The sequence below is a fragment of the Lathyrus oleraceus genome, chromosome 3 (assembly GCF_024323335.1).
Source record: "Lathyrus oleraceus cultivar Zhongwan6 chromosome 3, CAAS_Psat_ZW6_1.0, whole genome shotgun sequence".
Lineage (NCBI taxonomy): Eukaryota > Viridiplantae > Streptophyta > Magnoliopsida > Fabales > Fabaceae > Lathyrus > Lathyrus oleraceus.
This window is the reverse complement of record NC_066581.1, coordinates 135961596-136033684: the sequence shown is the minus strand read 5'-3', so window position 1 is coordinate 136033684 and position 72089 is coordinate 135961596. Positions and strand designations below refer to the sequence as shown.

Sequence of the window (72089 nt, the reverse complement as noted above, 5' to 3'; positions counted from 1 at the left end):
ATGACCAGAGCTAGGGCTCCGGTGGTGCGCTGGATCAATCCAGGCCATCTGATCTATTTAAATTGTTTTAATCTCATGTGTTGCTTCTGATTACCATGCGTGTACACGCATTGACTTGAGAACATGTGGAGCGCGCGTTTCCAATCATCTGATCTGCCACCTCAATTAATGAGGGAGATCAGATGGCTCTCCTTTTTTTGAATTTCTGATTATTTCTTTTAATCCATTATTTTTAATTAATTCATATCAATTTCATTTTTAATCCAAAAAATATGGGACTTTCACCCAAAAAATTAAAATATTTTCCTCTTTCATTTTCTGAATTAAAATTATTTTTTGGATTAGTTTTGATATTTTTTATGAATTAATTGTTTTTGTGCATATTTTTAATTGTTTAAAAATATTTCTGATTTTTCAAAAATAATGAAATTTTTTGTCTAAGGTCCTTTGACCTTGTTTGACCTAGGATAAATCTCTTGGCCATTTATTTGGTGTTTTGAAGAGGTTTTAGGTTTTTGATCAAACATAATTTAATTCAAATGCATTTTAATTTGGTTTTTAATTGATTAATTGTGTAGAAATTATGTTGAGCCATTTGTATTAACTTGTGTAGTTTGACTATGTGTTTAGGCATTGGTCAAGGTTGATTTGACTTTTGTTGGATTAAAATTATTGGATTTAGGTGATTGATGAAATGTACAATTCATCTCCCAAAATGAATGAATGATTTTAATTTGATAAAATTCCTCCCATTACCAATTTGTGTTTGTCTCATCTCCCCTCCCTCTTTATCTTCAATCCCATTCTATCCCATCCCTTTCATTGACCAATGAAATATCAATATCCTAAGGCTAATTGGTTCATTCATAACTTTGTGTTAGATGAACCATTACAAGTATGGATGAGATTAGGTTCATCCTTTGATCATTTTCTTTTTGTGTGTGGTATGTTTTAGGAGTATAGTTCATTATACCATATCTCTAACATTCATTAACACCAAGATTTCTATTGTCCGACCTTAGATAGTTATGACTTCTATATAAGTCCAATTACGATTACTTAACATAGCGTTAAATTATGACCCCAAACGCATAGCATTCTAGTAAGTGAGATTGTAAGTCTCCCCCCTTTCATGGTATTGTGTGGAAACTTGGCCTTTTTCCTTCCTTATGAAGATGTCTTGGTTCAAGGATCCATGCTTGTGAATAGAGGGTTGAGTGTTCTCCAAGGAATGACTTAATCAATTGAAAAGCAAAACTTCACTAACATCTAATCAACTAACATTTGACTAACTTTTATTATTCTTGCTTTTAATTTCAATTCATTTACTTTATGCAATTTAAGTTCAAGTTATTTACCATTTCATTTGCCATTTACATATCATTTAACTTGTTTATGTTTATGTCATTCTCACTTTGCTCACTTGAGTCATATATTGTGATTGTATATATTTGTTTGTGTATCTTGTTTGTGTTTGTGGTCTTAGGACCTTAAAATACCTAATAAACAACAAAAACCCTAAAAATGTTTGTGTGGACTGTTGGATTTGATTTGAGTTGTGGACTTAGAATTAGGCAACATACCCTATGCAAAAGGACTTGGCCAATGCAAACATTTCTGAAACCAAGTTATTATGATTTGAGCTTTCATCTGATGCAAGTATTGGGATCCACTTGAGTTCATCTGCTACATGGTCTTGATGTAAATGTTATTTTTAACTTGTGTTTAATGCCTTATTCTGAGCCAATCAAGAAGTAGTTCATTTGATACATGGGAGGATTAAGAAGAAGACTATGAAGTTGCTAGCTTGAATGTGGCTATCTTTATTTGATTCCTTGCTCTTCATTTTGCTACTTGCTTATTGATATTGCTTGATTTAAAGTCCAGAGGAAAAGTGGGTTTCTATATGACATTCTTGTCTATTGGATTGCATCCCACTGGTCAGATCTTTTCAACCCTTAACTTTAAAAATTTTGCTTAGGATTAGTCTCTTCATCTCCTCTCATTTCTTAAATTTTAAATCTCTCCCCCTTTTTCAAAATCTTCTTTGCTTGTGATTTCTAAACTTAAACTTTATTCCAAATTAGAAACTTTGGCCTTATGCCATTTCATTTTTACACTCTTTTCTTAAATCAAACTTGTAAATGAACTTAACCATATTGACTTAAAATTTCAAAAGACAAAAAGAACTAACACTCATTCAAACTCTTTTAGGCCCGTTGTGCCTCCCTTTTTTAAAAAAAAAAATTGTTAAAAGCAATCCACTCACTCTAAAGTTGATACCACGAACTACGAGGTTTTGATCCCTCATTTTATGTTGGTACATAGGCAAAAGTCCGAAGGTCTTGTCAAACACAAAAATATAATTAATGAATTCTTTTCTCATCCCCACACTCTATTTATTCCAAACATCTTTTATACCAAAACACATATGCACATAATAAAGGGCTCCCTAGGAGTACCTAGGACACTTTGGGTGCTAACACCTTCCCTCTATGTAACCAACCCCCTTACCTGTAATCTCTGGCATTTTATTAGTTTTGATTTGAAAACTTCTTATCTTTGGGTTTTGTTCTTACTTTTCCCTTTTCTTTTGGAAACAATAAAAGCGCGGTGGCGACTCTGGTTTTATTGATGTTAAGTTTATCCATAACTTAAGGGTCATGAATTTACCGCTACAGTGACCCATAAGTCAACCATTCAGAGTAGTATATCATCGAAGGGACGCGTATAACGGTGATCGTCATACGGTTGGAAACATCTATCATTTTTTATTGTGCGGTCAAGATACACTATGAAGGGCTTGGTCGTATGGTTCCCTCTGAGCGGGATGAATGCACAAGCACATGGCATATCCTCAATGTAGGCATCAACATATGATCAGTCGAAGATGCGTGGGAAGTGATAGAGAACCCATCCTTGAAAATGGTATAGATGAATTATTAGTAATGGAATAGCACAAGTGTTATGAAAATAGTACATAAACAGTAAAGGATGAAAATATGTCATTGTCAACGGTGTGCAGCTAGTTGTCATTTGTTTAGTCTTCCAAAGACAGCCTTTAGCTAACTTGGAGTAGAGGTAGATTATTAGAGATATATTTAGCTTAATAATATAGAATAAAAAATACTGTACAAATGAGAAGTAACTATGTTAGTTTTTTGTAGAAGTAAAAATTTGTTAGATGGTAGTTAGAGTTTAAATAGAACAGGTTACTGTTAACTATTTTAAAAGTGTGAGAGCTCAGGTTCAAGTAGCTAGATTCCAAAGGTTGTATGTAAACTGTATGAAAAGTTGTGCATGAGTTTAATGTTTTTAGATCAATAATATTTTTCTTCTTCTATCTCTGTAACTGAGAATGATGAACTCTCAAGTTTATTTTTCAACATGGTACAATTCTTTGGTTTCTATCTTCCGCTCTTCCTTTATTATGTAATATCTTTACTTATTTGCAAGCTTGTTGTTTTAAGGTTCATCAATGGAGTAATCATGAAATCAAGATTATGTGGTCAATGATCTATTTCAATCTCAAGAGGTTTCTACAATTTTTGCTTCATCCAACTCTAACAACTCCTTTGGACCAAAAATCTTGACCAAGTTGCAAGAGAACAATTATTTGCTCTAGAATAAATAGGTTGAAGGAGTAATTTCGACTCAAAATATGCACAAATTTATTGTTAATCTTCAAATCCCTCAAAACTTTAAAACAGCTCAAGATCGACCCACATGTACGATTTCAAATGAATATGACTCTTGGATTGTCAAAGATCAATATGTGCTTATATGGTTATCCACCATTTCTAAGTTTGATTTACCTAGAGTTATGTCCTATAAACACGCATTTGAAGTTTGTGATAAAATTCATCAGTAATTTAACATCCAAATGAAATTTAGGGTTCTTCAATTGCTTGTTGAACTCAAATCAACGAAGAAAGGAAATAAATCAATCATTGAATTTATATTGAAAATCAAAGCCATTGCAAACTCTTTGTTAGCTGATGGAGACTCAATTACTATGCAAGATCAGATTAATTCGATTCTAGATGGTCTTCCTGAAGAATACAATCTCTTTGTTATGCAAATATATGGTAGTCCTGCATCCCTTTCTCTCTCTGATGTTGAAGAACTTCTTTATGTCCAAGAACCACGCTTGGATAAATTTTGTCACGAGCTATTTGCATTTGATGTTACTGCAAATCTTGCTCACACAAGCCAATAAGTTAATAGCTCTACAGGAGCATTATAAGATAATTTTGAAAGAGGAAACGGGTCCATTTGTGGTTGTTGCATGGAAGAGGTAGGTAAACAACTGGTAATCATCCTACTTGTCAACTGTGTGGAAAATATGGATACTCAGTTATAGCTTGTTGGAATCATTCCAATGAGTCTTTTATGACACATGGTGCCACCAATGGTCAACCTAGTATTGCAAGCAGCTTCACTTACAAGCAATAAAATTTCAACTTGTTCCACAAATCTCTCAAGCCATGGCTATAACGGCCACCACAAACCAACCTTGTGCTTACACTCAGAAATAATTGTTTCCTTCATATTTAGAGTCTTAAGCATGGCTCACTGATTCAAGTGTTTCTCACAACTTAATTCCTAATGACTTTTATTTATAAACCAAAGAGTCATATATGGGATCGAATAAAGTCTATATTGGCAATGGTAAAAGTCTTGCAATAAATACCAAAATAGAAGAGGATTAAATAGAAAAGTATCCAAAAATATGCTCGTTGCGAATGGTCATAAGGTGATATAGGTAAGTGTATATGGAATATGAAATGGCAGTTTAGACCTTCATAGGTTCATCTGCTGGGGTTTTGATTGAAATATTATATGGAGAAATATACCGATAAGAAAGGAGAATCATGATATGCATGTTATGTTTATGTTTTATTATTTTTATAATACATGAAGCCATGTGTGATAAGTTGCAATATTGGGGATAGGCTTTATGTTTGGTATGAGAACATGGAACCCATAAGTTTAAACATGAAAGTTCGAAAACACCATTGAAGACAAAGGGGTTTCACAAATGAATCATCAGTTCAAAAATTAGAAACAAAGTCAACCACGAAGGTTTGAAAAAGAAATGTCATCAACCATGAAGGTTGGCAAAAATTCATCAATCTTGAAGATTGAGAAAGGGTTCATCAACCATAACTGAAATTCTGGTATAGTCAGAGTTCAGATGTTCTACACGAAGTCATGACATCTGATCCAACATTGTTACTAATACAGTAAGACAGTTATAAAAATTAAAACCCAGTACTCATATGCACACAGTCACAGATGTCATGACATCTGCTACTATACCACCATGGACAGAAGAACATCCAGTTTGGTCCATCTAGTACAAAGACACAGTAGAGATCAAACATAACACTTATGTTTATTGATCCTGCCCAGTTATTAGCATGATGTCTCAACATTGATTTGAACATCACATGTTCCAACATTACAGATGGTTGAACTGTAACAGACCAATCAGTCTATACATCAGTATTAGCAGTCAATTATGAATGTCATAACATTCTGTTTTGCATTCAGACTACAGGCTATGTGTCAGGTCTGTTATTCCCTTCATAAACAGACTAACACCATACTGAGTTATAACAGACAGAATATAGTGTGTAGAAGGTAAAAACACCAGTAATTGTTAACCCAGTTCGGTACAACATTACCTACTCTGGGGGTATACCAAGCCAGGAAGAAGATCCACTATTAGCAGTATTAATTCAGAGTTAAACTTCCCCATTTACAACTCTTCACTTAATCCCTACCCAATGCAATTTATACCTAGGCACTCCTAGATAGAAACCTCCAGTTTCCATTCCTATCACTACAATTACAATGTAATGTTTAAACAACTTGAACATGCTTCACAGATTCGTTCAAGAACATAACAACTCTTGCTTACAGGCTTTGAGTTACAAATAATCTCATGCTTTCAAGCACTGAGAAACACCTGGTAACCTTCCCACAGGTTGGGAGGTTTACCTCACACGCACCTCTAATTTTTACATTGTTTGAGGCTTACAAAACCTAGGTTACAATCTACTATTTATAACCTAACCACCCAACTGGATTTGGGCCTTCAGAAATCGCAGCAAGCTTTTCCTTTGTTGTTACAGAGCTGGCAGAATTCTTCTGCTACAATCAAGGTCTTCAATCTTTTATTTCCTAAAAGATCTCCATATTTGGAAATTGTATATTCACCAAATATATTCACCAAATCTTCTGATTGAATCTTCAAGATCTCCACATAGGAGTTAGGATATTCACCAGATATCCTAATTAATCATTTAACACAAACCAGAATTAACTGATTCAGTTTTATACACATGTGAGATGTCACAGTCCCGATGTCGTGACATCTTACATGACATGTTGGTCCAGATGTTGAACTTCTTCAACCCAACATATTAAAACAACATAGGTGATTACATTATTTGTTTTACAAAATTAATGCCAATCTTAAGGTACTAACAATCTCCCCCTTTGGCAAATTTTAGCTAAAACAAATAACCCAATATGGGTATGTACTTCCTCTTTGTCAATGACAGCCCCATTACCACCACCACTGTTGGTGTACATGAGGAAGAAGATGTACAAGGCTCAGCTCCATCACAGCCCTTCCCCTCAACAGTAGGGCTTCCTGAAGAATATGTAATGTTGAGTACATAGAAAATGTAACTCAGATCACAAGACACAACTGTCTTTTTAACTCAGATCACAAGACACAACTGATATACCCAGTTAGTGACTTTTGTGTCTGAACCCATCTTCTCCTTGCTACCAGATATTGCTTGCTTCTGGTGCATCCTCAGGACAATGTTTCTCTCCCCCTTTTTAGCTAAACATTTATAAATGACACCTTCACAAAACCAGATCCAGGAGCAGGATGCCCAGATCTTAACAAACCCCGTGGTTTAGAGGGAATGAAATGTTGCTCTTGTGAGAAGAGGAGTGTTGATACATCCTTTAAATAGGCCAGACCATGCTTAGGAATTAACGGTAGGAGTAAATGCTTGGTCAAGATCCATAAATATTTGCTGAGAATCAGTCAGAGAATCACCACCAATATCCCGGACTATCTTTGAATACCTTTTATAGCTCTTGACTATTTCTTTCCAGAAACAACAGTTCCAAGACTATTCCATAAATGTTATTAGACACGTTGCAAGCTATGTCTTAACATTTGACACTGCTTTTGTCTGCATTCTTCATGTATTCTCCCTATCACCATTTCTTAAACCACTTTCTCACCTCCAGTGGTGGCTTGACATCTGGCACCACACATTCACATATCCTTATACAACTTCCAGCAGGAACAAAGGATATCTTATGTTAAGACATCACTTATGACATCTTGTGAATACTCTGTCCTTTTTGTTCACAAGGACAACTACCAATAGTTAAACAACTTGACAGTAGTTTAATCAGCAGCAGAAGCAAAACAATTACTAGTTATGGCTACTAGTAATACACACATGCACAAGGGTACTTCTCCTCCCCCTAAATCTGTGCAACAATCAACAGAATTACTAGTTATGGATGCAACTAGTAAGACACACAAATGCATCAGGGTATTCCTTCTCCCCCTAAATCTGTGCATACATCAAGTAACAGAAACTCCAGCACCTGTTCCTCACAACTGTAATACACAGGCTCATTCTAATATAACATAATGAGACACACCCCATCCATATTTCCTTATGACTGTGAGTTACAGAAGGAAATAACAATATTGTCCAAGGCAATGTCATGACATCCGGTCAGACATTCTTCTGCTTACTCAGCCTTGACACACACCACAACATCCCACTAACTAACAAGGTTCCATACCTTGTTATTTGAGAACACATAGACCACAAGCTTGATGATTACTTGCAGTGCAAAGACAGAACTCCCCCTGTCATGAACACCCAACTCTCCTCTTGAAACATGGAGAACATATCCAACACCCCAAGGTTGGACCTTCACTAACTTCCTGATTCAAAGAGAACCCAGACCACTTGATGAATGGAAAACACAAGATGCATCTTCATGTCTTCAAGAGCACACCCTCTGTTCAACCCTCTTGGATGAACACATCCACACTCTGTGTCAATTTCCCTTCCAACCAGAACAGAAAACCACTTCACAAAATGTTCTAACATGAGTTAGGACATCCTTCACAGCATAACACCATCTGATAATCTTCAGCTATCACTGAGCCATTAGCTTGATCCACAAGAAACCAGACACAAATTGGGACATATACATGCTCATCCCATTACAAGAGATAGTCTTCCATATATAGCTCAAAACTCCTTCCACAAGCTCCAAGAGATGACTGGAAAACACCTCCTTTTGTCTTCAACTTACTACTTTTCTGCTCAAGTAACTTGTCTCAGACTATCTTCAAGAATAATCAGTTGCCATATGTAGATTATCTTGATTCTTCGAACTCACTTCTGAGATAGACCAAGTGCCACTGGTTGATTACCTCCTTCATGAATCCTCATATTAAAAAGTCAAATGACATTCTTTTGACCTCTCCACGTTTATCAGACTTCTCCCAAAGATATTCTGACCTTCCAAGTGAGACTTGAACTTCAAGCTTTTTGAAGTATCCAATCTACAACCCTGTAGACCCTTCTATCTAAAGTTGATGTGCCACTTCACCAACTAAGATTCTGATGTTGAACCAAATGTCATAACATTGTGTTTTGACATTTAGCTGTTGAATTCAGCTCCTTCTTCTGCCACTTGAAAGAGCTTCCTCCCTTCACAGAACAAGAGTTCAATGTTCTCATAGACTTGATTGTGGAACCAAGTTTGAGTAAACATCCTCCATCCTGCAGGTTTGCAGTTAAGTCATCCAAGCTCACACCTTGATGAATCCCTGCTTCTTCTCCAAAGACATCAGACACTCTGATGCATGAGTCTTCAGAAGGACCAGTTAGAAACTATCCCTTCAGCTATACCAAGGATTCCACTTCCTAAAGCAAAGTTGTTTCCATGATGTCAAGACCGCTGCCACTTGTTCTTGACTCCACAATGTGCATTAGCTAATGCACTTCCTTACCTAGATCAGAAGTGAACTGATCCAAGTAACCACCATCAGGACTATGATGTTTCCTTCTTCTTGTACACACCAAGGTTGAACATGTTTCTTGCCAGGAAACCTTTTCAGAGATCATATGCTTTTGCTGCCACCAAAGTGATAGATCATAAACCAATGTACTATCCTTCTTGTGATTCTGCACAAGGTCTTGAAGACAAGATGTTCCAACATCTTTTAAAAAAACATCAGTTATCTTAAGTTCCAAGGATAATCAATTAAATACTTGTACTTGGCACAAGTAGACATTGATCTTAAATCCTTTCCCAATTTTCCTTTCAGATACTTCCACCATAAGAATACTTTGAAAATACTCTTCTTGTGTCAACATCTTCTGCTTGCAAGCACCTCAACAGTTTTGAGAATCTTTCCAGATTAGATTCACCCTAAGGAATGAGAGAGATGGATCCTTCCTTGCAAATGTGTCACACAACAACCTGAACCCATGTGACACAGGTCAACAACCAACCAGACCCTAGGTGACCAAACGTGAGGAGGTTAACCAAAACTCCCCCTTAAATTAACAATCATGGAAACTTCACACCAATATCCATGCATTGTACACAAATATCTCAACATGACATACATCACCCCTATCGGTGGCAATTAACTCTATGAGTTATACATATACATACTCCAATCACACCAATCAGACTCCAACTGACCATAAGTACTGGTGAAAGAAAAACAACACCCATCAATAGTAGCTATGCATTGCCAGAGCATACTACCTCAACCAATCTCTGAATCTACATATTCTCACTCCTTGAAAGAATTGTCACTTCTGAGCATGGTGTTTGAATGACTAGATTCATGGTCCCAATCCTCTCAAATGACTTATCAATCAGGTTACCCCAGTATTTACTTCTATTATCCAGGGGACTTGTCTTCCAACACAACATAGTACTTCAGGGAACAACTATCCAATCCTGATCAATCTATAGGAATAAGACAGACAGCAGGAAATTGCACCATGTCACATTTCAACCAGCTTCACTTCTAGAGATCAGACGTCTAAAGGTGACCTTCTTGAGAACACATACAGTTGACCCTACCCTTGTCAACTTAGCACACACAGATGTCTCCTCTTCCAGGTCAGGAGTAGGTTCCAAACAAACATATCCCTTTGTTTGACACCTAAACACATCTGCTCAACCAGTAGTTGCATACTTGTTGAACAACATGTTCTAACATCACATTGAACATTAGTTCCACCTTCTTGGAACAAAACCCTCCTTGAAAGTCTTCAAGGTCTTCATATACACTACCCAAGAGAGTAAAAGAATCAGTGATCAGGTGATTCTTACAATCCTGAAGTGAGAACGTCATGATGAGTGGACTTGAGGATACTCAAGTATCTTTGACATCTTCAGTAGATTATGATGCAATCTCGAATACAGCAGCCTTTCATCCACATGAGGGGAAACTACATCAGAGTTTGAGTTTTTCCAGGTATTATGCAGCGGAAATCATAATACAACTCAACCTATGAACACACACTTCTCCAGATCAGCCTCCAAGATCGAATATGATTCAATACTAGCAGAGCTGTTCCACACAAAGGCCAATTGTCAACCTCCAGAGACAGGTACACACAGATCCTATCATGAATAGTCCATCCACCTACTTCAAGGGACCATTCAGGGGAATCGCAGAACCTTCCACAGGTTCCAACAACAGTACTGACATAACTTCTTGCAAGATACCAGAAAGTATCACCCATGGATCTCATCCAGAAACAGAACAGGATGCCTGCTCTGATACCAATTGAAATTCTGGTATAGTCAGAGTTCAGATGTTCTACACGAAGTCATGACATCTGATCCAACATTGTTACTAATACAGTAAGACAGTTATAAAAATTAAAACCCAGTACTCATATGCACACAGTCACAGATGTCATGACATCTGCTACTATACCACCATGGACAGAAGAACATCCAGTTTGGTCCATCTAGTACAAAGACACAGTAGAGATCAAACATAACACTTATGTTTATTGATCCTGTCCAGTTATCAGCATGATGTCTCAACATTGATTTGAACATCACCTGTTCCAACATTACAAATGGTTGAACTGTAACAGACCAATCAGTCTATACATCAGTATTAGCAATCAATTATGAATGTCATAACATTCTGTTTTGCATTCAGACTGCAGGCTATGTGTCAGGTCTGTTATACCCTTCATAAACAGACTAACACCAGACTGAGTTATAACAGACAGAATATAGTGTGCAGAAGGTAAAAACACCAGTAACTATTAACCCAGTTCGGTACAACATTACCTACTCTGGGGGCATACCAAGCCAGGAAGAAGATCCACTATTAGCAGTATTAATTCAGAGTTAAACTTCCCCATTTACAACTCTTCACTTAATCCCTACCCAATGCAATATATACCTAGGCACTCCTAGATAGAAACCTCCAGTTTCCATTCCTATCACTACAATTACAATGTAATGTTTAAACAACTTGAACATGCTTCACAGCTTCGTTCAAGAACATAACAACTCTTGCTTACAGGCTTTGAGTTACAAATAATCTCATGCTTTCAAGCACTGAGAAACACCTGGTAACCTTCCCACAGGTTGGGAGGTTTACCTTACACGCACCTCTAATTTTTACATTGTTTGAGGCTTACAAAACCTAGGTTACAATCTACTATTTATAACCTAACCACCCAACTGGATTTGGGCCTTCAGAAATCGCAGCAAGCTTTTCCTTTGCTGTTACAGAGCTGGCAGAATTCTTCTGCTACAATCAAGGTCTTCAATCTTTTATTTCCTAAAAGATCTCCATATTTTGAAATTGTATATTCACCAAATATATTCACCAAATCTTATGATTGAATCTTCAAGATCTCCACATAGGAGTTAGGATATTCACCAGATATCCTAATTAATCATTTAACACAAACCAGAATTAACTGATTCAGTTTTATACACATGTGAGATGTCACAGTCCCGATGTCGTGACATCTTACATGACATGTTGGTCCAGATGTTGAACTTCTTCAACCCAACATATTAAAACAACATAGGTGATTACATTATTTGTTTTACAAAATTAATGCCAATCTTAAGGTACTAACAATAACGGCCGGAAACAAAGAGGTCATTAACTATGAAGTTTTGGAAAAAAAATCAACAACCATGAAGCTTGGAAACAATGGATGATCAACCATGAAGGTTGAAAAAATATCCAACAACCACGAAGTTTGGAAAAAGATTATCAACCCTAGAGGTCGGAAAAATGTTCATCAACCATAAAGGTCGAGAACAAAAGGTTATCAAGTCGTGAAGACTAGGAAAAAGATACCAAGCAAACTGGGCTTTAAAAGATGTTGAGCAAGTTGGATTTTGAGGAAAGTACCAAACAGAATCAGGCTTTAAAAGATGCCTTGCAAGTTTGGTTTTGGGAGTGCCAATAAAATATTGGGCTTTGATTTTCTAAATTTACACACACGACTTCATGCTATGCTAGATGAATGATATGCATGAGTGAGGCGACGTGATTAATACATGATGATGATGTATGCAATGGTTAATCCAGATGCTCATATAGAGGGAGGTGGGAGTTTTGGGCTAGGATAATGGTCACGTAGACGTGATTCTCTGACCCCTACTTCAAGTTGAACAGTTGTTGCCACCTCTCTTCACTTGGTCTTAAACATGGAGAGAGCTTGTACCCGTGTATCCTGCCTCTGCCCCAATATATTAGGTATCTGCACTAATTTCCCCAGTCATAAGTTATGGAGTAGTCTCATAGTCTGAATATTTCAAACTGGCTTGCCCCAACGTCTTGAAATTGTATCCTCTTGATTAACCATTTCTATGAGTGATCGACTTCTCGTGGGTGGCTTGTCCTAATATGAACCTTAAAGTAAGTTTTCCACTGTCTAGGTGATTCGGAGAGATTTATAGAATCTCGGCGTGGTTTCCTCAGATTGATTGTACCCTGAAGAGATTTGAGCTATGGGATATCAGAAGAAATGTTCAATCTTCCCATTTTGTAAACTTTCTTGATGTCAAGTGCCTATTCGTAAGTAAAAATGCTCATTTTGAAAATGATAATTGTAATGTCATGCTCATGCAAGTTTTGAAACTCAAGTATGTTCACTAAGATTATGACATATAATGAATGAATCACTGATTAGAATGCCATATCAGTATCAATACAATTGACAAGCGAATCTTTAGGAGTCAGATTTTACGTGATCTTCCCATAGTATGCTTTCGAAATAAACATTGGTTCAATTAGGACTTTTGAGGGTTGTAACATGGTATGGTTCATGGTTTCAGAAAGAAAGGATATAAGGCTCAAAACCTATTCTAACTCACCCGTTCTCCATGATGTTCTCCATTCCTACGTTAAGTTAGCTTGAAACAAGCGTTCATCTTTCAGAAAAGGATTTTGAAATACTGGCAATGATGGTTAAGGAACCCAATGAGATATTCTCCTTCTGGAATTTGAGCGCAAGATCAAACTAACTGAAGACTACCCTACCCCTAGTTAAAATTGAGGGTTTTATGTATTAAAGAAAGAAACTCCTGCTTCAAGGTCCAAAGGGGTTGACTAGGGATTATCTTCCTTATATCTCCAGTGTTTAGGGATTTGAACAATGCCTTACATCATCAGCACGGTTTTATTCAAAGCATACAGGTAGCGATCGTGCGTACTTTATTTGCATCATTCTCTTTTGATTTTGCTTGAGCAACAGTTTGATACTGATAAAATAAAATATGAGTGAACATGAATGGAATTAAACAAAACATGCACGTTTATTTCATTATTATTATCATCTGAAAAACAGACAAGTTTTACAAATGAACAACAATTAACAAACAAGAAAAGATTACAAATGAGACATGATTGAACACTATGATGTTGTTAGCCTTGATGCTCATCTGAAGAGGTAATTGAATTTGAGAAATCTCCACCACTAGTTGCTTAAGTATCTTTACATTATGATATGGCAACAGGTTAGTTATGACATTGGGCCATGTCTCAGAGAAGGGCAATGCCTTCTAATCAATCAGCTCTTGTACCCTGGTTTTGAGAGGCCAACAATCCTCGGTAGAATTTCATATGTGCCCGGCATGGTAGGCACATGAGGCATTAGGGTTATGATTTACATGATAAGGGAAAATGGCAGGTGGAATATCCTTTGGCACAATTTCCCCTTGCTGGACAAGATATGGGAGTAACTGAGCATATGATACACTGATTTGGTCACGCTAAGGACGATTTTTATCATAACATATTTCTGGACCCTGACTCTGGTTTCTGTTATCTTGCGAAGGTCACTGATTTTGAGATACCAGAGCCTGTGGAGGCTGTTGATACTGAGGTTGGTATGCCGGTTGCTGATATTTGGCAACGGCAACATACGAATATGGGTAGTATGGCACAGAAGCCATATAAGCTTGAACTTGAGGGTAGGCATTTGCTATCATAGCACTTGCCTCACCCTCTTTCTTCTTAGAAACCTCTGAGATTTCTTAACCACTGCTGGATTATCAACACTAGCAATCTTTCCTGTTTTTAGCCCATTCTCAATTTGTTCTTCAATGGTTACTATGTCGAAAAAATTGGACGATAAACTACCAACCATCTTCTTATAGTATATACCTTGAAGAGTGCTCATGAAAATATCGACCAATTCAGCGTCTGTCAGAGCAAGTCTAACTCGGGAAGCCATTTCACGCAACCTTTGAGCGTATTCTTTGAATGTTTCACTGCTCTTGCAGGCTTGATTTTGCAGTTGTAACCTGGTGGGAGCCATATCCAGGTTATACTTATATGGCTTGACAATGGCTTCAGACAAGTCCTTCCAAGATCTGATTTTACTGCGCTCCATGCTCATATACCAGTCTAAGGATGCCCTAGATAAGTTGTCTTAGAAGTAATGGATAAAAATCTCATCATTATTAATGTAGGATGTCATCTTCCTACAATACATAATGACATGACTCCTAGGACAGCTCAAACATTTGTATTTTGGTAGGTCTGGTGCTTTGAACTTATGAGGAAGTACCACATTAGGAACTAGACATAGGTACTTAGCATCCATATCGAAAGTATAGAAACATTCAATGGCTCTTATCCTCTCATCTAATAATTGATAATATGCTTGTATGTTCCGATCTGAACCAAAAGCAATCTGATTAGCAGGCTAAAGATTAGTTTGATGATTGGGGAGTTCAACACCCTGAGAAGTTTCCTGAGTAATGATTGGAGGAGAAGAAAACTTGGGATACCCTTGAGGATACATCAATCCCATATTAACCATCTGACCAATAGTATGGCCATATTGACCCTAATATAGAGCATAGGGTACCCCAGAATACATAAACAGAGGTGCAACATCAGAAGATGTCTCGGGATAAGGAGGAGGTATCTGAACACCTTGATCTAAATTTTGAGCAGTAGGTTGAGTAACCCGATGAGGAAGACGAAAATGAAGGCTAGGGCCTCTGTACTCATATTTGTTATCGTTAGGAGTTTCAACTGTAACTGGTGTAGAAGTTTGAAGAGCATGTTTTGGGTTAATCTCATCTAACCATCTGGGGAGAGTGAATGGTCATTCCCCAAGTATGAGCAACAGAATTTCCATTGGCAGGATGCATAACAAACGGTTGATATGGCACAAAAGCATTCTTATTAGAAACTTGGGGAGTAAAGTTTTGAGGAAACCCCCACGGATAGGCAGCAGCATGCCTACTAGGATTCAACTGACAGATTTACTAGCTTACCATAGGTTGAATCACAGGATCAACAATATCATCGGCTGAAGTGGTGACAACAGCAATGGCATCAGTAACCACAGTAGTAGTAGGATTGGCAGAGGTAGAGGTAGAGGTAGTAGCCTTCTAAGCTTGAAGGTACTCCATTATGGTGTTCATGTTACCTTGGAAGGTGTCCATTTTTTCTTGGAACTGAGCCAAGGTTTCCCTATAGGTAGAATTCTCTTGTTCCATATATGTCATGATTCTCGATTTGTTACCTCTTGTGAAGTACTAGTGTCGAAGATTCACCGTCTTTCTTGTTGAGCAAAGGACAACGTGAGCTCTTTCTAGCTGACATGCATGTGATGTATATGAATGAATGCATATGTTGGGGATGGAATGCAAATAATTATGCAACTTCCATAGATTCAAAGTGTTGATGATATAATAACCCAGGTTCAAAATTATGGCATATATACAGAAATGCAAAAATGATATGCAATAATATATGTTAACAGCACAAAATAATCAGGATAATTTGTGTATACTGCTTGATGTAGGATCAAGGGTCTGATGTATCCATGAGAATAAAGGTATGTAGAGTTTATGGTTTCCTACACAAAAACTCGTATCCCCCTCACAGGTAGGTTTCAGTCTTCAGAAGGTAGTTCCTAGAAGGTTCCTAGAGTCATCGACTCGAAATGAAAGAACCTTGTCATAGCGAATTCTCGCAGGACAAAAGTAATTCCAAGTGAATCTAGTATATGTGTGGTTCTTATGATAACCCAATGCGCAAAACGTAGGTGTACGCGACTATCCACAAGTCTATCCTGTGTATATACTCAGCTCAGGTGTAGAGCTTCTCTCATGTAGCATAACCCCAACCCAACAGAGACTATAACAGATAATATCTAGTATAAACAATATTTAAAGCAATAAAGACTGCGATAAATAAATCAAGTAAAGCATAAAGGTAAACACCCAAACAAATGGAGAAGCAATCAAAACTAGGCTCGACTCCTTTTAGCGACTAGGAAATACTCCAAGTAGCATAATATCCCCAGCAGAGTCGCCAGCTGAAGCTAGCGAAAATATACTTGAATGCTTCACACGCTCGAACATACAATAGAGTATCCACCGAACTTTATTTATTCCTGAAGGAAATGAAAAACATTGATAAAACCCGGGGGAAAGAGAAAACTAAGTAATGAAGTCGGTTATGCAAGGGGAAGTTATTAGTACCCCTTACATTTGTTGTACTCAACGGGAATCATTTTCATTGTTCTTTCTTGAATGGGTGTTATATCTAAAGGATTACTCGCAAAATAATAAGGGGATATTAAATAAAGTGATCGGTGAAGATTGGGACCCCCATGCCTACGTATCCTTATAGTGCAATAAGGAATTCAAAGCTCCGTAGTTCATAGAACTAATGGTGGGAGGTTACCTTGGAATGGTTTGAATATTAACAAAGGTTGATTAATAATGGATTTAAATGTTTAATAAAGTTAAATTAAAATGGATCGAAATGTTAATAAAAGTTAATTTGAAATGGATTGATATGTTTAAAATGGACTGAAATGCTAATCGAAAATGGTTTTGAAGATCATTTATATTGGATGGATTTGAAAGATACTTTTAAAGGTTAATGGAAATGGATTTAAATATTAAGTTCAAATGGTTTCAAATGTTAAGTCAAGTAGTTTTTAAATGGTTTTGAAAAGCTAATGTCAAATGATTTTGAATGTTCACTTCAAATGGTCTTGAAATGTTAACGTCAAATGGTTTCAAGTGTTAATTTATGTTATTTACCTTTGTAGACAAATCAAATGGAGCAACATGGCATGAAGATGATGGATGAAGAAAGATGAAATTTTAGGATTGATAGATCATGTTGACTTTGGTCAACTGTTGACCAAAAAGTCAACAGTTGACTACTAGTCAACATTACCAAAAATGCTCACTTTTCTAAATATGTTTATGTGAAATTCTGGTATCAGATATAAGATGTCGAAGGTAATGTCACGACACTGATATCTGGTTATAAACAATGGATAAGCAGAAACAGAATGGTAAATCAAATAACACAAGCAATTGTTAACCCAGTTCGGTGCAACTCACCTACGTCTGGGGGCTACCAAGCCAGGAAGGAAATTCACTATAATAGAATTAGTTCAAAGACTATCCATACACTTCACCAAGTTACAGTCTTTCTCACCTAATCTCTACCCGTGCAATTTCTACCTAAGCACTCTTAGATATGAGAACCCACTCACTTCCCTTACAATCACACACCCGTGATTTTAAACAACAATCCCTTGTGAAAAGAAAATACTTTTCAATTACAAACTCTTAATTTTACTTCACAGTTTCAATCAAGAAGACACACTCTTGATCTTGCTTCAAAGCTTTGATCAAGAAGACAAATCAGTCCAATTCAATCATCAACAGATGACTTGAATGACCTACAGACACAAACCCTAGCTCTCTCTCTAAATTTCGCTCAGTCTTGGTTGTGTGTTCAAACAGGTTTTCTGAGTCCCCTTTTATAGAAACATTGGACATCTTGAAAACCCTAAATCTATTTTCCAATCAAATCTTTTTATAACAGCTGTATAGATCTCCCTGGAAAATAAGTAAATTTGGTTGAAATCCCTGATAGAATGCGCCAGCTAGCCATATCTTCAATCAACCAATGATTGCCATTAATTGTGCAATCACAAAACACCAGACATTCATATTGAATGTTCTGTGTACAGGATGTCATGACATCGGGTCTGACATCTGGAAAAATCCTGCATAATCCATATTTCTTTTTATAGCAGGTACAGCCATATCAGATATCATGACATTGTGTATGTCATCTGAAACAATCCTGCATGAACATGTCTTCCATTTAAGCTCCAGCAGGTACAACTAATATCAGAAGCCTTGTCATTGTATATGGCATTCTGAAACAATCCTGCTTGCACATGTTCTTTAACTCCAGCAGGTACATAGGATATCTTATGTTAAGACATCACACATGACATCTTGTGAACACTCTTTGTTTTACCAAAATTGCTGCCAACACTTAGAATCAACAAACTCCCCCTTTGGCAAATTTTGGCTAAAACATATATCTGTCATTTTTGTTCACAAGGCAAACTATCAGCAGTTTAAACCACATAACTGTAGTTTAATCAGCAGCAGAAGCAAAACAATTACTAGTTATGGCTACTAGTAATACACATATGCATAAGGGTACTTCTCCTCCCCCTCAATTTGTGCAACAATCAACAGAATTACTAGTTATGGATGCAACTAGTAAGACACGCACATGCACAGTGCACAAGGGTACTTCTTCTCCCCCTAAATCTGTGCATTCACCAAAAAACAACTACTGAACTCCAGTACTTGTACCAGCCAGAATGTCATACTGACATCTGCTACAACATCAACACATGTGCACCTCTTTCAATAATAGTTGTCCTTCTGATCAGCCACATCCAACTTCCATATCAAGCACTTCTCCCCCTTTTTAGTCAAAATTGACCAAAGGTGACCAATCAGACAAAATAAATGTCTATTAGCCTAGCAGAGAAAGTTAAAACAGATGTTATAACATTAAGCATGTTAAAACATAATATTCAGGAAGTACACAACAACATTATACACAGCAGACAGCTGAGATAATGAACAAATCCAGGGAACTCATTAAGAGCCCTAAATATTACATAACAGGCATCAAGAGGACTGCCACAAAATACAAAAACAAAAAACCAAACAAGACAACAGCCTTCCAATCAGCAACAACTTCCACCACACCTTCCAGCACCCCTCCAAGTCTTCAATTCAGTCAGGGACCATTAATCAGAAGAAGAAGTATCTCCTTCACCTTCATCTTCATCTTCAGCTACACCTTCAGAGTCTTCTGAGCTTTCAGAACAGGATTGGGATCTTGTATTTGATTCCTTTCCAGCCTTTTCTCTGTCTTCCCTTTCCAGGCTACAGATGAGAACTTCTAAAGCTTCCTTTCTGGCCTTGGCCACCCTTATACCATTTTCCAATTCTTTGCGGGTCTCTTTTAGTTGGTCAATCAGACTTCCTTTGGATGCAGACTCCCTTCTGGCATATGTCATGACATCATTGACATGACTTCCCTCAAACAGCTTGTAATGGATGGACAAAGGGGATTTTCTCCTGCTTGGGATGTCATTTGTGCTCAGAATCCCTGGTTGTTGGCTCAGGATAATGCCACAAATAAGGGAGGGAAAGGCAATGGGTAACTTCACAGCATTTGTAGAAGCATGTCTAATGGTTTGTTCAAATATGAACTTGCCAAAATCATAGTTAACCCTTGTTCCAATTGCATGAATGATTCTTCCAAGATTGATGGAGATAGTAGAGGCATGATTAGTAGGAATCCAATTAGCTGAGCCAATCTTGTGCAGGATGGCATATTTAACACTGAGCTTTCCCGCTGATAAGTGATTTCTACTGGGCCATTCCTTAACTTGGCCAGCTGTGATAGCCCTACAGACCTTATTGTCTGTAGTTTCTAGGTCTACTCCTCCATCCATTCCTCTTTCTAGGAACTTGTTGATGACACTTGGGGAGAATTTTACACATTTGCCTCTTACAAATACCATGCAAAACTCCCTGTTGTTCTTATCATGAATATCCTCAGGGATATTGACAATAAACTCTTTAACCAGCCCCTCATAGCATTGGGGTAGGGTTACCACAGTCTTCATGAGTCCAGCATTTTTGATCAGCTCAATTACCTCCTTTACCTCTACAACTTCTTGTCCAAGTTCTCTTTCAATGGCTACTCTTCTCTGAATGACATATTCCCACTTTGCTGCTTCATCTTCCAAATGAAAGGAGATATTGTCTAGATGGACAGCAGCAGCCTTTCCAGGAGATTTCTGAACTGCCTGCCTTTTTGCAGGGGAGATGTCTGGGACATCGTCTTTAACATCCTCCTCAGAATCAGAGCTGTGTCTTTCTTTTCTTTTTCCAACCTCAACCTTGCTCCAGGGTTTTGAGGGTCCTACTCCTGCAGTCTTTTTCACTCTAGCAGCTCTTATTTTAGCCATACTTTTTCCTTTCTGAGTTCTCAGTTTCTCTGCTATGCTAGGTTTAACCAGATGAACCAAAGGATCATCTTCTCCTTCAGTGCTTTCTTCCTCCAGATCAATAATCTTTTCTTGAGGCACATTTTGTTTCTTGCTAGGTAGGGTTTTACCTAGAGAGCAAAGCCCTTCAGCAGCCACCTCTTTTTCTGATCTAGATGAATCATCATCTTTATCAGCATGGGGTTCTCTCTCAGGAGAGGGTTCCCTTCTAGACAGAGGGGTAGAGACCCCTTCAACTTTGTGTCCTTCACTCAGTATTCTAGTAACCAGTCTCCTTATAGCGCGATCAGTGTAATACATGTCTTTAGGAAGGGAGGAGTTACCAGAGGTATTACCTTGCTTATCTCCAGCATCGGAGGAGGTACCTGTGGTGTCGCCAGGTATCATGCATAGAGGAGTGACGTCCATAACATCTTCATCTACAAACTCCATGGATGAAGTCTTTGCATGTTTGGAGGATTTGGAACCAGATGATGATGGATGTTGAGACATGCTGTAGGACTTTTGAGGAAGGTTTCTTTGCCCTAGCTGAGCTTTTCTTAGAAGTTGAATGGGAATGGCAGTTGCTGAGTTTAGGTAGCGTGTGCTAAGGGAATAGATATTGTTTTCAAAGCTTGGGAATGATTTATTATTAATGTGGCTCTTTCTTTTTAAATGGCAGACATTATTTTTATTTCTTTTATCTTTTCTTTTTAATTGCCATAATTTCTCAAGAGTCCAAATCCCTAATTTCCCTTCCTCATATTCAATTTTACCCAAATTCCTTGCAAGCTTGTCTGCTAGTTCTAGTCCAAACTCTTGACTTCTGAATTTGTCTTTCACAAATTTCCTAATGGAGTAACAATAGCTAGAACAGTATTTTGTCCATCTGTGTTGAATGTGATTTTTGGACCTGACTTCAGCATTCAGGAAGTCATAATACAATGTTATGACATCATGCGTAACATTGTCTGCAACCAGTAAATGGTTCATCCAACCCAGTTGAGCCCAACTGTTATCATCTTCTATACCTTTCACAGGAGTCACCCAAATCTTCTCCATATTGTCCTTGGCCTTTTTGCACAGAGTCCTTTGTGGCTTAGTCCCCACAGTTCCATTCTCCCTGTGACTGGTCAAATATCCACCTGTTTGGTCTACCCTCTCAGTTTTTTGAGCCATCATAACCTTTTCTCCTCTGGACTTCTGGTGTGACATCTTTGTGTGACATTTTCCCCAGCCTTGTTTTTCATCACTCTTGAGGGCATCTGTATTCACCCAATACTTTAAGGGACAATCCAATTGAGAGCTCCATATGTAGCAATTGTCTTTGGTCCTGATTCCTCTCATAATTACTTCACTCTTTATGTCAAGGATTAGGCATTCAGTTTTGGTGAAGTTAACATTCAGACCTTGATCACACAGTTGGCTAATGCTTATGAGGTTTACAGTTAGTCCTTTGACTAGTAGAACCTTGTCAAGTCTAGGTACTCCAAGGCAATCAAGTTTACCTGTTCCCTTGATTTCACCTTTTTCTCCATCTCCAAAGGTTACATGACTTTTAGTATGTTGATGCAGATCAGTTAGCAGGTCTTGGTTCCCAGTCATGTGTCTGGAGCATCCACTGTCAAAGTATCATTCTTCTTTGGCTGAGATTCTGAGGGGATTGTGAGCTATCAGACTTGTAACCTTAGTTTTAGGGACCCATTGCTTTTTGATGATAGGCATGTGATGTTTGGGTCTGAATTGATGGTGATCCTGATGATGAGCAAACCTAGGATAGCCATACAGTTTATAGAAAAATGGCTTTAGATGACCAAATTTCCCACAGTAATGGCATCTCCATCTTTGGTGTTTTCCTTTCAACTGTTTTCTCCTTTGGTGTTGTGACATATTATGTGACATCACAGGTTTTTGAATGCACCTAAGTTTGGCTTGAGGTTTGACACCAGTGTCACTGCTCTCAGGTTTTGAGTTATTATACCCAATGCCAGATTTGTCTCCTGTTATTTGTCCAATTTGAAGAATCTTGTCTAAGGAGTCAGACCCATTGCTTAACATTCTTACATACTTGGTCATCTCTTCTAATTTAGAATTTTGAAACATGACTTCAGTCTTCAATTTTGAGATGATTTTTGCATGGTCTGCCTTCTCACTTTCCAACTGTGCTATCTTCTGATTTTCAGCTTGTGGATTTTTGTCTAGCTTGGCATTCAGAACCACTGCTTCTGTTTGTAACTTGGAGATGGTCTCCAAGTATTCTATCTTCTCGTTCTCAAGTTGAGTAATTTCCTTCTTCTGGCTATCAACCTGTTTGCACAGCTCTACACTTTTGTGACACAACTTTCTGTAGGTAGATGCCAATTCTTCAAAGGTTACTTCATCATCACTTGAGTCTTCATCAGACCCCCATCTTCCTGTTAGAGCAGTCACAATAATTGCAGCCTCTTCAGTATCACTCTCATCAGACCATGTGGCAACAAGACTCATCTTCTGTTTCTTGAGGTAGGTTCCACATTCAGTTCTGATGTGTCCATACCCATCACATTCATAGCACTGAACCTCTCTTCCTTCTTTGAGCTTCTCATCTGTTCTTGCTTTTCTTCCAGTATTGTTGGATTTACTGATGTCAGATGAGATGTTCTTGACATTTGCCTTTGATCTTACATCCATTTTTTTCAACAATTTATTGAATTGCCTTCCCAACATAGCTACTTCATTGACAAGAACTTCATCAGCCTTCTGACTCTTATCCTCTTCTGTGTTTGATATGAAGGCAATGCTCTTTGTTTTCCTTTCAACACCATCATTCAACCCTAACTCAAAGGTTTGGAGGGAACCAATTAGCTCATCTACCCTCATGTTGGAGATGTCTTGAGACTCTTATATGGCAGTTACCTTCATTGCAGATCTCTTAGGGAGTAATCTGAGTATTTTTCTCACCAACTTTTCATCTGTCATCTTCTCTCCCAGGGCTCCTGAAGCATTAGCAATCTCAAGGATACTCATGTGAAATTCATGAATGTTTTCATCTTCTTTCATCCTTAAGTTTTCAAACTTGGAGGTGAGCAGCTGAAGTCTAAACATCTTTACCCTAGAGGTGCCTTCATGAGTGACCTTGAGAATGTCCCAAGCATCTCTGGCCACTTCACAGTTATTTACCAGCCTGAAAATATTCTTGTCTACCCCATTGATTATTGCATTCAAGGCTTTAGAGTTTCCAAGAGCAAGATCATCCTCCTCCTTGGACCATTGTTCTTCAGGCTTCTTCTCAGTGGTGGCTTCTCCTTCTTTAGTAATGACAGGATGCATCCAACCTGTTAGCACAGCTTTCCAAGCCTTGTTATCAAGGGATTTCAGAAACGCTACCATTCTAGGTTTCCAATAGTCATAGTTAGAACCATCCAAAATTGGTGGCCTATGAACTGATCCTCCATCTCTCTCCATTGTACCAGAAAGTATTGCCCCTAGATCTCACCCAGAACCAGAGCAGGATGCCCGCTCTGATACCAATTGAAATTCTGGTATCAGATATAAGATGTCGAAGGTAATGTCACGACACTGATATCTGGTTATAAACAATGGATAAACAGAAACAGAATGGTAAATCAAATAACACAAGCAATTGTTAACCCAGTTCGGTGCAACTCACCTACGTCTGGGGGCTACCAAGCCAGGAAGGAAATTCACTATAATAGAATTAGTTCAAAGACTATCCGTACACTTCACCAAGTTACAGTCTTTCTCACCTAATCTCTACCCGTGCAATTTCTACCTAAGCACTCTTAGATATGAGAACCCACTCACTTCCCTTACAATCACACACCCGTGATTTTAAACAACAATCCCTTGTGAAAAGAAAATACTTTTCAATTACAAACTCTTGATTTTACTTCACAGTTTCAATCAAGAAGACACACTCTTGATCTTGCTTCAAAGCTTTGATCAAGAAGACAAATCAGTCCAATTCAATCATCAACAGATGACTTGAATGACCTACAGACACAAACCCTAGCTCTCTCTCTAAATTTCGCTCAGTCTTGGTTGTGTGTTCAAACAGGTTTTCTGAGTCCCCTTTTATAGAAACATTGGACATCTTGAAAACCCTAAATCTATTTTCCAATCAAATCTTTTTATAACAGCTATATAGATCTCCCGGGAAAATAAGTAAATTTGGTTGAAATCCCTGATAGAATGCGCCAGCTAGCCATATCTTCAATCAACCAATGATTGCCATTAATTGTGCAATCACAAAACACCAGACATTCATATTGAATGTTCTGTGTACAGGATGTCATGACATCGGGTCTGACATCTAGAAAAATCCTGCATAATCCATATTTCTTTTTATAGCAGGTACAGCCATATCAGATATCATTACATTGTGTATGTCATCTGAAACAATCCTGCATGAACATGTCTTCCATTTAAGCTCCAGCAGGTACAACTAATATCAGAAGCCTTGTCATTGTATATGGCATTCTGAAATAATCCTGCTTGCACATGTTCTTTAACTCCAGCAGGTACATAGGATATCTTATGTTAAGACATCACACATGACATCTTGTGAACACTCTTTGTTTTACCAAAATTGCTGCCAACACTTAGAATCAACATTATGGAAATGTAAATTGAAATATAAATGAAATAAATATGCAATAAAAGTTGATTCTTGAATCCATGTTTCATAAAAATGAGAAGTTCCCACCGAAGTCCAATTGAAATTCAATATGTATACTATGAACAAATAAACTAAAGTGTACTAATGGAAATTGAAAGATTATAGATCAGATGGAGCCATGAATGAAATAATTATATGAATGCAACAATGACAGGTACCAAATGAACCAATAACCATGTACTAATCCAAAACCAAGTGATGAATCAAACTATAAGGGCCAGCGCATGAATTAGGGTTACGCACAAGATTAACATGGTTACCAAAGGTCAACACCTTTAACAATGGCCTCAATACAATCCACAAACCAAACTATGTGGATAAGGTTGATCAACCAAACAAACAAGGATCACCAATGATATGAACCAAGAACTAGGGTTACAAGCCACATAATCAAAGCAATAATGCTCCTCAAGCCAATCAAGCCAGCTGCTCATGAAATAAGGGTTTCATAACCACCAAAAGCAAAATGAATACCAAAAGTCAAGAACTAGGGTTTTAGATACATAAATGAGTGTCATGATGTGAACTCCTTGAACCAAGGTCCAAAAGGGCATGAAATTAGGGTTTCCCCATATGATGAGCAATATCACACTCCTCAAGCAAAACCCCAGTTTTTTATTAACCTCGGGCTTTGAATATATGATGCTTGTTAGAAACTATTAACATGAATGAATGATGCCCATGAATGAGGCATGAATGAGTACATATGAATCTCAAGTTATAAGCTAGATAAAGAATGAAAAGGGGAGGGAAAATATTGGGGTATGACAGGAGTATACAAAACTGTGAGGATAGGTTGTTTGCTAAAGGTTATGATCAAGAACAAGGTTTTGATTTCACATAGACTTTTTCTCTAGTGGTGAAGCCAACAACAATTAAAGTGGCTTTTACCCTTGATATAACACACAAATGGGACATTCAACAAGTAGATTCCAATAATGTATTTCATAATGATTATCTTCATAAAGAAGTCTATATGACTCAGCCTCCTAGTTTTGTGAGTTCTGATAAAACTCTTGTGTGCAAACTCCACAAAGCAATATATGGTCTCAAGCAAGCCATAAGGGATTGGTAAGCTAACTCATGATCCACATCAATTTGGGTTACACCTTCTAAATGTGACCACTCACTTTTTATCTATTGTAAGAAAGGAACTTATAATTATGTCCTTGGCTGTGTATATGACATATTGATTATTGGTTCCAGTTCTACATTTATTCATGGTCTAATCATAAATTGCATGTTGAATTTGCTTTAAAAAACCTTGGCATGCCTGCTTATTTTCTAGGGATTGAAGTCAAATTTCAGAGTTATGGATTTCTTTTACTTACTCAATCTAAATACATAAAGGACCTTCTCTCATGGGTCAGGAAGGATAATTCCAATGGTGTTCCAACCCTTATGCTTAGTACATGTAAAATGAGTAAGCATGGATCAAATCATTTCTCTGACCCTCAACTATAGCGGTCCATAGTGGTTGTTCTATAGTATGTAACCTTGACAAAGCTTGGTATAGCATTTAGTGTCAACAATATATGTCAGTTTATGGCTTGTCCTCTTGACACTCATTGGGCTGCTGTTAGAAGATTATGAGACATCTCGATGGTATAATGAACTATGGCTTGTTATTATCTCCATCTATCTCAGCTCAAAAGTTTTACCTTAGAACTTATAGTTACTCTTATTGGGCCAGTGGTCCAGATGATAGAAGATCGACTTATGGATTTCTTGGAGTTCCAAAAAGCAATCTTTAGTGTGTGTTCCAATACACAAACAGGATATAGGGCCCTTGCTTATTCAACATTTGAGTTACTCTGGTTAGAATATCTTATGGCTGAAATCATAATTCCTTTCCACACACCAACACTCTTATATGATAATCTCATTGTTGTTTTATTGTCCCATTATTCGGTTCTACATGCTCGCACCAAACACATAAAACTAGATATTATTTTGTTAGAGAAATAGTAGTGGCAAAAAGGTTGCTAATTCAACATGCCCCTATTGTTTCCAAGTTAGCATACACCATGATCAAGTCACTTGGAACAACTTCATTTCAAAAATTAAGAAGCAAATTCAATGTCATTTATGAATATCACTCCCCTTGAGCTTTAGGGGGTGTTAGATATATATTTAGCTTAGTCATAGAGAAACAGAAAATACTGTAAAAATGTGAAGTAACTTTGTTAGTTTTATGTTGAAGTAAAAATATGTTAGATGGTTGTTATAGGTTAAATCTAACGAATAAGTGTTACTTGTTTAAACAGTGTGAGAGCTCAGGTTTAAGTAGCTAGGTTTTAAAGGTTGTATATAAACTGTATGAAAAGTTGTGTTTGATTCTAATGTTTTTAGATTAATAATATTTTTCATCTTCTATTTCTGTAACTGAGAATAGTGAACTCTCAAGTTCATCTTCAACATAGATAAAACAAGCAGACTCCAGTTGTACTTATGAATCCGCTCTAAGTCAACAAAGTATATGAGGTAAACCAAATCCATGTAATAGACACCATTGTTGCCATGTTGCCTATAATTAAACCACGCAAGTAATATATAGTAGAAAAAATCAAACCCAGATAAAACACAATGAAAATTAAGTTAAAGAATGCAAACATATCAAATACGGAAATGCACTTCCGTATTTTTGAAAAATCAAATTTTTAAGAAAAACGAAAATGCATTTTTCGTATTACCCGCAACTTAGAAAAAAATGGCATATATAAAAATTCAACATTCTCAAAACACATTTCTCATCTAAACTACTTATAAAAAATATTGCTCAGTTAAATAACATATCTAAACTATCTACTACACAACCTAATATTCAATTTCTACAAATGCATGTATATAGAAATCAAATGTATAGAAAAATTAAAAATTTACCAAATGTGAGTTTTATGTTGAGCATTTTGATTGATTGGATGTTGAGAGTAGAAATTTGAAAGTGAGTAGAGAGGGTTTGAGAGTGAATGTCGAAAATGAGGAATGATAAGGCTCTGGTGCATTTTGATTAAAACCCCGTCAGGAGAAGCATATTCGTAAATTATACGAAATGCATTTCCATATTAATTTTTGACATAAAATTAGAGTATAGCTTACTTACGAATGAATTGTGTGTCCTGAAATATATATCCGTATTTTAGGAGTAGTTTTGATTTTACACTAGGGTATGAGAGCAACTTTAGGGTGGAAAAAGTAACCCCTAGTTATTTTAACAATAATATTTTGCAAATCCTGTTACAAACTATGTTCAAATTGTTGGGTTCTTGGTTTGATTTCTGCTTGGAAAATTAATGAAGCCATTGAAATTCTTAAGTTGATGTCTTCCTCATTCTTGATTGAACTTTGCTAGGCAATTGACTTAAGGCATACGGAAGAGAACTTGAAGATCTCAGTCAATAACATTGTAAGTCAAGTTGCGAAAAGGACATGTGTCATAGGTGTCAATGGAGAACTCCATCATTCATGATTTTGTGAAAAAAGACTTGTTAATAGTTGATAAGGAGCATATATTTACCGAAACAGGTTGAAAGTGCATGGGCTTCATATGAGAGTGGAAATCTAACAGTTTCAAACAAGATCAATGAATGCAGATCTTTCCCAATTTACAAGTTTGTCATAGAGGAGTTGAAAACAAGTTTGCAAGGTTGGAGAAAAGGTTATTTCACCATGTGAGTAGTGTCACAAGTTTCAGATTTTATTCACCCTACATTTTGACCTGACATTCCTATATAAGGGATACTTTAATAATATCCTTGATGATTTTTTACATTTTTTTAAAACAATGGTTAAATATACGATGCCTCCTGCAATGTAGGAGAGTTTTGCTTTACCCCCTGTAATATACTTTTTGGATCCCCCGTAATAGTTTTTCTTATTACCCCTCCCTCAAAGCTATAATTTGAACACTGAATCTAGGGGATAAACCAAAAAAAATATCACAGGGGGTAACTTTTACGCTTAGGGGCAAAAGACACAGAATTGTAACATTTCAAGGGGGAATCAAAAAAAACTTATAGGGGTAAACCGAATTTCGCTAACATTGCATGGGTATCATATATTTAATCCATTAAAAATAGCGTGTTTTTCAGATTTTTGAAATTTTTGTGAGTTTTTCTCGTATTTTTGGATAATTTCACGATTTTTTGGAGTTCTATGAGTTTTTTCGGATTTTTGGAGAACCTCAGGAGTCTTTATCATGTTTTTTAAAATTTATGGGATTTGAACTATCGGATTTTTCAAATACACTATCGGATCTTTTTAAAAAATTTACCAGATTTTTCAAATACACTATCGGATTTTTCGAAAATCTGAGTTTTTACAAGATTCTCAAAAAGTCTATGAGTTTTTTTCTTCAAAAAATCTATAAATTTTTACCGGATTTTTCAAAAAGAATCTATGAATTTTTATCAATTTTTCAAAAAAAAATATGTGTTTTTACTGGATATATGAAATACACTATCGATTTTTTTAAAAATCTATGTGTTTTTATCGAATTTTTTGAAAAATCTGGTAGTGTTAATTACGGTTCTTTTTGTCTATCAAAAATGAACTATTGAATTTTTTAAAAAAATCCAAAAATATTATAAAACATATTGGATTTATCAAAAAAATCTGAAGTGTTTAATTCATTTTTCTAAAAACCGGTAAAAATGCATGTTGGAGTTTTAAAAATATATTACCGAATTTTTCAATTCATATTGAATTTTTTCAATTTCACTATGGAATTTTCCTTCACTCTTTTTTTTATTAAATTTTGACAAAAAATTTACCATTTAAAAATATGTAAGGGTGTCAGAATAAAATCTCTTGTGAATCACATTTCCCCTTCTTTAGTGTGTGTTTACCACTAGGATAAGCTCATAAAAATAAGAAGTCGCAATAAACATCAAATATGTAATATCTTCTGAAAAATTGTGTTAAAGGCTTTGTTTGAGATTTTTAGTTATCAAAGTAAATCTTGTTATTTTTATAATAAAACTTCAGCTGTTTTTCTAGGATTTTAGTGCAACTACGCATAAGTTTGGATTCCAGGTCAAAATCTTACACAATCACTTTATCAAAAATGATTTATCTATGTTATATTGATGTTTGTGTTAGTGTGTGAGACACTTTTCTGAGGAGAGAAAAGAGAGAGAATATGAAAATAAGGATTCTATTAATGAACAATGAATATGTTACAAATTGATTGAACAATGTATATACAAAGTTAGTTGACTACCAAGTAACAAACTAAGTAACAAACCCTAAATTGTAATTGACTTTGGGCTTTGGTCACACATAACTTGGATTATATCTTATATCTCAACATACATCCTATAATACAAGTTATCGAACATATGCTAATCATAGTCAATCTGAACTATTCCTAATTTCTTTCTCAAATTCGGGAATTTGTCGATCTTCAATCCTTTGGTAAAAATATCCGTAAAATATGTTTCACTTGAGCAATGCCTCACTTCAAGCTCACCTCGATTTATCTTCTCCCTAAGGAAATGAAATCTAGCTTCGATGTGCTTACTCCTTCCATGCAAAATTGGACTATTCGCAAGATTTATGACTACCTTGTTTTCAAAGATGCAACACCAGAGGTTTCTTCACTTTGACCTTAATTTCTTCAAGCACATGTCTGATCCAAATTGCTTGACACGTAGCATAGGATCCTGCTATATATTTAGCCTCACACGATGACAATGCCACCACAGGTTGCTTTCTCAATCACCATGAGATTGGGGCACCAAATACTTGAAAGAAATAACCAATTATGCTTCTTCGATCTTCCATATCTCCACACCAATCAACATCTTAATAGAAATTAATCATAGCTTCTTTACTTTCAGAGTCTAGTCGAAATAGAACTCCATAGTTTATCGATCATTTTAAGTATCTCAAGATTCTTCTTCATGCCTTCTTGTGTGACACCCTTGGCTCACTCATGTATCTGCTCACTAATCTGACTAACAATCATATACCAGGTCGACTGTTGCACACATATCTCAGAGATCCGGCAATTTGTTTGAATAAAGTTGCATCGACTTTGTCTTTCTCTCCATGCTTCTCCAACTTTAAATTTGGTTCAACAGGTGAAGATGTAGGAGTCGAATCATCTATCTGGAATCTCTTGAGTATTTCTTTGATATACTTTCTTTGATGTAGCATCATATCTCGCTTCGAAATTTGAAATTTCATGCCTAGGAAATAAGACAAGTTTTTCAGATCTGATATTTCAAACAAATAACAAATAAACAAATATTGATGCACGCGAAAGCACGTCCATAAAAGAAGAAAAAGAAGAAGAAATTTAAAAATAAAATTCACAAAATCATAATTCAACTTCTAATCTTTACAAAACAGAATTACAAACTCTCTCATTAAAGTGCAATTTTAAAGAGAAAATTGCAAGCCCTCCAAACTGCAACTTTTGAACAAAAAAATTGCAAACTCTCTCTATCAATTATAATTTTTTAACGGAAAAATTGTAAACCCTTTCTCAATTATAATTTTTGGACAGAAAAATTACAAACCCTCTCTCAACTACAATTTTTTGACGGAAAAATTGCAAACTCTCTCTCTCTCTCTCTCTCAACTATAACTTTTTGACGGAAAAATTACAAACCCTCTCTCAACTACAATTTTTTGACGGAAAAATTGCAAGCTCTCTCTCTCTCTCTCTCTCTCAACTATAACTTTTTGACGGAAAAATTGCAAATCTTCTCAACAAACTATTTTTTAACGGAAAAATAGGAAACTCTCTCAACAAACTATTTTTGAACGAAAAAATAGAAAACTCTCTCTAAACTCACAATTGGAAGCAGCAACACACCTTCTTTTTTATTTTCATCTTTACCCAGGTGTGGATGTGATCGTGCAATGAAGATGTGGGTTGCCAACATTTTTGAAAACTGTAATAGGAAATTCTGTAGATATCGTAACGCATGGGTAAGAAAGTTAATAATGTTGCACATCATAAAATCCAGTATGTGATATTTGTGTGTAAATGTTGTTTGTGTTTGTAGAATAGGAATAGATGCGACTTGTTTGTGTGGGATGATGAAATTGGACATTGTATGAATGAGAATACAAATATTCCAGCTAGTTGCAAAAACTGTGAAATGGCAAATGTGAAGTTAGAAATCACAACAAAGAAGTTAGAAAAAGCAAAGATGAAGATTGATGTTCAGAAGATAAAATATTTCAATTTGAAGATGGCACTTGTGATCTCGTGGTTTATGTTTGCAATGTTGTACAAGTTTATGTAATTTTCATCTTGTTGTAATTTGTTGTAGCTTGATGTATTTTGAATTTTATGCAAAAAAATGCATTATTGTATTTTAAAGATTATGAAAACAGTGTAAAACGCCTTCGTATTAATCAAATATTTGACTTTATCGTCATTCAATAATTATGGTAAAAAGTAATGAGATTAATAGTTCATAAAATGAATTATAAAATGACACAAAAAGCGTGTATTAGTCATTACAAAATGGCACAAAAAGTGTGCATAAGTCCGTACAAAATGGCACAAGGCATTATAAAATGACATAAGTCATTACATAAGGACATAAGTGATTACAAAAGCATATATTAAAAGTACATAAAACTACTTCTTAGATTTCTTCTTTGGATATTTCTTTGTTATCTTCTTTGCATTTTGAGATCCATTGTCTTTTTGTATCAAAATACCTCTTTCATCTTCTGTCAAATACATTGGTTGGTTAGGGTTTGAATCAGGCCCTATGATTGGTTTTTGTAATCATTTTAGCTTAATTCTCTCACTTGACCTCTTTCTCATTTCTTTTCCTTCTTGTTTGGCTTTAGCTTTGCCTTTCTTTTTGGCACTGGTTGTGTTGATGTCAGTTTCAGTTTACATAGCTGGATTTGTTGTATTGATGTCAGTTTCAGTTTTTGTTCCTGCTTTGCTGCCACTTTGGTTTACATTACCTGCATCAGCCTTGATCTTTTTCTACAACAATCCAAATGACAGACAATATCAGATTCATCTTTTGACATAGAAGGCAAACAACATGACTAAACATACAAACAACATACCTTTATTTTCAAGGCATTTGGATCTTGTTTTTTGCTCTTGCATGACTGAACATTATGTCCAAACTTATCACATTTTGTACACCTATAAGATACACCAAACAATCCTCTTCTAGAATCATCCTCACCACACTCCCTGATTCTTAGTTTTCTTGGTCTGTCGGGACCTTTTTTGTACATAGGAGGTAGAAGCTCTTCACTTTGAACTTCATGCCACATTTCCTGTCCATTTATGGGACTCACAGCAAAAGCATAACAAAGGGCATATTTTTCCCTAGAATAACATTCATCAACAAACATTTATGGATTCTATTGCATATAACCTAAAGTTGCAACAGCATGCCAACAAGGAATGTCAACCAACTTCTAGAAATTATATGTACAAGACCTTTTGGCAATGTCAACTATGAACTCATGTGTGTTATAAGAATGAGTAACCTGAAAATTGTCATCCATAGCCCAAGTTGGCATCCAATGACCACTCATAGCCACCTCGTTATCTAATCTCTTTCTAGGAATTGGCATAACCTTGTGTGGTCACTTATCAAGTTTGACGGCAGAAGTAGAGCATATATTCATTAAGTACTTTCTAATCCACTCACACATGGTTAATATAGGTTTATCCCTAACTACTAAAATTGTCGCATTAAAAGAATCAGCAATATTGTTCATCAGTACATCACATTTAGGGTAAAAACTAAAGGCATGCTTACACCAACATTTTGGAGGTACTCCCATTAGCCATGTTCAAGCCTTGAGATCTAGTTGCTTCAGTTCATTCATTTTTTGCATCCATCCTTGATAGTAATTTGTCTTGGCAACTCCTATCATGAGATCTCTTATTAATGATCCACCTCCAAACTTTTTCTTGAAATTTGCATATAAGTGTCTTAGACACAACTTATGCTTTATTCTTTCAAACATTTCTTCAAATACTACTGTCAAACCCTGTAACGAATATGAAAATCACACACTTTTAAATACAGTTAACAATAGATAATTTAAAACATAATGAGAAGTATGAAAACCACACACCTTTTTCTAATTTGAAATAAAGACATATATATTATCCTGTACAACGTCTTCCATTAACAACTGTAGAAACCACCTCCAGTTATCTTTTGTTTCAGTTTCCACAACACCAAAGTCCAATGGGAAGTATTGGTCATTGGGGTCCCTATCCACAGCAATTAAAAGTTGACCACCATATTTTGTCTTCAAATAGCATCCATCAACCCCAACGAATGGTCTGCATCCATTTATGAATCCTTTTTTACAACCACCAAAACAAAAGTAAAAAGATTCAAACCTTAGTTGAATTGATGGGTTTGGTCTGTCAACATTGATCTTCATAGTATACCCAGCATTTACCCTTTACAAATCAGTAACATATCTCCATAAATTTGCATATTACTCGTCTGCATCTCCTTCAATTATCTCCTTTGCTATCAACTTTTTCTTTCATGCCCTAGTCACAGTAATTCTCACAGAGTAGTTCTGTCTCATGTCTTGAATAATATCATAAATCCTAATTGTCTTATATGTTTGCATTTTCTTCACAACTTCCTTGGCCACCCACCTCGAGTTTGCAGATCTATTATCCAAAACCCTAGCATATGTGTGGTTGTCTATTATTGTCTTTATAGCATAAGTGTGCTTAAGGTCCACTTTAGAGCATAGGCATTCTACCATTACCATGTAACTCTCATTTTTTACAAAAGTAATTTTCCTACCATTTAATACTGATCACTCACGAATTGCCTCTCTAAAGTCATCTAGAGAATTGAATTGCATACCCCACTTAAACTTAAAATTCTTATTCAATTGGTTCTTCTTAACCTTATCAAACATAGGCACATTATCATCATCAGAAACATCTGGATCAGAGTTGTCTAGCCCATCAGTAACATATTCATTATCCTCCCTTTTCTTCTTTTTGGAACCAGCTAATAATCCAGTAACTATGGTACCCTTATTAATGGGTAGAGAAATATCAATTCCATCAAATCCATCTGCAATAGCAGAGGTTCTTTGATCCTCACTATCATTAAACCCTCCAACTCCTTCATCATCATACCCATCTAACTTTACCATCTCATCCACACACCTAGGACTCTTTACTGTGACTTATATACCAATGATATCATGTTCCACAAACATTTCCCTATCTACTTGGGTCGCACAAGCATATACACCAAAATCGTAAGCATCACCATTATTACTAATCTGGAAAAAGTTTTCATCTATGTCAAGAATTTTGGTCCATATTTTGTATGTATCTTCTATGTAACCCCGCCCATTCACCAGCTTATGAATGTTAACCATTGACCACTTATCAATGAGTTGTCCATACAATATGGTCAAAAAACCACACATGTATATCGTTTCACCATCATTCAACCTTACAAATTCCCCTCCATGGTGAAATACAACATTAAACACTTGCATGTTCTGAAATTACATATAACAGAAACTTTAAACCAAAGTACAGTGTGAAAATAGTTAAGAGCGACGTTTAAACGAAACTTCTAAACAAAACTGTGACATTTGTGATTCATATACGTCTTCTTCAGGATGGAGACTGTCCTTCGCTTCGCTCCACCGTGACTGCACCGTAACTTCGTCTTCTCCAATTTCTATTTTGGGTGAAATGAAGAATTGTGAGCCCTAAGTTTTCACCGAGGGGTAAATAAGAAACTGATTAAATTGTAAGTTCTTTTTTATTTTAAATAAAATACTAAATACACAGTCAGCAAGTTGTCCAATGTCACGTAGAACATATTTTCATATTCTGAGCGAAAATGTGACATCAGTATCTTTATGAGGGAGAATTTGCATTTGGTAAGGGGGAATCACAAAAAAAAATCTTATATGGATGAAATCAAAACCCACTACATTGACAGGGGTGACATATATTTAACCCTTATAATTATAATTATTAGCCACGTTTGTAAAATTATTAGTCTTTAATCTTTTTGTCCTTTTCCTCCCTTGATCAGAAATTTTTTGTTACTCTTCTTTTTTTGGTTGATCATAATTTTTTTTGTGAATCTTCATTCCTCTTTTGATTATAAACTTAGCTTTGATGCCAATTTGTTAGAGCATCTCCAATGGTGCTACTCATCTTTAGGTTCTATGTGGGACCCATTGACCTAGTAAATGTAGAGGCTGCTTAGTGGATGTTGGCTGAATAAGGAGGCCATGATGAATGGTGCCACTCAAGTACCTTAAAACTCTCTTAACTGCCTTCCAATGTTCCTCCAAAGGATTGGATAAAAACTGGCAAACCTTATTTACAGAGAAAGAAATTTCAGGCCTAATTAAGGTTGCATACTGCAGAGCACCAATAACTGACCTGAACTGAGTAGGGTCAGCAATTGCAATAGAGCCCACTTTTGAGAGTTTACTGCTGGAAGTCATATGAGTAGGCATGTCATTTGCATTTAACATATTCACTTTGGCCAATAAGTAAGTTAGATACTTTGTTTGAGAGAGAAGTAAGGATCCATTAGGTAAGTGGGTAACTTCAATGCCTAGAAAATAATCTAGATTTCCCAACTGCTTGGAGAGAATTTAGCATTAAGGTGCTTGATCAAAGAGTCTATAAAGGATGCAGAATTTCCTGTGATGATTATATCATCAACATAGATAAGTATCATGATGTGAAAGATGCCATGATTAAGCAAAAATAAGTTGGGATCACACCTGCTGGCCTGAAACCCATGTTGAAGAAGGGCACTCTTAAGTTTGTCAAACCAGGCCCTGGGAGCCTATTTTAACCCATAGATATCCTTATTTAGCTTGCATACAAGAGACTTATCAGCTGATTCAAACCTAGAGGGATGTTGCATGAATACTTCCTCCTTAAGAGTGTCATTCAGAAAGGCATTGTTAACATCAATTTGTTGAATAGTCCAGTTGTTGGTGATTGCAAGAGTTAAGACAATCCTGATTGTAATGGGCTGAACTACAGGTGAAAATGTTTCAGTGAAATCAGATCCAACTTTTTGATGAAAACTTTTGGCCACAAGTCTGGCCTTGTACTTGTTTATAGAGCCATCAGGATGTTTTTTTGTCCTGAAAACCCATTTGCAACCTATGGGCTTTCTGGAATCAGATGATGCCGCCAATGTCCAGGTCTGATTTCTCATCAGTGCCTGATACTCTTCTTTCATTGCCTGAAACCAATGGGGAGCAACCAAGGCTTAGCCAACAGATGTTGGTCCCATATGAGTAAGGTTCGGGGTGGGATTGAGTCTAGGTAGAGTAATGCCTCTTTTGGCCCTAGTTTGCATAGGATGAACATTTAGGGGATTGATGAAAGGTTCATTTGTAATTGGAGAATCAGGGCTAGAACCAGGAGACAAATTTTTGGGTGAAGATGGAGAGATGGTGTTGGCTTCTACTAGATCAGAAGTAATAAGTGCAGGGGAGGAATGGGAGGATAAACTGGGTGTGTTATGGGTAGTAGACAGACCAGAAGGAACAGAAGATGGCAAAGAGCTGGGATGGGACACAAGTTTAGTGTTGGATGGAATGGATTATTGAGAATTGGCTGAAGAAGAAGATGAGGGACTGACAGTCTGTAGAGGGACAGGAATAAAGGAGAGAGATGGCATAGACCAAGAGGATACAGTAGGAAAAGAAGAAGAGGCTGGAGTAGATTGAGAAGTAGTAGGGAACATAGTGGAGTAAGGGAATTTGGACTCATGGAACAAAACATCTTCGGAGATGTAAATGTGTCCATTAGATGCAAGACACTTATATCCCTTGTGAGTTGTAGAATATCCAAGAAATATACATTCATGTGACCTATAAGAGCATCTAAACACTCTAAGAGTGGAGTAGTCATGTGGTTTGTTAAGTAATTTGGAGTAAGGGGAGTGATTGTCAAGTGTGAGGCTAGGGAGTCTATTGATAAGGTAAGCAGCTGTGACAAAAGCATGATCCTAGAATTTTAATGGGATGGTAGACTGAGCAAGTAAGGTTAGGTCAGTTTCAACAATGTGGCGATGTTTGCGTTCAACAATACCATTTTGATGGTGTGTCTGTGGGCATGTAAACCTATGAATAATACCCAACTCAATGAGATATTTAATGAAGGGCCTGAACTCACATCCCCCGTCACTTTGAACACATTTTATTTGACAGTTGAATTGAAGTTCAACCATTTTCTTAAATTGGGTGGATTGAGTTATGGTGTCAGATTTGAGTTTAAGGGGAAACACCCAAACAAACCTAGAGAAAGCATCTGCACAGGTCAGAAAATAAGTGTAGCCACATGAAGATTTCATGGGAGCTGGTCCCCATAGGTCACAAACCACAAGTTCAAAGGGTTGACTGTACATAGTGGTGGATAAGGAAGTTGGCAGCCTATGGGATTTGCCTAAGCAGCAGGCAGTGCACAATTCAGCAGGGGGTTTGGGGGGGATAGGTAGGTGACACAATTTTAAAATTTCAGTAAGAGCATGATGATGTGGGTGCCCTATGCCACAAAACATATTTATTGTTGGCGATTGATGAAGAGTTGTTAACATGCTGAGAAGATAAATCAGTATTATGAGTGGCAGCATTGATATGGGGAGAATTGGGAAAATGCCCATTGTATTATTATTGAATAAGGCAGAATTACATGAAGGAATACAATTAAACATACAACTGGAAGTATCATCACTATGTGCTAAAGGAGTACAAGGTGAGGCACAAGTTGTACTATAATTATTCATAGAAGAAGATTGAGTTAAGCATGTGTTAAGACTGGGAGTAGACTTGGATACTTGAGTGGCAGGATTGGGGAACTTGTAGAGGCCATCATCTCCCACTAAACCACGAAGAAGAACTTCAGAAGAAGCCTGTGATTTGACAACACAGAATTTAGGGTGAAACTCAAAGAAAACATTGTTATCTTGAGCGAATTTGCTTACACTCATTAGGTTTTTGGTGATGTGAGGCACGAGTAGAAGATTTTGAAGGTGAGAGACATGTTATGATAGTTTGGTAAAGGAAAGAACATGGAACCAACAGAGTTGATAGACAAACCTTGGTCGTTTCCCATAAAGACCTGCACAGATCCAAGCAAAGAAATGGTGTCAGACAAATTTGAGGCATCAGGAGTAACATGGTGAGAAGCACTTGAATCTGGATACCACCATTGATTGTTGAAGTTAGCTTCAGAACCTGCAAAGAAAGCCTGTGGTGCAAAAGCCCTAGGAGGAGTAGCTCTGGGAGCGTTATAACCAAAGGAAGGTTGATACATAGGGCATGTAGGCATTAGAAAAGGATTGTAGGGAGCTCTCTGAGATTGATACATAGCACCACTGGAGTTGGAATATCGATGATAGAAGATAGATGCATCGTGTCCAGATTTGTGACAAATCTAGCATTGCGTTTTACCAAAACGACCGCCGCCACGGGCGTACCGGCCACCTCCACGACCAGAACGACCTCCACGCGCGCTATAACCGTGATTCTCAGCATTGGTCGTAACGTGACTCGTACCTTGAGGAAATGCTTCACTAACAGAGGGATCGGTGGTGATTGTCGTAAACGGTGGTGCTACCTACGTGAGATTCACAGTCCCTGGCTCAGTGATGACAGTTTTACGATGCTTCTCTAATCGCGGTTCATGCACATGAAGCGACAACTCCAGCTCATCAAGAGAACCGAGTTCTTCTTTGCTATTAACAGCTGCAACAATGGAGGCGTATTCTTTTGGAAGAGCATCGAGGATGATTTTAATTAGGTTACGAAGGGGAACAGGATCTCCAATCAAAATCAGTGATTCACTTATTTCACGAACTCGAACCATGAGTTCTGCAATCGTAAGTGCTCCTTTCATGAGGCGACGCAGTTCCGATCGTAATTGACGTGCTTTGGTGGAGAGAAGCATATTGAAATAACGATGAACTTCCGTTCAGGCTTGCCATGAATGCTTGCAATCCACGAGCTTCAGTAGAAGCAAATCGGAGATGATGGATAGAAGTCACGTGCAGATGAGTACGTCTTGTTGTTCCCAATCAAGATACGTAGAATTCGCACCGTGAAGTGTTAAACCAAAATCGAACGGTGACCGTTGAGGAATCACTGACACGATGACAAAACGTTGCAAATGATAACCACGAATAACATTGTCGATCTGTTGCTTCCACTACTTGAAGTTCTTGTCATCAAGCTTCACTGAGATCAAGTGTGAAAGCTTCACTTACTAAGACGGAAATAGAGGATTCATGGAAGCGTTTGGTTGGATTGTAAAAGAAAGCTTTGATACCATGATAGAAGTGCATAATTCAATCAGAGAAGACAGTTAGAGAAACTCTTATTGTATTTCATTCTAATAGTGATACAATGAACACTCTATATATAAAGAGTAGAAAAGCTATAACAAAGTGTAACAAATTAATACAACTCAACACTATTAGGCATAGAAACTAATAAATCTCTATCTATTTTATATCTATCATTCTTTTACCTATAATATTTTTAATTATTTATTATATTCATTTTACTTTTTTTCTCTGCAATAATTACCTAGGGGTAATTTTGACAAAAGCGCAATTAATATTACATTAAACTTTGCAAGTAACAATTAAAAAAGAATAATTTTATTTCAAAAAAATGACATTTAAAAAGAAGCGGAGAGAGTAACCCATAACTTTGATGTCGATAATACTTTTCTTAATAATACAATCATGTAGGAAGTGATTAATTAACCATTCTACTACCTTAATTCCCTGGCTTGAAGACAACTATTTATATTACTTGTGCCAAATGATTAGATTATATCATAATTCTATACAAAGTAGATTAATCAGGTGAAATGGCTGAAGATTTCAAAAACAAAGTCATCAGATGAAACTTACTTTGTACTCCCTCCATCCCACAATGAATGACTCAGTTGACCATTTCACACAGATTAAGAAAATAAAATAAATAAAAGAGAGATAATATTTTTACTAAACTATCCTTATCAAGTATTAAAAATGATGAAAGTGATATTAATTAAATAGTAGAATTGGAAAAAAAAAATATATTAGAAATTAAAATGAATCATTCATTTTGGGACACTCTTTTATTCCAAATTGATCACTTATTATGAGATGGAGGGAGGATAACCTATCGGTATGTTTTACCAATGTTCCCTTCATGTCACTAATTTTGAAGCAATCGCTGACCTGACTTCTAGGTTTCTGTGGTATTAGCCTACCATCGTTAGAATGGACAGTAGGGATGGGTGAATCACAGATGGATGTTTCCATGCGCATTTCTATAGAAACAACTACTATAATTTCGGCTCCATACTTCAGCTAATACCATACTCTTGGAAACGATATTACGCTGCATCTCAAGTTCCTCATACTTTAATGCTACCGCAGCATCAACATTCTGATGCAACATATTGTACTTTTCCCTTAACATTTCACACTCCTTTGTGTAGTCAGACTGCAGCTGCAATCTCTGGTAACAAAGAATCAAAATATAAGTTGAAAGTAGCAAGTCACAATACGCAAAAGACAATATTAAAAGAGGATTTGACAAAAGAGATGGATTGTTGCTCGTACTTTTTCTTCGCGTGTCTTGTATGCTTCCTTCATCTTTCTTATTTGCTCCATTTCTATTAATAATGAGTCTGCATCATGGGGTATTTCAATTGGCATTTCAAATGGCCCGTAATGAGCTTGAAAATGATCACTGTTCGTATATCTGGGATTGGTAATGTCATGAGAAGCACAAGTGACATTTTCATTCCCGGGCGCTTCACTGGTGGGTTGTGATGTCTGGAATATACAAGAAGCAGGTGCAAATTTTAGCTATGAAAACAATATGATTGGTAATTGATACACAAACATTATCAATAAACACTTAAGAATAGAACCAAAATTTACTAACCTGTGAAAATGCCACTAAATCTGCAAGTGATAGTTGCGTATACGGTAAAGGCCACTCGGAAAACTCTGAAGTAGTTGACTCACCACATATAGGACTCACTGTACTGTACGGCTGTATTACCTCGGGAACAGCAGTTCTATCACAAGTTACAGTATCTGTCTCAACATTGAGAAGTTGCGCAGGATGAGTTGACATATTCATAGAATTGTCAATGTCAATCACTTGATTCATTAAAATTTGAAGATCTTCAAAATAACTGTCATCACATTGTGTAATATCTGAACTTACAATGGGACTCTGTCTTTCCAAAGAACCTGTTTCATGGTTAACAGTATCGGAATCATTATTTAAATTGGGGACTTCGTTCCACTGCTCGGGCGATGAAACTTCAGCTGCAACCAGGTTAACCGAATTTATTCTTTCATCTGGAACACATTCCATGGAAGTAGCATCTGCTGCCCGTTCCACAGGAAAACTACCAGGGTTCTTTTGAGATGTAGCAATTTCATGAGCCATGTAAGGTTCTTTATGAAAGTCTTCTGTAGAAATATGGTTTTGTGAAAATAGCACGGTTGTGGGAGATTTTCTTGGAAGATCAGCTTCATTTGTGGGAGATTTCACAAGATTTAAAACATGAGGATGCTGAAAACCCTTTTGTTTCTCCTCCTCTACCAAATCTTTCAGCTCAGGTGTCAAGGAGCCTGAACCAGGATGTGTATTATTTTTCTCAACACAAAGTTCATTTTGTAAACAGCTTCGAAAATCTTTCTCATGCTTCTGCAGTTCATTGTAAACATAGGTGGCATCTTCCTCCTTGCAATTGAAATTCAAGTGCCGTTTTGCAAGATCAAGTGAATGTTTCCTATCAATATCGTGTTTCAACAAAGAAGCTGCAAGCCAACACTGGAGATACGCATTCGATTACACAACTATGACACAATGCCACAAGATTTCTTTATATAAAAAGACAATACTAACCACCGATATGTTAAATGCTTGCACTATAGAAACTTCCAGGCAACAAATATGGTAATGTTCAAATACATACTCAAGAAGTCTCATGGCGACAGCCTTGACATTTTTCTGCATATAAAAAATGAAATTAAGTGATCAGGCAAACACTGTAAAACTATCTTTCTAGTGTTATTGAATTCAATCATTATAGTCTAATGATTAAAACATGTCAGGCAATTATTACATAGATGATTGTTGTAGTGGTTTGTTTCTTAGATTAGATAGTTTATCTTAAAATTTGGGTGGGACCTAATCCAAACTTACAACCAGCTTGTAAGGTGAGGAATGTCCCCCCCTTATAAACACTTCTTCATGTCATATCTCATCTAATATGAACACACAACCCTCGCGTCCATGATTGGATATCTAGATTCTGGAGCTTGATCTGATTGGCTCAACGGTGGGTGGCTTGTGGCCAATCAGATCATAGATACACTCTGATACCATTTTACAACTTAGTTAGGACTTAACTCAACCCTACAAAACTGATTGGTTAAATGAGGGATGTCTCTCACTTATAAACACATAATATATCTAGTTAGGGCAGCAGTGGTTCAATATAATATCTAGTTTGAAGGCTTGTCCCAGCTAGTCATGAGAAAGGGATTCCTAACCTCAGTTTCAAGATGCAATCAAGGGAGTTTAGTTGTCTTGTTGCCTTACAAGTTATGAGTTCATATATAGATCTATGACTTAAATCCTATACTTTCAGTAAGTTGTCAACGAATTTTTTGCAAAATCGTGATATTAGTGCATTGGCAGAGAAGAGGAGAAAATCACCAATGACTCAATTTAGACCTCGGTGGTTTCTATGAAAACTTACACAAAAAAGAAAAATCATTTATGTTCGAGTAAAGGTTACTGAAGTATATAATGAGACCCTACCGAAATGTGTAGAACATCACAGAGATCTGATATATCAGGCTTTGACATGAGTTTGGTGCTCTTGGGCATGTTAGGCCGCTTCTTTTGTTTTTGAATTGGTTTCTTCATTACAGATACTCCTGTCATTTCATCGGGCAAAGGATGTGTTATGGAGTTAAATACATTAGAAAAGCCAATTCTACTCTGTGTCTGAGCATAAAAATGAATCAGTAGTAGGATGTGCTAATGTCTTTTATTAGCGGAATGGAAAAAAATTGATGGTTTCCTCAAAAGAGTGTAACATGCATCAAGAAGTAAATAAAAGACTACTCCCTCCATTCCTTATTATATGCAAATTTTAGTTTTTTAGATTCATTGAAATGTATCTAGTCTATATATAAATCAGATTCATTAGTTATTCAATGAATCTAAAAAGTCAAAATTTATCTATAATAAGGAATGGAGGGAGTAAGAGTTAAAGAAATTCAGCAGTACCATTCAATTTTCTTTTCCTTTTACCAGCACTTCGATGATTCTTGTTCTTCGACTTTTTTTTCACATGTTTGGAATCAACAATAATCACAGACACTTTACAGCCGTTGGAATCAACAATTTCCTTGGTCACTTTCCCAGTCTTAGGATCAGCAACACTCTTTGAGAATTCCCTCCTCTTTGTACCAACAATATCCTTGAAAACTTTCCTTCTTTTGGGGTCAACACTATCCTTGGTGACTTTCCTCTCCTCAGGATCTACATTATCCTTGGACTCTGTCTTCCTCTTTCTTGAAACGGTGTCATTTTCATACTCAGATCCTGTTAGTGAGTGATGAAAATATTCAACTCTTTTTCTGATCCTTTGAGGCGAAACAGGCAAAAATCTCCAGTGAGGATTCCTTCCTTTTAGTAGATCACTCCAGGAAAAAGTACCTGTTTCATTCCCCAATTTCTTCATGTCTCTTTCTCCTAACAATGAAATGTTTCTTGCATATTCCCCTCCATTCTGTTGTACTCTCGATATGAATGACTGTCCATGACAATCGGTCCTATTGCTATCACAAACCAATTTGGACGATAATTCAAAGATTACATCATTCAGAATTGAATGATCAGAGATGTCTGAAGCAGAGAGTGAGGTGCCGCTTCCATGCAAGTCATCAAGCTTACTGAACAGATAAGAGGCACCCCATTTTAGCAGGCTGTGATTAGTACTCTGGCTAATCAACTGCACGTTGCTGTCAAGAGCTATACCCTCTTTTGCAAGCATTAAAACCTTTTCTTCAACAGTGAAGTATGAGTACAATCTCAAAACTGTTAACTTATTGAACTTTGAGCTGATGGACATTTTTTGTAGGCATTTTAGGTCATTTTGCGGGTCCAAACCACTGTCAAATAATATAATAGTATCCACAGATGACAGCTTAATGCTAGGGATACAAGCACTGCTCTCTATCAAGAAAACAAATCGCCCACTTTCTCTATCATTAAATGCGGCCAAAGCAGCTTGCTTCTTTGAAGGAATGTAACCTCTACCATATCGTACATAGCAATCGTTTCCAAATCTCTGACAGAGAACATCATCCAGAATATTTCCAATTGATCCAGAACCACCGCTAGACTGCAAACAGAAAAGGAAAGAGAAAAAAAAGACCAAGTAAATCCTTGAGAATATAAAAATACAGCAGTCTTTAACCATGATGATAAATGACCACAATGTGATGCATAGTTTTGACTAGAACATGAATTCTCATTTAGCCCTTTGACGTGAAGTGCAAATGAAAACAAAATGAAGCCGGTAAATCCATGCATTAGGAAGGTGAGCATACAATTATAGACACTATTTCTGAACTCAATAATTGTTCACCAGGATAAACAAGGCTAACAAAGTATGAGACACTGCTCCATGTTCTTTAACATCAAACTCACTTTCTGAAATTTCAGTAACAGTTAGAATAGTTGGATACAATGTTTTTACAAGTCAGTCCATGCCTTCCTACTTTCTCAGCAAACTTAAACGGATGCTAAAAAGTCACTGATACTATCAGAACTCCCAAACACTATTTCTGAGAAGTTGGATTGTGATAAATCAACATCAAATGGTAGAACCATTTCTATCAGAACATGACGAAACTGTCGATAAGTTATAGAACGTCAAGCAAACACATACTCACAAACCCTAATAATCGGTAGTGACAAATACATAATCCATAATGTATGTGCCTTAAGTAGTTAAATATGATCAACACAATATGTCTTAATGAGGTAACACTGCATCGTAGCACACCCAAGAGATCAGCATCAAAGCTCTTTCTCAATATAACATGAAATGAACAAACTCGGAGAAATACAAGAAACAAGACAAACAGATAAAAAAGCACTCGATAAGTAATTACCTGAAACAATAGCATCACTCTTAGCTCACGACTTTTAGCTTCAACGAGGATCTTTTCAAGAAGTTGCAATTTTCCACTTGCTTTTATTCCAATATCTAAATGTTCTTCAACAGGCAGACCTCCAGTGACCAAACTACTCAGTGTTGGGTCGAGGAGATAAGGATGGTTGCAACACTACAAACAACAAATGTGGGACTATCATTATGAAGTCCTATTGACAATTCATTTAGAGCTATTGGTTTTACAAAAGTTGAATAAGTGTATTAATCATGAATGGAAAATTTAACTATAAGTGGACAGCCAAGTTTCAGCTTATCTGTTTCTTATCATGTATACCTTTCTTGTTGAGATGATAAGGTCGCGGAGGGCGTCAACAAAACCAGACTTTTGGCCTGAGCATAACGACAATGAGTTTGAAAGCAGCATTGAACAATACTGCTCAAGCTGCAAACTGGAAAGCTGCGCAGGAACCCAATACTCTATAAACCTGCTGGAGTCAGAACTGCACTTAAGTGCAATATATTGTTCCAATTGACTCTTCAAATTGGAGATGCTTGCAGATGAGAAATGTAACTCATCATGTCCTGACTTAAGGAATGAAAGCAGTTTGATATAATCCGCACGATCTTCCTAAAAATCCATCAGAAAAAAGTCATTACAGTGAAAAATATCAATATTGGGCACAAGTAGCATACCTTGATTTGTCCACTCATGAGAAGGAGCCTTGTCTCAGCTTTTAGAGTATTGAGATTGTCAAACTGTCCTAAAATTCTGGGTCGATGGCATTCATCAATTATTATTGCTTCCCATTGAATGAATCTCAATGCATGTAAGTCCTGCATATCGCATAAAAACATAACGAGCACAAAAAGAATATCAATGTTACATTGAAACATTTTGTAGAATATGAGAGGAAAAAAACTCATAGAATATGAGAGGAAAAAAACTCAAATTGTTTCTGAAAAGTCACTTATATGGCGAAGCTGTAGGATTAGATATATGAATATACCTCAATGATGATATCAGATGATGATAGTAATATTTGAAATGAACAACCACCATCTTCATTATAAAACTCTAATGCTCTGATGCTATCGCGTACATAATTTGTTCCCTTGTAAACTACAAGATTGGCAGATGGTGCCAAATTTAAGAATTTTGTTTCCCATGTAGAGAGGCCAGTAGAAGTTGAGATTATGAGAAAAGGCCTTTTCACATTACAACTCAAAGATGATATATACAAAATCACCTTCGTGACCCGCTCCTGCAAATGTAGTTTAACAATAAATCAGAAATTCCACTGTGTATTCTGAATAATTCATCAGCCATAACAAACTCCAGCCTCCTTATTCATTTGACACTTCAAAAATTTGTGCAACATTTTTCTTACAGTAAGCTTGCATACTAATAACGCAACTTGTTAAAAAAAATCGTTCCAACTACAAACATACAACAAGACAAGTAAACTTTGCAATGCTTGGATGATTATTAGAGATGAATATCCAAAGGTTTATGCTTAGGTGCAGCTTATTCTCTATTAGATACAGGAGGTGGGTTTGTGTGGCAATTTTGGATATCATAGGTTTCTAGAGGTAGGAAAATGTTGAAAATAAATTCATCTTTGTTGTTGAAATACAAGAGACTAAGAGACATTTGAATAAACCATGTGTTTTGAAAAGCAATACGGAGACTTTATTATATAGAGAGAGATTACAACTAATTAAATGATATAGTCGATGTGGGACTATTCTATATACAAATATTACAAATATCAACACTCCCCCTCAAGTTTAAGCATATAAGTAAAATGCGCCAAGCTTGTTACATATATATAACTAGTTTCGAGACTTCGCAGGGATTTTGTAAACACGTCTGCCAATTGATCATTAGAGTTGACAAAGCTTGTGACGATGTCACCTGACTCGATCTTCTCTCTAACAAAGTGACCGTCTATTTCAATATTTTTGGTCCTCTCGTGGAAGACTGGATTTGAAGCGACATGCAATGCAGCTTAATTATCACAAATAAGTGTCATTGGTCTTGCTTCTTCAATTTGAAGTTCATTGAGCAACTATTTAACCAAATAAGTTCACATGTTGTCATTGCCATGGCCCTATACTCTGATTCGGCGTTTGATCTTGCAACTACGTTTTGTTTCTTACTTTTCCAGGATATAAGGTTTCCTCCAACAAGTACACAATACCCAGAGGTGGATCGCCTATCAATTGGTGACCTTGCCCAATCAGCATCAGAGTATCCAACTATCTGAGTATGTCTTTTATCTTCATACACTAGACCTTTTTCTGGAGCACATTTGATGTATCTCAGAACCCGGATAACAGCATCCATGTGTTCCTGACAAGGGGAATTTAAGAACTGACTTACCACACTAACTGCAAAAGAAATGTCTGGACGAGTGGCTGTGAGATAATTCAACTTTCCAACCAATCTCATATACCTTCCTGGGTCAGATAGAGGCTCCCCCTGATTGGGTAGTAATTCGACACTTGGATCCATAGGAGTATCAGCTGGTTTATCATTCAACAAACTTGTTTCTTCCAAAATATCCATAGCATATTTCCGCTGAGAAATCACCAAACCATCTTTAGATTGGGCTACCTCAATACCCAAGAAATAGCGGAGTTTACCAAGATTTTTTGTTTGAAATTGATTCGAGAGATGTTGTTTTAACTGGAGTATACCCTGCTGATCACTACCAGTTATGACAATATCATCTACATACACAATAAGTATCATCTACATACACAATAAGATAAATACACCCTTGGACTGAGTGACGATAAAAAACAGAATGGCCAGCTTCACTACGGACCATACCAAATTGTTGTACTACAGTGCTGAATCTGCCAAACCAAGCTCTCGGAGATTGCTTAAGACCATAAAGAGACTTGTGTAACCTACACACCATATTCGATGACTCCCCCTGAGCAACAAACCCAGGTGGTTGCTCCATATATACATCCTATTCAAGATCACCCATGTAAAAAAGCATTTTTGATATCAAGTTGATGAAGAGGCCAATGTCAAATGGCTGCAATGGCTAGAAGAAGTCTCACAAATGCCATCTTGGCTACAGGCGTGAAGGTATCACTATAATCCAACCCAAATATCTGAGTGTATCCTTTGGTGACCAAACGAGCTTTAAATCGATCAATCTTACCATCTGGACCAACCTTCACCGTATAAAGTCAACGACAACCTACTAAAGATTTCCTAGGCGGTAAAGGAACCAGTTCTCAGGTAACACTACTTTGAAGAGCACATTTCATCAATCATTGCTTGCCTCCACTCAGGGTGAGATAAAGCTTCACCTGGGGTTTTAGGAATAGAAACAGAAGACAAAGAAGACAAACAAGTATACTAAAAAGGGGAAAGACGATGATAACATAAATCAATATAATGTGGAGAAGGATTTCGTGTTTGACGTATACCTTTTCGAAGGGCAATTGGAAGATCGGACTCAGGTTACAGGATCTGATTCGGTGATGGCGGAGGCGTCGGAGGAGAGTCTGCAATGACCTCATGGACAGGTATGACCTCAGGGACGACAAGCGTTGGGTGACAACGCTAATATGTTTGAAGTGATCGAGAAGTGAGGGGGTCAGGAACCATAGACTGACGGGGGATAATGGTAGGAGGGACATTAATAACTGTCGGAAAAGGCGTGGAAGTACTTTTTTAAATGGATTCTGGAGTTACGTGACTGGACTCGAAATATGGAACAGACTCGAAGAATGGAACATCAGCCAATATGACGTATCGTTGTAGAGTATGTGAATAACAACGATAGCCGTTTTGGGCTCGATGATAACCAAGAAAGACACACTTTAGTGATCGAGCTGATAGTTTATCAAGACCAGGAGAGAGATTGTGTACAAAACATGTGGATCCGAAGACTCGGGGAGGAACTGGGTGAAGTGGGGAATTGGGAAGAAGAATTGAATGAGGGATTCTATTGTTAAGGACAGATGAGGGCATGCAATTTATAAGATAACATGTCGTTAGCATAGCATCCCCCAAAACCGAAGTGGAACATTCCGATGGAGAAGTAGGGTCCGAGTGGTTTCTTCGAGATGCTGATTTTTGCGTTCGGCTACTCCGTTTTGTTGAGGTGTGTGAGGGCAAGATGTTTGATGGAGAATAACATTACGTGACATAAAATTTTGAAATTGTTGGGATAAATATTCACGGGCATTGTCACTTCTTAAGGTACGGATAGATACACCGAATTGAGTTCTTATTTCTTGATAGAATTGTTCAAAGATAGAAAATAATTCAGATCTATTCTTCATTAAAAATAACTACGTGCAACGTGAAAAATCATCAATAAAGGTGACAAAATACCTAGACTCAAGAGTAGAGACTGTACGCGAGGGATCCCAAACATCGGTGTGAACTAAAGCAAAAGAGGACGAAGCTCGTTTATTGACTCGATTGGGAAACTGACCACGAGTGTGTTTCCCTAACTGACACGACTCACAATGTAAATTAGATACCTTCGATAAATTTGACACCAACTTATGTAGTTTAGAAAAACTGGGACGACCTAACTGAGCATGAATAGTGAGTGGGGAATCTTTCGTTAAGCGTGTCTGAGATGACCCTGAGAGGTAATTAAGGCCTTGAGACTCACATCCAACGTCAATCGTCCGTCCCGAACTTCGATCCGGCAGGGTAACATTATTGTTAGTGAAGGTGACACTACAATCAAAAGAACGAGTTAAACGACTGAGTGAAAGTAAATTAAATGGACAATTAGGTACATAGAGGGCAGAAGTAACAGAAAGAGAAGTTAGAAGTTGAACAATACCAATCCCTTCAGATCGGGTTTGAAAACCATTGGCAGAAGTTATAGTAGGTAAGAAACCAGATGTAGAGAGGGAAGACAAAAGATCTTTATCACCGGTAACATGACCAGACGCACCAGAATCAAGGACCCAAGGTCCAAGAGAAGATGATTGAGAGACATGCAGATGAATTACCAGTGTGTGCTACCGAAGCAGTAGAATCTAAGTTCGATACCACCTGAGGAAATCATCGTAGTTTGGCGTAAAGTTATAAGGAGTAGCCATGAGTATTTGAAGAGAGAAAGTATCACGCGAACCGGGTGAAAAAGGATCTGAAACAGTTGCACTATGGAGAGTGGGGCGGTGGAAAAATTGTCAGGATCGGCCACCGGTGAAAAGTGAAGAACGGCTGGATCGGAGGAGGCGAAGTAAGTCACGACAGTGTACGGAAGGCAAACCGGAGTCATGACACGGTTTGTCAAAAATTTCACTCCGAAAGACAGTGGGTCAACTGGGTAAAGCACAGTAAAGGATTGTCTCTCAGTAGGCTCTGAATACCATGTTGAAATACAAGAGACTAAGAGACATTTGAATAAACCATGTGTTTTGAAAAGCACTACGGAGACTTTATATAGAGAGAGATTACAACTAATTATCTGATATAGTCGATGTGGGACTATTCTATATACAAATATTATAAATATCAATAATTGTAAATAATGTATTTTTAATAGGGGTGGCAAAACGGGTCGTGGTCCGCCAAGCCGGCCCACACACCCGCCAAAAAATGGCGGGTTGGGTTGGGATTTTGTGTCCGCCTACCCGCTCAACCCGCCCCGCTTTAAGCCCGCCAAAAAAATGGACGGGTGGCCCGCCAACCTATTATGAGCACTCAAAATATTTATTTTGATTTGTTGAAGATTAATATTTGAATTATATTTTTAGAATACTTGTTGATGATTCTATTTTATACATTTATTTGTTAATATATGTAATATTTTTTAAAGGAAAATTTGTTAAAAAGATGCTTTATAAAAAATTGTTCTAAAAAATAAGTGAAAAATCTAATTGAAATGTAAAAATAAGCCTATTAATCTATTAAAAAAAAGAAAAATAAATAAATAAATAGGCGGCCTCCAACCCTCCACCTTGGCGGGGTCTAAATTTTTAAGCTCAATTTCACTTTGCAGACTTGTCTGCCCCCCATTTTGACGGGCTTAAGGCGGGGCGGGCGGTCCATTTTGCCACCCTATTTAGTAGCACTACTTTGTATTTGGCCCATTAGTCAGACCCATTAGGTTAGAATAGCACATTATTCATATTTCAAAATATATTATCTAGTTTTCATATGGCATTAGAGTTGTCGATCTTGAGGGGCTTTTTTCTGTATAAAAATCTAGTTGTCGTCTTTGCAGTTTATTTTATTTTTCTACCTTCATTGTGGTTTATTTTGTTTTTTCGCCTTCATTACAGCCTCTTTGAGAGGCCGAACATATTGTTCACTCCCAACGTTGTTTAACAAAAAGTATTGTTCATCGGTAAATTTTGTTCTCTGCATCATTGTTCATCCAAAAAAAACAAACTCGGATTTAAGCTTGCTAGCCTCCCTGTAATTGTTTGATGGCCTTTGTTTTTGTTCAATTGAGTAATCCATAGTTGCATGACATCAATCAATATGTCAGAAGGAGAATTGGTTCAACTCAACCAAGATGAAGTAGAAAGGGAGAGATCATTCATCAGTAAATTGGAGAAACCAACAGAAAGGTAAACTCTCAACCAACTATGAAAAATGCTTTTAAGAAGACACATAAAGAGGATACTGACCCAACCAAGTCTTATCCCATTAAGAAGGACCCAAGTCTTATCCCATTAAGAAGGACCGGCTACATAAATCAAACTACGCTGTAATGTTCTATCGAACACTGAATTTACCCAACTCAAGAATCTTGAGATTTTTCTTAATAGTTTCTCTTAAAGTTTTTATAAGTTTTCCTCTACTTCTACCAGTGTTATTATTCTTCGGCCAATCTACTCTCCTAAGTACTAATTCCCTAATCTTCTCTCTACATACACAAACCACCTAAACTTAGTTCTCACCATCTTTTTTACGATAAGTATTACCCTAACTCTCACTCTAATGTTGTCATTCTTCTAATCCTATATCATCTAGTCTTACCACACATCCAACGCAACATCTTTATCTCTACTTCACTTAATTTATTTTCGTGTTGATTCTTTATAGCCCAACATTTTGTCTCGTACAACATCGTCGACCACCCAACATAAATTCAATGGTTTATGCCTCCTTATATTTCCCCGTTGTTTTGTACTATGAACCCAAGATACTTAAATCGCATAATATGATTTCTAACTTTCACTTCTGAGCTTGAAATATTTCTCCTTTTGCTAAACTTACATTGCATATACTGTGTTTTACTTTAGCTTAGGCAACTTTCACTTCTAAGCTAGAAACATTTGTCTTTCGCAAAACTGACATTTCATATACTTCGTCTTACTTTAGCTCACGCATAAGCCATACAATTCTAAGACTCTATCTCCAAGCTCCCATTTAATGTTGCAAGAATGTAAAAAAGAAGTGTGAAATTGTTGCCCTTTTTGGTAAAAGATATAAGTCACCATCTTATCATGAACTAAAGATAATCATTTGAAGAAAAAAATTAAGGCTACACATAACATATTCTTGGAGCATAAAGTTGCTTGGAATAAGTTTGGATTTATGATCATAAGTGATCGATGGACTAACCAAAGGAGAAAAATTATCATATTTTTCGTAAATAATCCTATGGGAAATTCCTTCTTTTTAAAACCGAATGATGCTTCCGCCATTTCAAATATAACTGATAAAGTTTACAAAATGATGAATGACTTTGTTTAGGAAGTGTGTATAGAAAATTTTGTCCAAATTATAAGCTTTGTTAGACAATCTGTGCGGTTCATTGCATTGATCTAATGTTGGAGGATTTTGAGTGCAAGATACATATGTATAAAGAGACTATTGTGTTAAAAAGATTGTATTGGATGTTCACTTTCAAACAATGGAAGAATAGTTAATTTGCTAAGACAGAAGACACGAAATTGGTTGAAAATAGTCTTTATGTTTATGAAAACTGACCATCCTTCCATTGTTTAGAAGTTAGCACTCAATACAATCCTCCCCATTCTTTTTCATTCAAGCATCCCAAACATGCAAAACGAATAATGTCAAGTCTAATCAACCCTTAAAAACCGATCATATCATAAATGTAAATTATGATCTTTTAATCTGAAACAAACACTAGTCTCTTTACGCATAGGTATCTTCCAATCAAAATCCTCCAACATTAGATCGATGCAAAGAGTTGCACAAGGTGACAACGAAGCTTATTTATCTTTCCCATCAACTTTTGTCATATAGTAGTTATTGGCTGTTACAATTTGAACAGATTTGGACAATATTTTTTTCACCCACTCCCTAAATAGTTAAATAGTGTCAACCATCATTTTAAAACTTTACAAAAGAAAACACTTAGAAACTAAGATATTGAGGAGGGATTTTAGAGTGGACAGTTTAATTAAGCGCTAACTGCACAAATATTTATAAATATAAACAGTCATTTATATAATCAAAGAGGGAATGTGATTTAACTATTTTTGGTGTTAACCAGGTATCTTCTCCGTGCAACTGGAGAGACTAATCTCGCTGAGATTAAACACTGCGGCATACCCAGAACGGCAAACTATTTTCAGACAAATTGTGTTATTTTCAAAAGCTGTTCTAGGAAGCTCTTGAAAACAGCTTAGAAACAGCATAAAATCTTTCCAATTCTTACCCGAGTCCTTATTATTTTATAAGATAAGCCTAAATAAATTGTAAGTATGCTTTTCCAAACCTGCCTATCTTTGAGTCATATGTTCTTTTTAAATAAGGTACCCCAAGTATCAAAAGTTTTATTTAATTACAGAATATCTAAAGAGATGAGAAGTCAATGTAGAAAATAATCACTAAGTAAATTGATTAAGTAAGATGTGAGATGAAAACATGAGTATACGGAAGAAAAACAGACCTGGTCAATTTGATCGTCAACGATAACAGCATTCTGACCTTTGTGCCAACACATGCGAAGCTTGTTCACATAACTCAAATGCTGGTTATACAATCCTGGTGAATCTCCAAATGATGATAATACCGATAATTCGGTAAAGGAAACTTTTCTCTCCTGCAAGGTCAAACAAATTGCTGTAAGAGAATTACACTAGTACTACAAATTATAAATTCGAAAAATGTTTGTACAAGATTTGAAGCGCTACATTTAGCCCAACAAGTCAAAAGACTTTCCCTTTCTGTTTCGAAAGTAACATTTGATAAATTAGTGTGATTCTAATAACTGACTTTGTAATGTGACCAAAAAAATTTATTACAATATAACCCAGTAAATCACAATTGAACAGTGCATCACTCCAAACTGAAGACAAATTGACAACTTCGGAAGTAACAAAATTAAGTTATTTTATTTTATTTTACCAAGTGTTAGAAGTGTGTTTGCCGAGAGTTGACAAATTTCAATTGATTGCATGCAGGAATATCGATTCAGATTAAAATAAATTTTTAATCAAGAAGTAAAAGAAATTATATTTATTCATACCTAAATTAAATGGTTTCTCTCCTATAGAAGTTAAAAATTGAGTGAATCGCCAATTTAGTCCTTGAAATTTGAAATTGTAGGAGTCAAACCATTTGGTTTCTGAAATTAACGAAATTCCAAAATGATCCCTGAAACTGAAAATTGTCCATCACATTAGTTCCTTGGGGATAATTTCATTGACCGATCCAAAAAAGGTAATATGATTGAGGATATTCAATTTCATGGATCATGGTGGAATTACAATTTTTAGAGACCAGATTGTCGGAAGCCTACAATCTCAATAACTATAAGTGATTTACGCATTAGGATTATAGATAACTCATTAGATGGAATCTAAATCTTAGATTGCAACAGAGAATGGTCTCTAAGCAACTTCAAACCTGTAACTTGAAAATTAAAACTTCTAAAAAGATGATGACTATATCATGAACAAAAATTAAAATAAATATGTATTTAGTAAAAATTAAAAGGACCTCGTTAGCTTCAAAAGGATTTGACAGTCGAACTGATCTCTTTTGACGACTTTCATAATTCTCTACAAGTTTCATGCCTTTAGAAGATCTCATGAATGAAGCATCATCTAACTCCCATGTAACATGATCATAACCAAGACCCGTCCATTTCACAAGCCATTCATATTGGCAAATTGAATCATTGCCATCATTTCCATCAAAAGGGTCAGCATTTTGCTTTGACAATATAATTTTCCTTTTAAGCAGCAACCGATGAGGTATACTCCAATCTTTTCTCCACCTGACAACCTGGTAGTTTGACATTCAAAGAAAAAACATTTTGAAGAGATACATCCACAGAAAGTGCTTACAAAAAAAAATTGTTTTCTTTGAACCAAAATTGTTTGATTCATCTAATTCAACCTCCCTTCTTGTATTTTAGTTTATTCTCTTTTGTATTTATCTGTTCTTAGACTACGAAAAGTGACTGTACCTGTTGTTTCTTCTTGTACTTTTCGAAAAGCTTCGGAGCCTCAATAAGCATCTTTTTTTCTGGAATCCAACAGTTGTGAGCATGAGCAAGGCTCTGATACTTGACAAAGTACTCCCTTTGGATAACTGGCACTAATCGATAAACTTAAAATCAATAATCAAATTCACTATCTAATATATATTCCATGAACAATAAGTGTAGGTGAAACATAATGGCAGAACAATATATGTAATAAATAATAGCAAAACTTAAGGGAGGTGAGCAAAATGTTTCAAACCATACCTTCATCTTTAGAAATGACTTCTCGGGAATCAAATATGGTTTCTACCCCTTTAGAAACAGAATGCACACCAAGCTTTATTTTTTTCTCATTACAACAAATACAATACCAAAACCCAATAGGAAGAAATTTGAGAGGAGGATCCAAACAAGACGGGTGATACCTCCTTCCACATCTTTTACCACAACAGCACCTAAAATATAGTTCCATGTCAATTAAACAAAACAAACAACAACAAAAAATGCATACAGACACACATAAAACATTTTCCATTATTGAATATAAGGATGGGAATTATGTTAGCGAATGCTTGCTAGAGTAGAAGACGAGAAATGAATTTTATGAAGGAGAATGAAGCATAGGATTATAAGATGAAAACGGCTTAATCTACAATGAGTTGAATTCCAAAAACTCACAAGAATGTTCCTCCTCCGTGTAAGCACTTGTAACAAACAACTCCACCATCACCTTCTCCAGTTTTACCATGAGGATCCAAAAGCGTGTTATCTTTATATTCTTCAGTCAATTCTTTGCCGTACTTTGAATAGGAATCCCCTCCAATCTATCAAGATGTATAAGTTCAAATCAACACAGCCACTTACAAATGTGAAGAAAAAAAATACTGCAATTCTTGACCCTAAAACGGGGATTTTGCTTCTCTATATCATCAAACTCACTTTAGAATGTAAAGCAAGTGATAATAAGTAGAAAATATTATACTTCAGTGGAATAGAAACTATGTTGTTTGAAAACCTTTTCACAAAACACGGTAGAGAATATCACATTGTAAAGTTGCACCTAAACTAAAAGATTTATCAATAAGTATTATCAGAATCCGAGATCCATACAAAATAAAATACTAATGAAATTAAACTCGTTGTTTGAGGTCGCGTATATCAGAGTCAATTAAATCTCAAGTGCTTATGAGTAAATGAACAAATCCATATCCATGAGGTGTCAACTCAGTGATAAGAGTTTGACCTAACAATCTCTAAGGACAGAGTTCAAATTCCTTATGAAACGGTTGTAAAATGACTATTAGTATCCCTGTAGTCAATTACAATTTCTCTCTTCCCCAATTTTGTAAAAAACTTTAACCAAGATATTTTAAGCACGTGCATAATAGATTATGGATATGTTGAAACCCTAGTTTTTCTCACTTTTGACAAATCCCCGAAATAAATAGAGATGAACAACTAAACACATCATATATCATCCTAAGGATCTTCGTAGCACCTACACTTCAAATGGAAGTTGTATCCAGTGTCTAACACAGACACGAACATCAACAAATATGGGGTTTCTACCGATCCAAAGTTCAAAGGGAGTTTAACTTTCTCAAATCATTATCATTGTCGACGTGTCAGTATCATTTCAATGTCCATGTCAGTACTTCATAGGTAAGGTTACTTTATAACAGGTTTTAAGAAACAGTCTGATACCACAAAAACGCCAGCAACAAAACAGTAGCGAAAGGTGCCGATACCGATACCATTATTCACCATTTTTAAGATGAAAAAGAAATTGTGGCAATCAGTATTGCAACACCTTTACCAACCGAAATCGCGAAAGCCTTTACACGGCTGAAACGCGACTGTTATTTAAAACCTGAGACAATCTTAAAATAAACAAAGACAAATTAATAATGTGTGCATCATTAAAAGAAAGTAACAGAATCACAAAAACCTACATCAGTAACAAGACTGTGAGCTTTCATGTCACATAAACAGTCTTGTTCTTCTTCTGATGAGGATTAATTTTCAACCGATGATCACAGAGCACCTGAAACACAAAAAGCAGAAACCCTATTTAACCTTTGCAGATAATTTAAAAACTCAAATCAAAGACAGACAGTTAGAAAAACCAAACATCCTAAGACTACAGTCAAAAAGCATTGCACCATTTTAGAAAGCTCGTGAAAACAGTGTACCATAAAACACACTACAGCCGTTACCTGTTACTCTTAGATGACGGTGATTTGTCAACAACGAAGCAAAACAACATTGAAAAATCCAAAACCCTATGAATTCAAACAACACTAAGAGTCCAATTCTTCTTTCTTGATCATTTGATTTTTTGAGAAAAAAATGAAAGGGCAGGCAACTAGATGTTTGGAGTTAAGAAAACATTAAGAATAAAAATGACAAGAATGCTGCTAAAAGAACATAGTACAGAAAGAAGAATGGAGGTGAAGAAGGACCATGGTGGACCATAGTGTGTGTATTACACACTAGTGCTACTTCTAGAAGTGTCCTATTGTAAAAGTTGGCTTTTAAGAATTGAAAAGGCATCATAATGGCTTATTTTTATTATTAAATCAAAATTATAGGTATATTATTATGAGATTAATTGAAATGCACCGTGTGAAAGGGTTTTACACCATCAATTAATTATAGACGTTAGATATTAAAAGAAGATGGACTTTTATTTTAAAAATCTATAAAATAATACAAATGGGTGATGATGATAAAATAAAAAATTTATAAAATATTACAAACGGATGATGATGATGAACCGACGGTGTAAAACTTTTTACACACGTAATAATTAATCTCTTGTATTATTTGTCTTTGGTCATTGTGTTTATAGCAAAACTTTGTGTAATATATTTAGATAAAAAATTATTTCATATAAACAAACAACAAAATAGAGTCTTTAGAAAACTTAAACGAGCATACATCAATTCCATTGGCCTAATTATAGCTTTAGATTCATGGGTTTTCTAGGTGTAGAGATGGATAAATAAAATAAAAGAACTATAGTTCATTTTTTATTTTTTATTTCAATTAATCCTTTATATTTTATTTCACTTTGACTTCATGGAGAAAAAATGGAGACATCTTGCACTCTCATTTTCTCTCGGTGGAAAAACATATCTAAATATTAAGATATGCAATTTTAAATAATTGAATAATTTTTTTAATCATTAAGACATCAAAGGAAGATACTAAAAAAATTATACCTATCTTAAAACATGATAAAAAAATTATATCTATCATAGACGCGGTGGAGAAATCTATTTAAAATCTTCAAGAATTTCAATATATTATTGAGATGGATGAAGCCAACATAGTTGTCATAAAAAATTTGAGTTGTAATACTTGTATTTTCGAAGGTTTTTGCCTCTTTCAAACAAAGTATCGGAGACAACTTTGATTTGAAGTGTACGTGCTACCAAGATCCGTGGGATGATATGTGATGGGTTTAGTTGTTCATCTTTATTTATTTTGGGGATTTGAAGTATATGGTTAGAGATGAGAATGATGGTTTGTTAGCAACAACAATATGGCATAGATTGCACAAATGGATGGAAATTTTGGGATGAAATTAGGGTTGAGATTTGTCGATGGGTTGTGTTTATGAAGAAAATATTTTTGTTAGAATCAGATGTTTTAAATATCATTTGAGGGTTAAATGGGTAAAGTTTATGCGTACTCGTTAATTAATGATGGTTAGATCTTAAAGTCACATTTTAATAATCTTTTACTCTCAAACTAAAAGTGTAGTTCAATAATTTATTAGTCAAGTTTATCATAGTGAAATAGATGACATGTGATTTGACAATTATATCTCCTACAAATATTTTTAAACATAAATAGGTTTTTTAAAATCTAGGTTGATAATTTTATAAATGGTTAAATAAATTGTTGGTCCTTATAAATATTTGATTTTTTTAATTTTAATCATTCTAATTTTTTTTAATAATTATTTATTAAAATATCTTTTAAAAAATAATAAAAGAAACTATGAAAAAAGATTTTAAAAAAATATGAAACAAAAATAACCATAAAAAAATTCATTTTCTTTTTAACGATTTTGTGGGGTTCTCTATGATATGGTACTCTTTTGTAAACAATGTATATAAATACTATTCAATTTTGTTGAATTTTTCAATATCTTATAAATATTTTTGGTTAAGACTTTTGTATGGAGATGCGGTTCAATTTGGATGAAAAATTTATGTGAAAATTTCACCTTGAGTCTTGTTAAATGGTTCAATCGACTATTGTTAGTTATTAGCATTTCAAAGTCTATTAAGACCAAGTTTCATCATTGGTGTTCACTTATTCACCACTATCAACCACTTAGAGTAAATGTTATCCTTCTTAATTTCCTAATCACTTTTAAATGAAGTTGATTTTGTAAAGACCCGAGTTGTTCACCAATAGAGAGGTGAATTTAGTTTATGATTGTTGTCTTGAAGTTTTGGTACGGTGACCAAGGGGTACATGTAAACACTCTAACGCATAAGTAAATCATTATTAGAGGTAAGAGGCATTTTAGAGTTAAACACATGTGTACCTTGAGGAAAGATCCATATTTATTCTTTATAATTGTCTTTTAGGGTTTTAAGTCTCTAAGACCTTCCATTCTGATACATTTGTCTTAGGGTGTGGATATTCGTTGATATTTTTCCTTAATCTTATGACCTTTGATGTTGGGAGGTAGTTTTAGACCTTTTTCATTATAGGACATTGGCCATATTAGACCATTGGGTGGACTCATTGTCCTTGGCGGGAATACTAGCCCCCATAAGCATTGCCTAACGTAGCTTGAGTGTGACTTCTGATCTTGGTCGTACCCCATGTGGTTTATCAATATTCGTGCTCATAATTTTTTATTGAATATTTTATCCATTCAAACTTGTCTTGTTACTCTTAATCTCTTGGTATTTTTCCTTTTGCTTTGCTAGGATGTGATAAAACTCTTTGAAATCTTTTGCCTTTATTTCCTCTCACATGTTGTTTATGATTCATAGAGTGATGGCCTACTAATATGCATGTTATAATTGTTGTCTATGAACCATATATGTCATTATGACTTTTACGATTCAACCTTTATTGACATGACATTAGTTTACTGGTGGATGTGCGGCCTTGAGGACCTTTGACTTTCATTTGTTGGATATTTGTCAATTTATTTTTATGATTCTTCTAAGGAGTGCCTTTTAAACAAATATTTTTTCTCTTTTTGCTTTCTCGTTAAATTTCTTTCTTGAAGTATTCTTGTTCCTCGTCTCAAACTTCTCTAAGCTTTCCACCAATAAGTCTCTTTTAAGCATCTTTTTTAATGAATATTTTATTTTCCTTCTCCTCTACTAAGTCATTTTCTTTCTTACTGGGAGTGGTAACTATTAGGTGGGGAGCAATGACAATTTGGTTAAAGCCCATCCCCCACCCTTTTTATCAATAATCAATTATGGAGGTTACCTTTTTTCTGAGGTGATTATTGGTGTAATAGTGTTTCCAACTTTAATTCCCTCCATGCAAAGTTGTTTTACTCGAACTTGCTCTTCTTTATGTGTGAACAAGTACTATGGTGGGTGCCATTAAGTATCTTATTTTTTGGGCATCTGATTAATGACCAGGTACATAGTTTGCACCCTTTAGTACATGACACATATTCGAGAACTTTCTAAATACATTCTAATCCTAGGGAATCAGAGAACTATGGGATGGAGTATAAAACGGGGGTCCTTTTAGTGACTGGGTAGTCGTGGTTCCAACTTTCTCTAGTTGGATCTTCCTCGGTTCCCCTCATCCCAAATTTATGATGTTTTATATGGTGTTTCAAAAGATGTTATTCTTAATTTCATTTGATAAATTTGGACAAGAGATTCTAATGTATGTTGCACTGGCACCGTCGCAATTGAAATCTAAGTGTTGGCCATTTATTAGGGTCTTTCAATCACTATGGCATTATCTAAAATATAAGGGGTTCATTAAAGTCTTATTTTTCACATTCTCTCTTGCTTGGAATATCTGTAAAACTCTTTAAGATAACAACTCTTTCTGAAATCTGAGAAGAAATGTGTTTGTGCATCTAGGAAATTTGTTCATGGTTTCAATAAGGCTCCTTATACTAATAAAAAAACAAAGGAACATGATAACGCGAAAATGTGTCGTATTTTTGGCTTCATATGCATTGCTTTTTACTTTATTAACACTTATTATTACGCAGTATTTTATGTTTATTGCAGATATTTATCGATTAAAAGGTTTACAAGCAAGCAAAATGGAAAATAGCAAAAGGGAAAGAAAAAGAGAAGAAATGGAGAAAATATAGAGAATGGGCCACCACGCCTAATGGGCTTGTAGCGCCCATCATCTAGGGTGTGTGGCACCCGCCAGATCACCCAAAGAGGATGGTGGCGCCCTCCACAAAGAATGGAGATTGTGGCGTTCAACCCTATATTGGTGGCGCTCGCCACGGAGTCAAAGACTAGGGTTATGGCAACCGCCACAACCTGGTCTTCCCTATTATTTCTCGAAGTTTTTAGCCTCGAATGCACTCACCTTTGGCTACAATTTAGGGGAGTGGAAAATATATAAAAGGAGTTTTGTTTTTCTGCCAGCAGATGCTCTCTCTCTCTCTCTCTCTCTCTCTCTCTCTCTCTCTTCCAACTTTCAATCTACGCTTAATTTTTAGTCAGATTTATTTTCTTTTAGTTTCCTAGGCAGTTTTTCCTACTTTGTAACATTGATAGTTTCTCCACATCGGGGACTATTGCAATTTATTTTACGCATTTGAATTCAATTGTAACGGTTACTCATTGCCAAAGTCTGCCGACATTATTTTATTTGAAGAATCAAGGTTCAGTTCCAGTTCTCAATTCATAATCCAGGTTTTATTTTGATTGTTATTTTATTTATTTATGCCTTATTGCATGTTTGATTTTCCGAATACAATGTCTATTACCAGATCCATATCCGGCTAAACCCTTAGGTATCGGTATGTAAAGACCGTCGGAACGACGAGATTCGTAGATGGTCGGTGTTGATTTTTTTTATAAAACTTATTTTTCCGGTCTTAGTTTCTTACTTTATTCAAACTGTTTTACGTACAAAAGTACAAAACAAACTAAGGTTACGGTCAACAAGAACGCGAGTTTGAGATTTTAACCGGATAGTTGAAACTAGGCATTAATTCTAAACACAGCGAGAGCGCTTTAGGATTAATTATACTTTATTCGTATTCAAAAATTACTTTTAAATTCAAAATGAGACCGCGAGAGCCAAGCATTCTGGTTTAGGAGTATGGTCAGAGTCAATAAAAACGAGAGTGTGAGACTAAGTCCTTTCTATAAATAATTTCTACTGAAGAACATTTTGACCAATAAGATTACACCAAACATCTATCGAATCCCCTAAGTTTTATGCGTTACATACCGATATCCCTTTATCGCATATCCTTATTAATATTCTATTTACGTTATAGTTACTTCTCTTCATCCCTCCAATCTTAGAATGATCAGCAGCCTTAGATTTACATAGTAATATTAGATAACGATACGTTCGATTATTAGTCCTTATAGGTTCGATAATCTTTAAAACTACGCGATGGGACTGTGCACTTGCAGTCACGATTCCCATAGACTTACTAAGTCGTGATCAAGTTTTTGGCGCCGTTGCTGGGGAGTAATTTAGTCGATATCGTAACTCCAGTGTTGCCCAGTATAGACTAAGGCAAACAATTCTTTTTCCCTTTCTACATTTGTTGAGAGTATGCCAAGTACTCGCTCTCAAGGCAAGAAATCAAAGCTACAGTTCGACGAACTTTAGCGTTATCTTAGATTAGAACGCCGGATACGAGACTTGATACGAGAACATCGTCTCAAGCTAAATCTTCCCGACCTTAACATCCCTATGTCTGAATCAGTTATTCAACCAGAGATGGCTGAATGAGTGCAAAACCGTCCTCTTAAGTACTATGCAATCCCTTCGCAGGATGAACCACATAACATCATTGCTGCCCCTGCCATCGAGGCCAATAATTTCGAGCTAAAACCTTTGTTGTTGTCAGTTGTACAGCAAACCCAATTTTCAGGTAGTCCCACAGAGGACCCGAACCTACATTTGTCAGTGTTGTTGCAATACGCAAACACAGTGAAAGCGAATGGTGTCAGCCCAGAAGCTATAAGACTATGTCTTTTCCCATTCTCATTAAGAGATAGAGATAGAGCTTGACTCCAGTCTCTACCATCCAACTCTGTCACTACGTGGAACGAGTTGAAGAAAGTTTTCTTAGCCCGATATTTCCCACCTAGTAAGACGACTATGCTAGGAGCCCAAATAAACGGGTTTAAACAAAAAGATAATGAATCACTTTTTGAAGCTTGGGAGAGATACAACGACATGATGAAGCTTTGTCCACATCACGGTCTAGAAGAATGGTTGATCATTCCTACCTTTTACAACGGTCTCTTGTACAACACAAGATTGATAATAGACGCCGCTGCAGGTGGCGCACTGATGGATAAACCCTACAATGAGGCCTATCAACTCATCGAAAGTATAGCCCAGAATCATTACCAGTGGGGAAGCGAAAGAACCTTTGTAGAGAAACCTCCAACGAAAGGTGACATATACGAATTAAGCAATCTTGACCGTGTTAACGCCAAGGTAGATGCTCTTACTCAAAAGATAGACAACTTGACCATAACACCCGCAACCACTATGGTTGTCGTAGCACCAAACGACGAGATATGTGGAGTTCCGGGGTATGCTTCCCCAGAATGTCAACTCTTGACACGAACCTCCACAGACCAGGTGAACCATGCTAAAGGAAACCCTTACTCAAACACCTATAACCCAGGTTGGAAGAACCATCCTAAATTTTCGTACAAAAACAATAATGCATTGTATGCACCTAACCAAGCACCTGTTGTACCACCAGGACATCATAAATCTGCCACAAATACTTAAAATGCTCCTAGGAAGTCAAACCTAGAAATAATGATGGAAAACTTCATAGCTACCCAAGCCCAAACAATATAAGGATTTCTTAAATCAAAACATACACACTAGTGAGCAAATCAAGCAGTTGGCAAATAGGGTAGATGTGTTAGCCACCCACAACAAAATGTTGGAAACATAAATCTCGCAAGTGGCTCAACAACAAGAACCTACTGTTGCTCCTGCAGGCACATTCCCCGGTGTAATACCCCAAAATTTACCCTTCATCTTTCCTTGGAAGCATGGGATTATTTCACATTGCATTAGCATCATACTAGGTCATACTCATTACATACTGCATTAGTGACTTGGAAATCAGGGTTTGATTGATCACTCCTTAACAGAAGGAGCCCACACAAAGCAAGACTGAGAATTGGACTTCATTTTCCATGTATACAAGTCTCAAGGGTCTCAAGGGGTTCCATATGTCTTATTATGGTCCTCAGTTCATCAGTGGAAGATTAAGAGCTCCCAGAGTGTGCATCTGCATTTAATCAGAAATCAAAGTTTCGTGGCTATCTGCAACAGGCCATGTTTGGTGGGAAGAAAAAAGAGCTCATTCATGTCATTATTATATAGGCATCTTGGCCTAAGAAGATCCACAATTATCTCACAAAGATCCATTGGCAATCAGTGCAATCAGTGCAATCAGTTCCTAGTCATTTTGGCCTAAAACTAGGGTTTGGTATAAAATCGATTTATTTCTGATTCCTTGGGTGAAACTCTTTTCCATGGCCCTCCATATGTCCATAAGGGTCTACATATAAAAAATCAGCTCTTTATTTGAGCCAGAGGTGCTTCAATTGATCAATGGAATCGGGAATCAAACAGATTGGGAAAAGTCAACTATGGGGCCAGAAAAGTCAACTCCTGGCATTTTAAAAGTGGAATCTCAAAATTCATGCCTAAGGGAGCCTACATGTGAAATTTGATCAAGGTTGGATCATGGATTCATCATTTAATCAGGAGTTTGAAAAGATACCAAATTTGGAAATAGTTGACTTTCCATTTAGGGCAATTTTTTTATGGTTTTTGCACCCACTTTAAGCCTATATTCCATCAATATGCAAGCTCCATTAGAAAATTTCTCCAACATGAAAATTGTTCCTCTTGTTCCAAGCTTTTTAGAGATATAAAGTTTGTTTCATTTGGATTAAAATTGAGAAATTTATGCGTGGTCAAAGTAAGACATTATTTTAGAACACTTAGAAAATTTTCTAAGTCCAAAATCTTCAAGATTTGTCAAGACTTATGGGCCAGATTTCTTGCACTTCAAGGCATCTTTTGAAAATACTTTCTTCATGACAATTGTACCTTGCTATATCCTCTTTCACATACTTTTGGAATCATCCCATTTGGATCATTGGTTTGAAAGATACACTCATCTAAAGTTGCTATCATAGACTGAATTTTTTGACAGCATTTAGGCCAAACAGGCCCAACCATTCTGCAGCTGTGGAACCTGAACTTTATGGTCATTTTTCACCTCTTTCCACTCATCATTCAAGTTGTGCTCAACATGAAAAATGTTAAGCTCCATGCCCTCTTTCTACTGTTTGCATTGCCTTGCCATTTGGTTACATACTCATCAAGTTACAAGGTCTTAAAGTCACTTTGTTGGACTATTTTTATGCTGCACAAACCAAACCAAGTCAGGCCACAAAACCAACCAACACATTTTTTACCTCATTTGGCCATTTGCTTTATGTTCATTCACTTAAGTTTTGCTACATTTAGCCATTTCTTTTCACACCTCATTTTTGCACCTTTTGCACCATTGTGTTCTACTCATTTCAAACTAGAACTTTGCTTTTTACATCATGCCATTTGGTACCCTCAGTTGTGAGATATTTGGATTGGAAGAAGGAGAAAATTGTCTGTCGTTTCCGCGTTTTCGTTCATGTTGCATGGGCTTAGGTTTTGTTTGCATGAAGACGGCCACGTGGCTGCGTGAGGACCGGCCGATCGCGCCCTTGCCTTCCCATCCTGGCCATTCGCTGCTCTTTTTGTCTCTTATGACTTAAAATACACTTGACCTATTGATGCTTGTTCACATGGTTTATTAAAATGAACATATTATTTGTGCTGTCACACTTAAATACTACCTGGACCGGACTGGGCCTGTACCTGTGCCCTACTGCTATTTACACCACCACATGCATGGCCCATTACCAATTCCACTTCATTTTATTTCTATTTCCATTCTTTTATTTATTTTATTTTCTGTTTTGCTTTTTAATTAATAAAAATATTTTATTTGTTCACAAAAATACCGAAAAATATTTTTCACATTCTTTAATGTTTTATTTAATTTATTTAATTTTTATTTTCATATTTTATTTAATGTTAGTATTTTATTTTAATTATTTGTTTCAAATAGTCCATTTTAACACACATTTTTTCATTTATTTTATTTTCATGACTTCAAATTATTTTTAAATTCTGATTTTTGGGATGAGGGTTGACCAATGTCTCATGGTCAACCTGACCTTTTCTTGGGATTTTATTTCTCATTTTCAATTTATTCTTGATTTATTTCTAACCTAGTCTTGTTGTTTGACTTTTGGTTTGACCTTTGTTTTGATTCAATTAATTCAATAACCAATTTTCATTATTTTTGAAATCTTTTTGGGAGATGATGATGTCCTGACCCCACCTAACTTAGTTTAATTTTTCATAATTTTATTGATTAATTTACTATTTATTTGACATTTTTTAAGTTGACTTGACTTTACAGTTGACTTTTCTATGATTGATGTTTGACTTAAGGAATTGCTTAGGGCAATTGAAGAGATCTTTTGATCCTCCCTTGTTCATCTCATATGCCACGTATTAGAGGCCTTTCATCTTGATTTTATTTGATCCTTGCATTATTTCCCGATTAAATTATTCATTGATCCTTTGTGTGCATAGTTTCACCTGTGTGATTCATCTGATATTTTTTATACTTGTTTCTTTCATCCATGCTTCTACTGTTTGATTGTTTAACATGTTTATACTTCTCATGCATTGTCTAATGCTCATTCATTTCATTCTTTGATTATTTGATTTGTTCATATACCTGTTTATTTATCTCATTGATTGATAATTGTTGCCTACTTGTATGTTGTATGAGGCATATATTTTTATTGTTTGATTGCCATGAACAATCCCTATTCATAACAAATGTACCCCTCTCCCATGAATTGTATAATGTTTATTCTTTCATTCTTTATTCATCTGTTAATACAAGAAATAAAATGAACATCCGATAACCATTTCAAAATAAGATCAAAACCTCGATCCAACGTCGAGTATCATTTTCAAAACTTAACAGAACCAACACGTATTCATCCATTCTTTTATAAGTCGATTGCTTCATGCATCGCCATTTCTCTTGAAAGTCGATTGCTTCAGGCATTGCCATCTACCACCTGTAAGTCGATTGCTTCATGCATCGCCGTCTACCCTTATCCCTGTCCTTGCTCCATTCGTCGATTCTTGTTCCGTTTAGGTAGCACCCATTAGGTATATCCCTTTGTATGATAACATTAGGTAGTATCCCTTATTCTTTGTATGATAACATAGGTAAGATTCCCTTATTCTTTGTATGATAACATTAGGTAGAGTTCCCTTATTCTTTGCATGCTAACATTAGGTAGATGTTCCCATTTGTAAATCCTAACACATAGGTTCACATTGCATGACAACACTAGGGCAGAGCTTCCCCATTTGTTTAGACCTTCTGTGCGTCTCTAATCCTGTGACATGTCAATCCGTCCTATTGCAAAGAGGTAACTGCCTAAGACTCGATTCAGCGAGCTGCGACACTTGCTGCTAGGACATGAACACATTGCCCACTCTCCTTTGACACAACTGGTGTCCTCCTTTTGTAAGTCCATGTTCAGATGGCAACCCGTAGTTAGTCGAACTACGACGACTCTGATTCTCATGTTCAGATGAGATACGTAGGCACAAGATGCGATGTCTTGCAGAGTTTCTTTTTTGACTGACAACTAACAACTAATCCTTGTTTGCTTTCGCCCTCGTTGTGATTCTTTTCTCTCGCCCTCGTTGCGATCGAGACCTTCCCTTTCTCTTGCCCTAGTTACAATTGAGACCCTTGTTCCCGTAGTTAGTTGAACTACGTTTTGCTCTGATTCTCATTCCAGATGAGATACGTAGGCATAAGACGTGATGTCTTAGCGATCACACTTCTCTTTAACCCATAGGTAGCCGAGCTACGAAGACTCTGATTCTCATGCTCAGATGATATACGTATGCAGTGGATGCGACATCCGTGCGAGTCATTTTCTTTTGACCCTTTCTTTTAGTAAATAGTACATTAGATATTACACACACCCTTTAGACAAGAACAACAAGAGTGGATCCCGTAGAGTACTACAGATGCATAGGGGTGCTAATACCTTCCCTTCGCATAATCGACTCCCGAACCCAAGATTTGGTTGCGAGACCTTGTATTTTCCTTTCCTTTCTCCAGGTTTACTTCAAGCGTTTCCTTTCCCTCCTTTGGGATAAATAACGCACGGTGGCGACTCTTTTGTCATTTCTTTTCTCGCCGGTTGTTTTTTTTCGCAGGTTGCGACAGCTGACGACTCTGCTGGGGACCCGGTTTCCCTAAGCGAGTCCCTCCTAGCTTTTGTAGGTTTCTTGTTTGTTGGGTGTTTATTCTTTTGTACAGTTATTTATTTACCTGCTTTACCTTATTGCATTCATGTACATATGTTTGCTTGTATCTGTTGACTCTGTTGTTGGGTTGTTTGTTTGTTGGGGTGGGATGTTCTATGAGAGATAAGCCCACTACCCAGGCTTGAGCGTACACACAGGTTTTAGAGTGGATAGTCATGAGGCTTGCGTGACATGTTGCTACGTTAAGTCGTTCATGAGACCCACATCCAGACGAAGTTTCTTTTGGATATATTCTGTCCTATGGGTGTTCCATAACGACGGATGTTCCTTTAGAGATAGTCGACTCTGGTGACCATTTCCCGAGGACTCAGCCGAGGCCTTTCCTCCGAGACGCGTTTATGTTAGCTCTGGTGGGCACATTCTCGCTGCTCAATCCGAGGACCCCGAGGCTGGGAACTTGCTTTTAGGATATCCTGTTGATGGGAGTCAGTGGAGGTCTTTTATCCCGTAATAATGCCAAACCTTCGATGATAAACGTATTATTCTCGACTGAAGGACTGAAGCTGACGAACTTCTGTTCTTAGAACCTACCAGTGAGGGGCGGGCTAAATTCAGGAAACCTTGACCCTTCAACCTACCCAGTTTTCTGGAGTAGAGCTTTTATCTTGTATTATATTCCTCAGTGGGTTTCTCTTCAGACAGTGCAACCTGACAGATGTTCAAGCAGATACAGCAGTTCTGATTTCCATGTCACTGCATTGCATCACATCATTTTGCATTCATATCATTTAACACATGTTTATCAATTACCAGGGGTTTACATCTACTTCTTGATTCTGATCGGGGTTTCTGGTTCTCTTAAGATGGATATTGGCAGAAAGAGACATGTCGCCTACAAGTTTCCTGTGGTTTGTTTGGAGCCTATTCAACAATTGATGAAGTCACTGGATCATGCTTCTCTAGAAGGATTCTGGAAAGATTATGGGTTGATTCTAAGTTTCGTCATGGTTCTCTCCAAAGATCAACACGATGCTCTCTTTACTTTGTTGCAATTCTATGACCCTCCATTGAGATGTTTCACATTCCCGGATTATATTTTGGTCCCTACTTTGGAGGAGGTTGCCAGTTTTCTCAGAGTGCCTATCAAGTCGCAGTTGCTATTCTACAGTTCCGAGTTCCTGCCCGATCTCAGCATGGTTGCTTCAGCCACATATTTGGGGAAATCA

General features: G+C 36.4%; 2 protein-coding genes and 1 non-coding gene across 6 annotated transcripts; all 3 read right to left on the bottom strand.

Annotated features, from left to right (window-relative positions):
* Positions 1 to 15293: 15293 nt before the first annotated feature.
* Positions 15294 to 21458, bottom strand: LOC127130053 (uncharacterized). Its single transcript, XM_051059129.1, has 4 exons — positions 21077 to 21458; positions 20370 to 21013; positions 15874 to 15990; positions 15294 to 15437 (listed from the first exon to the last, which is right to left on the bottom strand). The coding sequence occupies exons 1-4, from the start codon at positions 21456 to 21458 to the stop codon at positions 15294 to 15296; spliced, it is 1287 nt and encodes a 428-aa protein (XP_050915086.1).
* Positions 21459 to 41254: 19796 nt separating this feature from the next.
* Positions 41255 to 59752, bottom strand: LOC127125803 (chromo domain-containing protein 1). Of its 4 annotated transcripts, none has more exons than XM_051054624.1 (17): positions 59454 to 59752; positions 59190 to 59281; positions 57916 to 58061; positions 57502 to 57692; positions 57220 to 57350; positions 56748 to 57035; positions 55696 to 55848; positions 47833 to 48087; positions 47519 to 47659; positions 47160 to 47453; positions 46824 to 46997; positions 44929 to 46048; positions 44455 to 44573; positions 43534 to 43638; positions 42556 to 43458; positions 42228 to 42443; positions 41255 to 42123 (listed from the first exon to the last, which is right to left on the bottom strand). In XM_051054624.1, the coding sequence occupies exons 2-17, from the start codon at positions 59214 to 59216 to the stop codon at positions 41905 to 41907; spliced, it is 4482 nt and encodes a 1493-aa protein (XP_050910581.1). In that variant the 5' UTR covers positions 59217 to 59281; positions 59454 to 59752; the 3' UTR covers positions 41255 to 41904. The 4 variants fall into 4 exon arrangements, with proteins under 4 accessions (XP_050910581.1, XP_050910583.1, XP_050910582.1 ...); XM_051054626.1 differs by having other exon boundaries at positions 57220 to 57344; XM_051054625.1 differs by having other exon boundaries at positions 59190 to 59283; positions 59457 to 59752.
* Positions 59753 to 65556: 5804 nt separating this feature from the next.
* On the bottom strand, positions 65557 to 65663 carry LOC127133148 (small nucleolar RNA R71). The gene has a single exon (XR_007807141.1). It is a non-coding gene; the product is annotated as a small nucleolar RNA R71 (small nucleolar RNA).
* Positions 65664 to 72089: the final 6426 nt, after the last annotated feature.

Coding starts and splice junctions, on each gene's coding strand:
- LOC127130053 (XM_051059129.1), bottom strand. CDS start 21,458: ATGTCTCAACATCCATCATCATCTGGTTCCAAATCCTCCAAACATGCA. Junction 15,991..20,369: donor TAGAAACTACAGACAATAAG/GTCTGTAGGGCT, acceptor CTTCAAGCTTAG/AAGGCTACTACCTCTACCTC. Junction 15,438..15,873: donor ATCCTGTGATTCAACCTATG/GTAAGCTAGTAA, acceptor GCTCTATATTAG/GGTCAATATGGCCATACTAT.
- LOC127125803 (XM_051054624.1), bottom strand. CDS start 59,216: ATGAAAGCTCACAGTCTTGTTACTGAT. Junction 55,849..56,747: donor ATCCTTTTGAAGCTAACGAG/GTCCTTTTAATT, acceptor TTGACCTTGCAG/GAGAGAAAAGTTTCCTTTAC. Junction 43,459..43,533: donor AAGCATTTAACATATCGGTG/GTTAGTATTGTC, acceptor GCGTATCTCCAG/TGTTGGCTTGCAGCTTCTTT.